Consider the following 72,089-nt stretch of genomic DNA (forward strand, 5'->3'; position numbering starts at 1 on the left):
ACTCCTCCAAGGGATTTCATCAGATTAACCCGATCTCCTGTGTGTGGAATCTAAAGACCTTTGTGATGTTAAATTGTGAAGCTTTTTACGTTCAGGGAAACGGGGTGGCCATGGCGGCACGTGGAGTTTCAATCCCTCGCCAAAAGCAGTAATCTGCTGTCACTCAAAACACAATGTCCAATCTCTCCCAAAGTTTGCAGGCGTGATGAGACTCAAGGTCGGAAATGTTTGTTATCCCATTTGTCAGTAATGGTTAGAGCGCCACCTAGTGGGACGACTATAATAATGGTTGAATGAGATGAATCGTTAGCTGGTGGTTCTAGGCATGAATTCCATCAATGTGACATCAGATCGGACGTGCTGGTTGTAGGTGTTGGGCGGGCCCGACGCGTGCCGGGTGCGAGGGCCCTCATAACGCTGCTTGCAGCTTTAATTATTATTATTATTATTATTACGGCAAATGAATCGGCCTTTTGAGGGCCTAAACATGCTCAAAAACTCATGAAATTTTGCACACGCGTCAGGTCTGGTGAAAATTTTGTATTTTAATGTTCGTAGACATGTCCAGGGAAAATTGGCACAGTAGCCACCTACCTTGAAAAATGAAAACGCGAGCCCCGAGATGGGTATGACCTACATGTTTGAAAGTTGGCAAACATATCTAACGTTAGAGACGCACAAAAAAAAAGTCTCTTATGGCCATGTCCTAAACCCAACAGGAAGTCCGGCATTTGGAAGTGAAGGTGACATTTTGGCTCTAATTTTGCCATTTCCATGCCTCGAACATTTTCGAACTCCTCCTTGGGATTTGGTCGTATAAGCTTCATCTTTGGTCAGTGTCAACTACACACCTGGGCCATGTTAAATTGCGGAGCTTTTGAGTTTTCGCGATACTGTGAGGCCGTGGCGCCACGGCGACTTTTCGATGACTCGCCATGAAAATATTATTGCCTCTAATTCTGTCATACATGGTCCGACCTGGACCAAAGAGCACACATATGATAAGGGTCCACCCTTGAACATATTTCAAGTGCCATATTTGACACCAAGGACAGCGCCACCTAGTGGGAACAGGAAATGTCATGTTTTAAACTTTGGGGTACAGTATTGTAATGGGTGACATCTGCAGCCTCAAATTTGTCCAGGAAAGCCTTAAGGAGTTGGTCTTGGGTTACAGTGAAAACTGTGACTTTTCGCGAGTGGGTGTGACCCCTGCAGCATGGCGAACATTGAGGTCTCGCCATGAAGAAACAAATTAGTGTAACTCAATGAAATCTAATCTGATCAGTACCATATTTTACAGGGATGATGTCAGACCCGCCCTGAACAGATTGATATGCCCATTGTCAGGAAAACGCAGAGCGCCACCTAGTGGCAACAGGAAATGTCATGTGTTTCATTTTAGTGTACTGATTTTCACAGGTTCATCGTGGCCACCTCAAAAGCGGTGACTATCACCATCAGTCCTTCATGATGCTTCTGTGCGAAAATTGTGACTTTAAACTGAACGGTGCACCCTGGTGGCAACGCGGTTCACCTTGAAAGACGAAGTGGCTTTTGAGGGGCTTGGAAATTTTAAAAAGTCTTGGAATTTGGCCCAAACCTCCAATGTGATGAGGGCTTTGTTGTTATGTGATCATTTTCCTTGAATAGCGCAAAATGGCTCCACAGCGCCCCCTACAAAATTTCAAATCATCAGCCCCTGCTCTGTGTTTTATCTATGAGTCTGAAACCTGGTAAGCTTATGGAGGATATCACGATGTACAAAAAAGTCTCTTGGAGCAATATCCCAAATCCAACAGGAAGTCAGCTATTTTAAAATAAATGTGTAATTTTGGCGACATTTCCCCTCCTTTCAGGCCTCATACTTTGACGAACTCCTCCAAGGGATTTCATCATATTGAACCATTCTCCAGTGTGTGGAATCTAAAGACCTTTGTGATGTTAAATTGCGAAGCTTTTTACGTTCAGGGAAACGGGGTGGTCATGGCGGTACGTGGAGTTTCAATTACTCGCCAAAAAGCAGTAATCTGCTGTCACTCAAAAATACAATGTCCAATCTCTCCCAAAGGTCACAAGCGTGATGAGACTCGAGCTCGGAAATGTTTGTTATACCATTTGTCAGTAATGGTTAGAGCGCCACCTAGTGGGATGACTATAATCATGATTGAATGAGATGAAATTTTAGCTGGTGGTTAAATGCATGAATTCCATCAATGTGACATCAGATCGGAAGCGCTGGTTTTAGGCGTTGGGCTTGGCTTGACGTGCTGGGGTGCGAGGGCCCTCATATCGCTGCTTGCAGCTTTAATTATTATTATTACGGCAAATGAATCGGCCTTTTGAGGGCCTAAACATGCTCAAAAACTCATGAAATTTTGCACACGCGTCAGGTCTGGTGAAAATTTACGTATTTTAATGTCCTCAGAAATATCAGGGGAAAATTGGCTCAGTAGCGCCACCTAGAAAAATGAAAAACGCGAGCCCCCGGTGTGGGTATGACCTACATGTATGAAACTCGGAACACATATCTAACGTTAGGAGACGCACAAAAAAGTCTATTATGGCCATGTCCTAAACACAACAGGAAGTCCGCCATTTGGACGTGAATATGACATTTTGGCTCTAATTTTGCCATTTCCATGCCTCGAACTTTTTCAAACTCCTCCTTGGCATTTGGTCGTACAAGCTTCATCTTTGGTCAGTGTCAACTACACATCTTGGCCATGTTAAATTGCGGAGCTTTTGAGTTTTCGTGACATGGTGAGGCCGTGGCGCCATGGCGAATTTCGATGACTCGCCATGAAAATCTTATTGCCTCTCATTCTGTCATACATGGTCCGACCTGAACCAAAGAGCACACATATGATAAGGCTCCAACCCTGAACATATTTCAACTGCCATATTTGACACCAGGGACAGTGCCACCTGGTAAACTCATAGAAGATATCAAGATGTACAAAAAAGTCTCTTGGAGCAATATCCCAAATCCAACAGGAAGTCAGCCATTTTAAAATTAAGGTGTTATGTTGGCGACATTTTTCCCTCTTTTCAGGCCTCGTACTTTGACGAACTCCTCCAAGGGATTTTTTCAGATTGACGCGATCTCCAGTGTGTAGAATCTAAAGACCTTTGTGATGTTAAATTGTGAAGCTTTTTACGTTTAGGGAAACGGGGTGGTCATGGCGGCACGTGGAGTATCAAACACTCGCCAAAAAGCAGTAATCTGCTGTCACTCAAAAACACAATGTCCAATCTCTCCCAAAGGTGGCAGGCGTGATGAGACTCGAGCTCGGAAATGTTTGTTATGCCATTTGTCAGTAATAGTTAGAGCGCCACCTAGTGGGATGACTATAATCATGACTGAATGAGATGAAATGTTAGCTGGTGCATGAATTCCACCAATGTGACATTAGATCGGACGTGCTGGTATTAGGTTTTGGGTGTGGCTCGACGCCATGGCGTGCGAGGGCCCTCATAACGCTGCTTGCAGCTTGCAGGCAAAAGAAGGGCCTTTTGAGGGCCTAAACATGCTCAAAAACTCATGAAATTTTGCACACATGCCAGGTCTGTTGAAAAATTTCGTAATTTAATACTTTTACATATGAGCACTGGGAAATGGCTCAAGAGCACCACCTATGCGTTGTTAAATACAGCCCTACGAACACATCGTTTGAGCTACATGTCTGAAATCTGGCACACATTTGTATCATGACAAGTCGAACAAAAAAGTCAGTGGGCCCATTGACCTAAACCTAAACACAACAGGAAGTCCGCCATTTGGAAGTGAAGGTGACATTTTGGCTCTAATTTTGCCATTTCCATGCCTCGAACTTTTTCGAAGTTCTCCTTGGGGTTTGATTTCATAACCTTCATATCTGGTCAGTGTCAACTACACACCTGGGCCATGTTAAATTGCGGAGCTTTTGAGTTTTCGCGATACGGTGAGGCCGTGGCGAATTTTGATGACTCGCCATGAAAATCTTATTGCCTCTCATTCCCTCATACATTGTCCGACCTGGACCAAAGAGCACACATATGATAAGGCTCCACCCCTGAACAAATTTCAACTACCATATTTGACATCAGGGAGAGCACCACCTAGTGGCAACAGGAAATGCCATGTTTTACACTTTGGGGTACAGTATAGTGATGGGTGACATCTGAAACCTCAAATTTCTCCAGGAAAGCCTTAAGGAGTTGGTCTTGGGTTACAGTGAAAACTGTGAGTTTTCGCGAAAGGGTGTGACCCCAGCAGCATGGCGAACATTGATGTCTCGCCATGAAGAAACAAATTAGTATAACTCAATGAAATCAAGTCTGATCAGTACCAGACTTTACAGGGATGATGTCAGACCCGCCCTGAACAGCTTAATATGCCCATTGTCAGGAATACGCAGAGCGCCACCTAGTGGCAACAGGAAATGTCATGTCTTTCATTTCGTTGTACTGATTTTCACAGGTTCATCATGGCCACCTCAAAAGCGGTGAATATCACCATCAGTCCCTCATGATGCTTCAGTGAGAAAATTGTGATTTTAAACGGAACGGCGCACCCTGGTGGCAATGCTGTCCACCATGAAAAATGAAGTGGCTTTTGAGGGGCTTGGAAAGTTTAAAAAGTCTTGAAATTTGGCCCACACCTCCAATGTGATGAGGGTTTTGTTGTTATGTGATCATTTTCATTGAATAGCGCAAAATGGCTCCACAGCGCCCCCTACAAAATTTCAAAACAACAGCCCCTGCTCTGTGTTTTATGTATGAGTCTGAAACCTGGTAAGCTTATAGAAGATATCAAGATGTACAAAAAAGTCTCTTGGAGCAATATCCCAAATTCAACAGGAAGTCAGCCATTTTAAAATTAATGTGTAATATTGGTGACATTTTTCCCTCTTTTCAGGCACCGTACTTTGATGAACTCCTCCAAGGGATTTCATCAGATTGACCCGATCTCCAGTGTGTGGAATCTCAAGACCTTTGTGATGTTAAATTGTGAAGCTTTTTATGTTCAGGGAAACAGGGTGGTTATGGCGGCACGTGGAGTTTCAATCACTCGCCAAAAAGCAGTAATCTGCTGTCACTTAAAAACACAATGTCCAGTCTCAACCAAGGGTCGCAGGCATGATCAGACTGGAGCTCGGAAATGTTTGTTATGCCATTTGTCAGTAATGGTTAGAGCGCCACCTAGTGGGACGACTATACTCACGATTGAACGAGATGAAATGTTAGCTGGTGGTTGAATGCATGAATTCCATCAATGTGACATCAGATCGGACGTGCTGGTTGTAGGTGTTGGGCGTGGCTCGACGCGATGGGGTGGGAGGGCCCTCATAACGCTGCTTGCAGCTCTAATTTTGAATGAAACTGTCAGAGAAAACGGCAGCCTCGAGCAAGCCAGGATATTAGTTTACAGAGGCTGTTAAAATTATATGTCTAACGTTAAAATGTTGGTGACACAATAATTTCATCCTAATGGCACTGACATATTCATAGGGTTAATTTTTGAGACAAAATATCATGAGGTAGTCATGATTTTACAAATATTCCACCTTGTAGTGCAGTTTGCACAAATTGTTTTAAAAATGCACTCACACTACTGATGAGTCAAGATCTGCACAAATTGACAGAAGCACTGAAGCAGCTACACATTTTATTCTTATTGTCATGTATGTCCTATTTGTCAGGTGACAGAAGAACCAACACAAAGCTCAGAGATTAATGGTGACACAAGATCACAGGTGAAATTGGATGATGACTTGTTGGTTCATTACTGTATTTGAAGCACATGTGTGACTGCATGTATTTGGAATGTCTCACTGTTATTTATCAGGTGACAGAGGCAGCTCTGCCATGTTGTAGCTCAGACAGAGGTGAAGAGGCAAGGTCACAGGTGACTGACTGATGATTTGGTGCTATAGATTAACAAGAGGAGAAGGCATGGGTTTGGCTCCTTCACATAGTGGACATTGAGTTGTTATGTGGGGCACCAGTAGTCCATGTCTGCAACAGTAGTTCATGTTTAGAATAAAACATCCCAGCTCACTGATTTGATCGGGGCAATAGTGCCTAAAATGTTGCATCATTTTGCTGAGAGATCTTTTACTTTGTGCTAATCTTAGATGAGTAGTTTTATGGACAAAAACCAGCAGGTCATTCAGTGTTCCCTTAGTGCTAATGTATCAGAGATGTTGGTGTACTATAACTGAAGTAATGTTCGTAAGTCCTTAAAGTCATATTCTTTATTGTCGTGACTGTATTTGAAGCTATTTTTATTTCTGAATGATACCTGATTTATATGGAATATGGCTGAAGTAAACTAAAGTCTAAAATACTTAGTCATTTGTTTAATAGTAATTTAACATTATATAATTCACATATAAAAATTCTAATTTTAAATGGTTTAAAAGCATGTAGAATAGTATATGTAGGCAAGTATATTTCTCCTCTTTTATCAAGAAGCAAAGACAAAAAGGAAAAAAAAGAAACAGGGCGGGGTTCAGTGGTTGAATCATCCGTCCCCACCAATGCCAAAGTCAAATCTATGCCCTTGCTTGGGGTGTTCACATTCTAATAAATAAAACATTGGTTCAAATAAAAAAAACATGTTAACGTTTTCCACTAGAATTTTTGAGTTAAGCCAACTTCTGGCAGAATAACATTAATTCAAAGCAATATTTTTGAGTATGGTGAAGTAGCTTTTTTGGCCACAATTAAACACATTCTTAAGTAAAATTAACTTAATAATTTTCGACTAGAACACAAAAATTTAAGTTGATCCAACGTGAATTTTATGTATAGTGAAGTTACTTTTTGGCCACAAAAAAAAAACACATTCTGAGTAACATGAACTTAATAATTGTCAACAAATACACAGGAATTTAAGTTGATCCAAGATTATATTTATGTATGGTGAAGTAACTTTTGATCAAAATAAAACACATTTATAATTAAAATGAACTTAACTGTCAGCATAAATAGTATTTATGTTGGTCAAATATGATATTTTAGTTACAGTGTAGTAATTTTTGGTCCTACAGGAGATTCTATAAGGGCATTTACCCGTTTCCCAGCAGGCTAAGTCGCTCCAAAATACAACCTTGATCATTTGGCTGTGTCTTATAACCATGACTACTGCGTGGGCAGGCTCATGCATGGTGGTGCCTGCCCACAAAGAAGTCAATGTTCTAAGACCTTATAAACTTGTCGATCACTTTTTTCCCCAAACGAAGGTCAGCCTTAACATGCACTGTGTGTGCTCTTGTGTCATGACCTTCAGAAAAAGAAATGGATGTTGTGTGTATTTGTTTGAATGCGGCAGATGTGATGCCAAATACCTGGACATCAGCTAAGGGACTCGTACCTGGTGCTCAGAAAGAATAGAAATTCAGACAGATGTATTCAAATGAGTTAGACCCATTTAATTACAATAACAAACATCACAATTCTTTAACGTGCGTGCGAAGTGCAAGATTTGTGGGCTTCAGTTTCCTAGAACACAAATTGCCCGCTGAAACTTAAGGAACTGTGTATTAAAATTGTAATACAACCTACTACTTGAATCCTCTTTTTTTTACTTTAACATGTGACAGTGAATCAAAACAAAAGATGACAGGCTGCTATACATTAAATGCACTAATTTAAACATAAAATGAGCAAAGCTTCTTTCATTCAACTTTGTCAGCACTCTTACAAAGTATTCTTGATTCTCTTCTATATTTGACTTTTCACCCTCAAGATTAAGGCCAGCTAAAGAGGGCATTAAACAAACTTTAAAACACACCAGTACCCTTAGAGCACAGGTCATGGGAGAAATTAAACGCATTCCTTAAAAATGTGCAAATAACAGCATTTAAGACACGGCAAAACATTAACTCAGAAGACTTAAGAACAGCGCTTTAAAATTTAGTAAAACACAATGAAGTAGTGCCAGAAATGCAGGAACAAGGTTTTTGTGAAACTCACTCACGAATGGTCTATCAAGTCTGCTCTAGAAAATACCAAACTTAAGATTCATTACTTTAGGGCTGGCTTTTTGTCCATCAAGCTCAAGGCATAGCTTTTGAAATACCTCAAAGGTAAATTTCAGCTGCTTGGGATAGGTAAGGTTCAGAGCGTAGATTATTCCCATCATCAAAGCACAGGATCTGGCAACATCAATCCTCTCCAGGATCTTGGATCCCTCAACGATGATGGTTGCAGGCCCATCACCAATGATAGCAATCTTCATGATTTGCATTGCAAGGTCTGCGTTGAGCTCCTCATCCTTGTAGGAGAAATTAAATGTTAGGATGTATAAAATACATAGCTCAAGCACTTCAGGATGACGTGCATAAGGGAATGAACTACTACAGGTAGGAAAATAAGCTAAAACAGGTTGTCTTTTGTGTTTTTTAGTGATTCTACTTTGTCATTCTGTAATTTTTAAAAGCTAAATTAAACTATAATCCAACGTTTAAAATAAAAAATGTCTTGTTTTTCACAGTTTTGTTTTTCCACTTTGAAAAGAAAATCTAATAAATCATATATAAGGGTTATTCAACTTCTAAGTGAAATTTTATCTATTGCCATATTGCCACAGTTAGAAAGTGAGAAACAAGCCTTTTGTAAACAGCACACTAATTCTCCTGATCCGGAAGCAATCCATTTGCTTTAGCATAGCATAAACAATGGAAGTGAATAGCAGGTGCTAGCATGTTGTGTGCAAAAGTGATTAAAATGACTCAGTAATGAAAACAAATATTTCTTGGGAGCTCAGTAATCATGTTCACGGCAAATGAAAAGTGCAAAAGTAACATGGAAGATTTGCAGAAGCTGATTTAGACTTGAGACTACATTGCAGTTACGACAAACACCGCTGTAAACATCCACTGCATGGTGCATGGATATAACACAACAGTTGAAAAAGCCTCCAGCTTCCATAAACAAACACAGCCACTACTATACAAGCATAGTAAGCTGCAGTAACAATGGATGGGTCTTTGATTTGTTGAAGAAATATTGCACAAATAGCATGTTGGTTTATAGACACTGGTCGGCAGTGGCTTCAACTGCTGTGTTATAACCACGTGGAGGCTTACAGCAGTGCTTTGTCGTAATGTAGTCCCAAGTCTAAATCGGTTCCTGAAAATCCTTCATGTCAAGTCATACTTTTCATTTGCAGTCAGCATGATTGTTGAGCTCCCAGGAAAACTTGGTATCATTATTGAGTGATTTTAATCACTTTTGCACACAAAAATGCTAGTACCTGCCATTCACTTCCATTGTTTATGCTCTGCTAAAGCTGCTGCCAGATCAGGAAAATGACTGCGCTGGCTACAAAATTTTTATCCTGTGTGTTTATGTTGCACCTTATCACGGAAACAGGTTTCTATTCAGCAAATTATGTTCAATGACAATGGCAATAAACATCTTCGGATTGTAATTCTGAAATGCTTTTTCTCACTTATACATGGCAATAGACATATCTTCACTTGGGGTTGGAATGTCCCTTAACTCATTCAGTGCCAGCCACTCTCAGATTTCATACCCCCCTCAGTGCCAGAGATATTTAGCTTTTTCACTGATTTTGAAGGCTCACAGAATATTTTGTTCTATGACTATGTGAATTCTGAAACCACCATGACAAAAATGAGTCTCTCTTCTTTCAGCAGCAAAAAAAATGTTTCTACCTCTTATTTAGAAATTTGCAGTAGAAAAGAGAAACTTTCATGACAAAACACCTGTTTCTGGATCAAAAGCGCTTTGTGTAAATAGGTTTTTCTAGCAGATCAGTGACTTTGATGTAAATATTTCGTGTTTCAATGATTCATGCAACATCTCAACTATGTTTTACTACTATGAAAGTAAAAAAATCACCTGTAAAAATGTACTTTTGGCAGATTATTTTGTGTATAAAAATAGTTGTTTATAGACAATTTCAACATTTGAAAAATATATAAGAAAAAAGCGACTGATTTATGATTCAGAGAGTCTGTGTGTGTGTGTTACTCCCGCATGTGCACAAGTGAGTGCGCGACTTAGTCTGTTCACCCCCCACCCGGCCATCAGTTCGTCTATCAACAATTTCTGTGTGTTTTATGCAGCAAATCGTTCATTATTCTGGTCCCTGCTGCCTTCAGAAGTTTCTAACAGGAGATACTGGTCAGATAAATCCGGTTCATGTTCACTGGAATCGCTAGAAAAACCATGACGTCAGGCTGCAGACACCTCAAGCTCGAAATGACGAGCTGGATCAAAAATCGCGCCACAATACTCGTTCTCAGTAGAGCCGACTGTCACGCTGGTGGGATTTTATCCATGTAATCAACTCCACCACCTTCTCAATTCAATAAAAAGCTCAAAAGGCGTCTATGGCACTGAGCGTTTGGATTCATTTTGACGTCTAAAGACGTCTATGGCACTGAATGACTTAAATACTCAACCCTGAACAGAAAGTCCAATGAACAAAACACAAAGACCCTACAGAGACATGCATTCAAAACTAAACAAAAATTAAAAACCAACTCAAGTACTTACGCTGTATTGTTTGAAAAGATCCTCCTCCTTCTCTCCAAGATAGACTATGAGGCAGCGAATAGCAATTTCTCTCATGCTTTTCAACTGTGTTGTCCTGATTGATAGAAAAAAATAGATGTGTTAAAAAAATCAGATGTAAGTAGCTTACTTCATATACTGAAAATGATATCCATAATGATATAGCATTTTTAAATTAAATAATAAAAAGTTCATTTGGAATAAGGTGGAAAAGGTGATCTGGCTATTCTCCTGAGTTTCTTATTGTTTGGGACCTGCTTACTCCGCACACAGTGGGGGCATGGCTGTCTCACTCTCATGGAGATCTGACAAACGCTGCGCTTGTCACCTGGACATTCCTTCTTCATAAGTAAAACACTAAAATAAAGATACATTTTGTTGTACTTGTGCTCTGAACTTGTATAATAACAATAAATATCCATTCATTCAATTACAATGTAACTGGCACAGATACAGTCTTCCTCCATGTTATGTATTGTAAACGTGCTTTATGTGTGAAGAAACACTTTATGTATATCATAGTGATTTATTTAAAAATAATAAACAGTGTATATTGTACAGACGACATATTTTCTTCTTTTGCCCTGCCCTAGATGCAAGTGTAACCAAAATATGAACAATTTTGGAAAGAAATAGTGTTAGTATACAATGGACCTTGTTCAAAGCAGCCATATCAACATTTGACATGAAAAAAGTAAGGCAGATGCAAATAAAGGTCTATTCATAAAGTTATTCATTATACCTGCAGAAGCATGTCCTTAATCTGCCTCATCCTCAGACCTGCAGCTCCTCCTTTTGACAGGATCAAGGCCATCAGTTTTGGGGTTCATTGGTCAAGCCTGGCCAGAAAGGTTGATTCAAGGCTGACTGTTGTTATCCTCTTAAATTCTTCACATATCTGCAGGGCACACCAGAATAAAATACAACAAGAGACATAAGTATAAATAATTCATAAATGAAAATCCAAATGTACATTTGTAAACATTTAAATGTATTAGGTGTAAATATATGCATTTCTAAATTTTTTATTTATCTGACTTCAATTTGTAATTTCATCAATCCACAACACAAAAACACTGGTTTAATAAACATTTTATCTCACCTGTACCTCGCTAAAAAGAGCAGGCCAGCGCTTCATGAAGTCACTGATGGCAGGGGCCTCTTTCACTATTTCCTCCCGACGAAGGCTGAACGTCTTGTCCATTTTCTGAGCTACCACTCTGGAGTTGTCCCTTTCATCACTTCACTCAGTAGCTCGATTCTCTCTTTTCAAACTTTCACTAGTTTCACCTTGAGCATGAGGGGTAGGTAGTTCACCTCAGCCTTCTTTGGTTTTTTGACATTCTTTGCCGGGTATTGGTCACATGTCATTTTCCTCTTAAGTGAGTTTACTTCAACTTCAGGACAGCCGAGACCTCTAAGCTTGCTTCTGAAATTGTTCATCTTGTACTTTAGACGCTGCGCCCACCCATAGCATCCATTGAAGGACCCTGGTTCTTTCAGGCAGGGATGCTTTAGAGTCAGGGCCTCTGCAACCTCACTGATCTGCAGACTGGATGGATAAGCAGTATACTTATAAATAGCTTCTGCTAGTTTTCTAAGGATGTCAGGAAGCAGTGGAATTAAATCTTTGTAGGAGAAGAGTCCCATCTTTTTGGAAGCGCTCGTTGGCTGACCGAATTTGGATCTCTGTGAGGTCAGAAAAGCTGGGAATCTGAAACTGAACAGGCCAGCGCTGGTAACGGTGCCCTGGACTATCTTCAGATGCGGAAAGAATCAGAGTGTCGTTAGTTGACACAGATGAGGTGTCAAGAGAGTCCTCCTCAGATGGATTATCAGTCACGTTGGTCACATCACTTAAGGTCAAGGTTATTGTAGGCTCCTGGTCCTGGAGAAACACAATCTTGATTGTGTCCTTGTCCTTAAGGTCAGTTGTCGAAACAAGGGTAAAAAACTCATCACCAAAATCAGCATCTTTATAGTGAAGACAGAAGTCTCTTGTAATGGAAAAGGTATCACAGATGGCTGAATAAAGGTCATCCACCGTTTCTGGGATTCCAGATGGTAGTACAACTTTACGGACATCATGACCTGCAAGGATCACTCGAAGTTGAGACGGTTGTGACATTAGGTAACCTGTAGACCAAATTTTTAACATGTTTCTGTAATTCTTAGTAACAGCTAAATAGTGCATAATATAATAAAATTTGATCTCCATGTATGGAAACTAGGAGCCAATTAACCATATGCCATCTCTGAAAATAGTAGAAAGACTGAGATTTGGGTTTGTCTTGTTTCAGCTGAAAATCTCCACACAAAGTATGGAAATCATTTATGGAACATAAATGCTGCACTTAAGAGTCATAATGGTTGTTCCGCCACAAATGTAAGAAATCAAGGGGACCATGTCTGATAACTCAGCTGCCTCTATGACTTTCACTGGACCAGTTTTCTCAAGCACATAGCTCCTCAGATGTTCAATTGACCAAGCAGTTACACCTTTCACTATGAATCCCACATTGCCTTTCAAAACCACAATCTGGATCAACTCCCCAAAATCTGGTAGACCACCAGTGGAACCATAAGCCAGGATCATTCCACTAGTGTACTTGGTGCCTCTGTAACACACACTTTTGGCTATCTGGACACATGTCTCACCAGGAAACTTAGCCTGCAGTGCTTCTTGGATATCCTCTCGCAGCACACTAACATCCATTGTAGACAGTGTTGTAGCCTGTAGTAATGGTCTGACAGCTCTGGAATCATGTTGGTTATAAGCAAGCAACAACTGATGCTTCATGGCCAGTGACAGCAGAATATTTCTAAAACTACGAGTATGTCTGACAACATGCTTGAAAAAGCTGTGCTTTGCCTCAAACCGCATTGTTCACAGTGACACCAGAGGACCATAAGCCCTGATAAGTTCTGGATAATGTTCTAGGAAATGGTGTTTTGGAATGAGGCGTTGCTCTGGAAAAACCATGAGAAACCTGTGTTTATGCTCAGATATCTTACTGTCCAGGAAGCAAATGGTCTCCTCTGTGTGCACTTGATTCACAACAAGCTCAACAATGTCTCGAAGCACAAGAAGCAATTCCCATGCTGGGTCAGCCTCAGGGATTTTTGATCCAACCATGAGTGGCAAGAGACGAAGCAAAGCCCAGTTCTCGTGGGCATTGCCCCCCACACTTTTCCGTTGGGCAAAGTTCACAGGAACAAACTGTGGTGCATTGGTTTTGTCCGACCATTTATAGGGGAACTCTTTGATGCATTTGTTCAGCTCTTCAAGAGTGAAGTATTTGTTGTGAATGAATACTCTTAGGCACAGTGCTATTTCTAGGGCACTACACCTTCAAAGAGATCATGCAACACATCAGGTGGATATCCAGACAAAACATGAAAATATTTAAGTTTTGCCGTCAGTGCACACTGTCTCTTCACTCCATAAACATGCATCAAACTGTTATTTTCCTGTAAAGCCTGGACATGCAGTGTGTGTTGTTCCACTGTTCTGGGTGGGAATGCCTTATTTCTCACTTCACCATCTTGAAATTGTGACTTTTCACCAAGACAAAACCTACAGACATATGAACTGGAAAAGCTCTCAACAAATCCCCCCATAGAATGGGCACCAAGGTTGTCTGCAACTACACTAAACACTGTGCCTTTGACTCTTCTACCCAGTGATGGAACACACAGTCCTTCCTCCTCTAAGACCACAAGATCTTTGAGCAGTGGCTCTAACACAGCACTGTAACCAAATCTCTTTACATCCTCAGCCTTGCAAAGAATTGCTAAGAAGATTGAGTTTAGCTCAGATCTGAGCAATGAAGGGACATCAGCTAACACCCAATATACAGATGTGATTTTGTGTTTTTCCTGGACGCGTCGAGAGAGGATTGCAAATCTCAAAGTCATCCACATAGAGATTTAGCGCAATTGTAAGGTCATTTTTGAGAACAACTCGTTGGTTTTGTAAAGGTGCCGTCATGAAATGAGTTGTACACAGTTCTCTGCGCCTCTGCTTCACTCAAGATCAGGTCTAGTATATCTTTCCTGCTAAGAACCTGAAGTAAAGACTTTAGAATGGGAACATACTGGAAGCTACTCTCTCCAGTAAGAATATACTCAATCGGCTCCACGACAGAAAAGTGTTCATTAAAATACTTTCTTCTTTTGAAGGCAGAAGAGAGAGGACCATCATCACAAAAGGGCAGCGCTAACAGGGTTAGCAACACATATGTTGTTCACCATTTCAGACACAATGGCTTCATCAGCTTCACAGTTGTGTCTCTTCAAGCAGGACTGTAAAATGTCTTTCACGATGGGAGCGGAAGCTGAATGACAAATAAAATGCAACGACTCTACAAGCTCATCAATGCATTGGTTGGGAACATGAAATGAACTCTCTAATTTCAACATCAAATGAGCCAAGCTTCTTTCAATCAACTTTGGCAGTACATTCACATCATCATCTTTAAACTCCTCAATGTCAGATTGTTCACCCTCCTGATTAACTACATCGCTGCACTGATCTGTTTGTAAAGGCTTTTCAAACCTCTTTAAAACGTCTTCTTTAAACTCATCTAAAGAGTGGGGAGTGTGCTTGCGATTTTTATGTGACGCAAATGTTCCATAAATGTTAGTTTTGAAACTACAATTTTTGAAAACACAGGACACAGTTTCTTGCTTTTTCAAATGTTGACGAAGGTGTTCAAAATACTCTGGCAACAGAAACTGAGTATTTCAGAGGTTCTCACTGTTGAGTGAGTTGAGTGTTTCCTTGATATGTGTGATTTTAGGCTACCCCATGACTTAAATGAACAAAAACAATCTAGGTAAGGACATGGCAGAGGCTGTACACTGGGGATATGGCGTAACCTATAATGTTTCATCAGCTCTTCCTTAGTGGAGGTTGCAAATTTACAGATTTTGCAAGGCCAATCCATACTTCATGATTCTGAATTACTCAATTCAAGCTTACTTGTTAAAGCTTACTTCAGAAGGTCCCTTGGTATTCGATACCAGGAGAAGATGATGGTTTGAGCCTTAGTCCTGGCAAGAAACACAGCAAAGTAATTGAATATTTCGTGAGATTCCCACTTTCTTTAGAAGGCTGACCACGTCTTAACTGGAACCCCTAGATCTGCAACGCCAGGACAGTGTATAACACCAGAAAGTCGTGCCTGCACAAAAATACAAAAGATGGTATTTTCAACTTCACCTGTGAGTCTTCAATACAGTGAATAAGTTTCACCTGTCAAAGCTGTGTGAGCTAGAACCAAACATTCAAAACTACATAGACCTGAATACACTGGGTGCTGGAAAGCCTAACGTGGCTGACATGGACTGGGCCAGTCTGTTGGAGCGTGTATCCTATATATGTGTGTGTATATATATATATATATATATAGCAGCTGGATAGCGTAGTGGTTAGACTACACGCCTTTGGAGCAGAAGATCGCAAGTTCGATTCCTGCCTGGGGCGTCTGTATCCAGTAAGGGTCCTAAGGCTAGACCCCCTATGCTAAAGTGAGCCTACCGCAGACATGAGCGAGACAGATAAATATGAAGGCATGCCGGCTCGGACGTCGCCCGGATCAACAAGGTCCGCGTCAGGTGTTGAGGAACCAGGGCACCCTGACGACAAGTGGGCTACTGGAACAAGAAGGCATCGGTGGGCAAGAGGCGAAAACAGGGCGTTGTTGGAATGCTACTACGCAAGTAACCCTGCCGAAGGGGTTACATGAATAGGATGAGGGACCTATGGATTCTTCGATACCCAACATCCACAATGACGGCGAAACAACTAGTAGCTCAGTGTTCCAACATTCGAAAGAAGGGACTGCTCTCACAGCTAGAGATTGACGAGGTACAACATAAATGCTACGGCAAGGAGGAGTCAGGGCGCCAGGTCAGGGGAGATATCATCACCCCACCCGAGATTGGGTACATAGCCCCAAGTGCGATAGGAGAAGGATCGTTGAGTGCGAGAGGAACTGACCTGAAAGATAGGATCATGGCCAAGCTTGAAACCTGGACCCCCCCTAGCGGTTACCAAGATTACGTGAAGTACCCTCAGAAGGTCTGCTAGATGATGTTAATGCAGCACTACGGATGATACCTACAACCACGATTACTGATCTACACTGAGCTGATCTACACTACGGCAGCAGTGATCAGTGAGATGCTTGGCTACAAGTTGAACAGCCACAAGGGGCAGTACCCTCCATGGAGAAGGAGGCTAGAGGGCAAGATCAAAGTAGCACGAAGGGAGGTTAGCCAACTAACGGAGTTGCAGAAAGGCGCGACAAAGAAGGTGCATAAGAAATACAGTCCATACCTGTCCATACCTGAGGCCTTGGAAACTGCCAAGCAAAGACTCACAGCCTTGGCCAGCCGCTTGAGGAGGTACACCAGAGAGATAGAAGGCAGGAGAATAAACCAGCTGTTCTCCACAGAACCACAGAACCACAGAACCAGCAAAGGTGTACTCTCAGTGGCAAGGGAACAATAAGAGAACAGCACCACCAAGGCTGGAGACGGAGCAATACTGGAAGAGCATATGGGAGAAGGACGCAACCCATAACGGCAATGCTCAGTGGCTAGTGGATCTGAAGGCAGACCATAGCGACCTCCCTGAACAGGGTCCAGTAACTATCACAGTGGCAGACATCCAAGAAAGGGTCTCCAGTATGAAGAGTTGGACAGCACCAGGGCCCGACATGGTTCACGCCTACTGGCTGAAGAAGCTGTCTGGCAGCACAAATGAACCAGCTGCTAGTTAACGAGAGACACCCGGAATGGCTAACCGAAGGTCGGACGGTCCTGATCCCCAAGGACCCCAAGAAGGGACCGGTCCCATCCAACTACCGACCAATAACCTGCCTCAGTACTACATGGAAGCTCCTGTCAGGCATCATATCGGCTAAGATGAACAGGCACATGGGTCAATACATAAGCGGGGCACAGAAAGGGATTGGCAAGAATACCAGAGGCGCAAAACACCAGCTACTGGTAGACAGAACAGTCAGCCGAGACTGCAAGACCAGACTGACCAACCTGTGCACAGCCTGGATTGATTACAAGAAGGCCTATGACTCAATGCCCCACAGCTGGATACTGGAATGCCTAGAATTGTACAAGATCAACAGGACCCTAAGAGCCTTCATCAGGAACTCAATGGGAATGTGGCACACAACACTAGAGGCCAACTCCAAGCCCATAGCACAAGTCACCATCAAGTGCGGGATCTACCAAGGAGATGCTCTGTCCCCACTGCTGTTCTGCATAGGCCTGAACCCCCTCAGTGAGATCATTAACAAGACTGGCTACGGATACCGACTACGGAACGGAGCGGTTGTCAGCCACCTCCTGTACATGGATGACATCAAGCTGTATGCCAAGAGTGAACGAGACATCGATTCACTGATACACACTACCAGGCTATACAGCAATGACATTGGAATGTCATTCGGGCTGGAAAAGTGTAGTCGGATGGTAACAAAGAGAGGGAAGGTAGTCAGAACTGAGGGGATTGAACTACCAGAAGGCAACATTGCAGACATAGAGGACAGTTACAAGTACCTGGGGATCCCACAGGCGAATGGGGAACGATGAAGAGGCCGCTAGGAAAGCTGCAACCACCAAGTACCTGCAGAGGGTCAGGCAAGTCCTGAGGAGTCAGCTGAACGGTAAGAACAAGATCCGGGCCATCAACACCTCGCCCTGCCCGTGATCAGGTACCCTGCTGGGGTAATAGGCTGGCCAAAGGAGGAGATAGAAGCCACTGACATCAAGACAAGAAAGCTCCTTACCATGCATGGAGGGTTTCACCCCAAGTCTAGCACCCTGAGGTTATACGCTAAGCGGAAGGAAGGGGGCCGGGGACTGGTGAGTGTCAGCACCACAGTCCAGGATGAGACAAGAAACATCCACGAATACATCACGAAGATGGCCCCAACTGACAGTGTGCTCAGTGAATACCTCAGGCAGCAGAAACCCAAGAAAGAGGAGGAAGGCGAGGAACCATCATGGAAGGACAGGCCCCTGCACGGTATGTACCACCGGCAGATAGAGGAGGTGGCTGATATACAGAAATCCTACCAGTGGCTGGACAAAGCTGGACTGAAAGACAGCACAGAGGCACTAATCATGGCAGCACAAGAACAAGCTCTGAGTACAAGATCCATAGAGGCTGGGGTCTATCACACCAGGCAAGACCCCAGGTGCAGGCTGTGTAAAGATGCCCCTGAGACAATCCAGCACATAACAGCAGGGTGCAAGATGCTAGCAGGCAAGGCATACATGGAGCGCCATAACCAAGTGGCCGGCATAGTGTACAGGAACATCTGTGCCGAGTATAACCTGGAAGTCCCAAGGTCAAAATGGGAGATGCCCCAAGGGTGATGGAGAATGACCGAGCTAAGATCCTGTGGGACTTCCAGATGCAGACGGACAAAATGGTGGTGGCTAACCAACCGGACATAGTGGTGGTAGACAAACAGAAGAAGACGGCTGTAGTGATCGATGTAGCGGTTCCGAATGACAGCAATATCAGGAAGAAGGAACACGAGAAGCTGGAGAAATACCAAGGGCTCAGAGAAGAGCTCGAGAGGATGTGGAGGGTGAAGGTAACGGTGGTCCCCGTGGTAATCGGAGCACTAGGTGCGGTGACTCCCAAGCTAGGCGAGTGGCTCCAGCAGATCCCGGGAACAACATCGGAGATCTCTGTCCAGAAGAGCGCAGTCCTGGGAACAGCTAAGATACTGCGCAGGACCCTCAAGCTCCCAGGCCTCTGGTAGAGGACCCGAGCTTGAAGGATAAACCGCCCGCAGGGGCGTGCTGGGTGTTTTTATATATATAATTTTTTTTTTTATCAACAAAAGCAAACATAAGGTGTGGCATGACAGGACAGAATCATTTCTGACAGTAAATACGAAAAAAAAACCCAAACTTTTTTATACACAAGCTACAATGTCAATAATCCCACTTGATCTGTTTTCATTTCATTCTCCAAAACCAAATTGGAATCAATGCTGAGTCAACAGCTATGGTCATTTTTGTGCACCCTAGTGTTGCAAAAACTGGCATACTACTGAAACCATATGTGGGATTATTGACCTTTCTTGCCTTATCTGTTTGGAAAAATATTTAAACATTTTCCTTATTTACCATGGGTGAATACATTCCTCAGTAGAAAAAATGCACTGGCGGCGAATGGGGACCCAACCAAGATGGCGGCCCGCTATTGATTTTTTTCTTACTTTCAAACTTTATTGAGGCATATCAATGTTACAGCCAGTGCCAATGCATGTCGCCTCTACGTCTCTACAAAACACGGAAAGTCCCCAAAAATTAGGGACAGCTAACTACCCTACCATATGCGGCACAGTGCACTTAAGTCTGGTCTTTTACCTGTGAAAATAGGCCGAGCAGCCGGTGAAGAACCGCTCTTAGCGGTCAACAGACACACCGGACTAATGGCGACCGCACTTCCTGCGCAGAAGCCAATGGGGTTGAACTTCACCCCGTAACGTTACGAAAATTTAGAAGTGTTTCTTAACAATTACTAACATAAAATGCTTCCCTTCAAAAAATAAATTTCACATTTCAAAAATAAACTCACAGTGAACACAACTTAGCTTGGCTAGCTACGTTAGCATAGTAGTTTGCGCTGGGGCTAACAACGTCCGCTATCTTTTAAAATTATAAGACAATTACAGTGGTCTGCATTAGAGTAACGTCAGTGTTAAATTTTCCAAAAGAGCCCAACAATTTATGCTATCGCGGAATTAGCTGCTGTGTGTACATTAAAACACACAAACGCGGGGGCAAGCTAAGATGTATGTTATGTATGTTACGTCATTGTTTTAAAGTAAACTAACAAAATCCAGAGCGACTGCAAATATGTGTAATTTCGCATAAAATTACTCACCGTTCGCGACGAACACAGCTCTTGATAAACCTTGAACACGTGCTGTTGAATATGTCCGCTTGAGTAGAAGAAGGGAACTGTGAGCTGTTTACACGTCATCAAGTTGTATTTTACATCGACAGGACTTAAAATTATATTGTTTTTTGATTAAAAGAAGATTTTAAATTCAGACAAATCACGATTATATATTGAGTAAAGAGGCATAATTTATGTGTCACCCGAACTCAATAAAATAAAAATTGTAATTAGGAAGTCTAACAGTATTTATGAACTTGATTTTTCATTTCACAACAACATATATATGTAAGTAATGACTAAAGGTCCCATTAATTACTTTTTAGAGTGCAGAGACAAGAAACACAGTGCATTTGCTTGGACACTCGGTGTTCCCAGAACAGACACCATCATAGCTGTAAATGGGTTTTTCATGCTCTGAGACCAGCACAACAAAAGACAGCAGGAAAATCTTTTTGTACAGTGGATCAAGAAGTTATCACGCGGGCTGGCATTTAATATGTATTCTGATGTTACTGAACTCTCCCCCACTTCCAATAATGAAGACCAGCAGAATCACAACCAGCTATGTCACACCGTCGATCAAAGGTGAGAGAAAGATGGGAGACGATACTGGTGTGTGGGGATACTAAATCCCTGTACACCAGTGTTAAGTAGAGAAATACTTAATGACAGGTTATGGTGGATTTTGCAAAAAGGATTGAAATGGCTGTGGTGAACATGTACTTTAAGAAGAGGGAACAATGCCTGAGGAATGGAGAAGTGCAGCAGTACAGATGATCAAAAACGAGGGTGATGCACAGAGCTGTTGTAAATACAGGGGGATGAAGTTGATGACAATGGGAAAGACTTGCTTAAGATAGGTTAAGAAGAGAGGTGACAGTGAGCAGCAGTATGGCTTCATGCTGGGAAAAAAGCAAGTGTGCCAACAGAGAAGTATGGAAAAGGTCTGAAGGAGTTACGCTGTGTCTTTGTGGAGAAAGCATGTGATGGTGCCAAGAGAGGAACTGTGGTACTGCACAACTGCAAGGTACATGAGGCCAGTGAGCCAGTGGTGAGGTGTGCAGCAGGACTGACAGATGAGTTCAAGGTACAGGTGGGATTGTATCAAGGATCTGCTCCCAGTGCCTTCTTGTTTGCTATGGATACACACATAGTCTGTTAGATGAGGTCAGGCAGGAGTGTCCATGGACTTTGATGTTTGCAGACGACATTGTGATCTGAAGTAAGAGTAGGGAGCAGGTGGAAGAAAGTCTGGAGAGGTGGAGGTATGCACTGGAGAAAGAAGAAATCAAAGACAGGTAGAAAGGTGTACACACAAGGAGCAGAGACAGTGAAGTAGATGAGTTCAAAGACCTGAGGTCAACCATCCAAAGCAACAGACAGTGTGCAAAAGAGGGGAAGAACATGCATGGTGGAGCAGGTCAAGATGAGCATCAGGGGTAACAGAGGAAAAGCAGTAGTGAAAGGGAAGCTTTACAATACAGTAGAGACTCTCTGAAGATGATGGCACTGACAAACAGGAGACTGGGCTGGAGCTATGCACGTTCAGTCCTCATCTAACTGCACTGTTAATGAACTTTAACATTTAACATGCTAACTGTGGACTATAGAATCTGAGGTATAGCGCTTGGGTCTTTGTTTTCTGAAAACTGAACAGTCTTAGCTGGTGAACTGGCTGGAACAGGTAACAGTTCTTTTTCTCAGTCCATTCCATTTTGTCCTGTCTTTGGAAGACGTTTCACTGGGATTCCTTTAAAATGGTTTTGTTTGAAAGGATCCATCCATCCATTCACCGCTATCCAAGTACATGAGAGCCAGTGAACATAATGGCAAAGAGCAGCTTTTTGGAGTCATGGACATGAATCGCAGTGTTAATCCAACTATGGATGTGGTTTCTTATCAACACGTTCATAGTTGTTTGAAAGATCAGACAAAAGCCCCTCAAACATCTTTCAACTAAAGTAATTCTGCAAGATGTTTGGTCTTAAAATTTCGAGTGGATGGAGATTAATGGGACATTACCCAAACACAAATTCTCCTCATTTCTAACACCAAGTGTACATTTACTGCCAAGAGCCATCACATCCATTAATAAGTTTGTTTAATAAATGACTAAAAAAGCTAAATTTCCCCTGTGGCGTTTATCTGCAAGGACTTTTAAAGTTTAAATGTTGGCTTTGTTTTCATGCAGTTTCCTCTCCTGATTTCTGGCCCACATGCTCGAGGACAGAAAGAAAGTCTGCTTTCCTTTGCCATCTCTCTCAGGGCCTGTGGTCTAATAAACTGTATTCCTATTAATTAAATAAGCAAGAAAATAACAGTAGTAAACATTTTACTATTAAGTATCATTTTATGGATTGGAAACAAATGTATCTGGTAGACGCTGGTGCTTCAACACCCAATTAACTAACTAACTAACCAGTTTCTTCTTAGTTTATTTTACATCTAGTGTTACATTAAACGTGGCCAAAATTTGTCCATGAGCCAAGACGTCAGGCTTAAGATGACTCTATGTGATTGCACAGAACCCCAATATGCTAACTAGCTGATCCCAGGCGCACAGCTGTGGGTGTGAAAACAAAACTCAACCCACTTGCTGTTTAAGCCTTCAGCCTCTGAGGGTCAGCAAGAGAAATGTGGCTTAGAGGAGAATGAGATCAAACAGTTGTATCCAGTTATTCACAATACAATTCAAATCTGGAGACAGATCGTGAAAGAGTATAGACTCAGAGCCTTCTTGCTTTTGACACCTATTACAGCTAATCCTGCATTTAAACCCTCAGTTTTAGATGGGACATTTGATCGCTGGAAGGAAATGGGGTTGCGAAATGTGAGACACCTGTATTTTCAGGGCTCTTTTGCTTCATTTCAACAGCTTAAGGAGAAGTACAACTTATTAGCTTGTGATTTTTTTTTTAGATACCTTCAAATAAGGAGCTATGTAAGGTCCCAACTACAACAATTGGAGTCTGCAACTCCAGGTAAGCTTGATCAATGCCTGGTGGATTGTATAACAGAAAAGCATGCTGTTGCGTTTATATATGAGATATTACAGTCACTCCGGCAGAAGGATACAGGTAAAATAAAATCAGCTTGGGAAAAGGAATTGGGGTCAGAAATTCATAATGATATCTGGACTAAAAGGCTACGTTATGTTAATTCCTGCTCTATCAACGCCCGACATAGGTTAATTCAGTTTAAAATTTTGCACAGATTGCACTACTCGAAGACAAGATTGCATCGGATATTTCCTGAAACGTCACCCATCTGTGATAAATGTCAATGTGCAGAAGCTGATCTGCTTCACAGTTTTGTAATGTGTACTAAATTACAAAGTTTTTGGGCTTCAGTTTTTTTTTTTCCCCAAACTTTTTGATGTGCAGTTGGACCCTGACCCCATTTTGATTCTTATTGGACTGTCGGAACAATCTAAAAAACTTAAGAGCACACAGATTTCCCTCCTATCCTATGGCCTGATGTGTGCAAAGAGACTGATTCTCCTGCTATGGAAGGGAAAAGAAGTGCCCTCCTTGAAAGCCTGGATTTCAGTACTGACAGATACTCTTCATCTGGAAAGGATCCGCTACATTATAAACGACAAACTCGGAGGACTTCGATCAGATTTGGAGGCCACTCATTGAGCACCTGGAAACGATGAACAAATGAGAGCCACTATGTGGACTTCACCATTGGTTAAAATAAGCTCATAGCACTCCGGGATAAGGGAAGGGTGTAGGGAGTATTTTGTTGTTGTTTTTTTCTGTTTGTTTTGTTGTTGTTTTTCTGACTGCCCTTTTTGGTACTTTCCACTGTCTTGGTTGTGTGTTTTGTTTTTTTCTTGTTTTTGTTGTTCTGGTTTTTTTGGGGGGGGGTTTTGTTTGTTTTGTTTTTCCCCTTTTCTTGATGACAAAACTGTAAAAAGGAAGCAATGTCAGCCTATGGGGCAATTTGTGATTGTTATTTGTGCTTCACAATAAAAATATTTGAAGAGAGAGAGATAAAACAGTTGTAAATAACTTGAACACAATGTTCGTACTTGCACACATATTTATGGACATTAGACAAAGCATAATTATTTGTTAAACTTGCATTACATATAGTATGACAAAATGAAAGTAGATTACATTGTTTTGATTGTTTTTACAAAGAACAGAAATATGGCAGCAGTCAAGGCACGAGCATAAAAGGTCAAAACTCCAGCACGACTGTGAGTCAAACATGTGGCTCCAGGTTTTTCATAGTGGCTACAGTCCGCATCAAAGTCCAACATCACAGGCCTCTCGTGGGCTCGAGGTCCTCGGTCTCCACAGTCAGCGCTTCACGCTGGACTGAATGTTTTCATCACGGCTCATTCGCCACAACACGGAGCCGGGACACAGGAAGGAGAAAGGCCCCACTACACAGACTTTTAGTACGCTTTCAATTAACATTGTACGCTTTTCATATTTAAACACTGCATTAAAACTCACTTCCAAATATAAACATGACAGATTCCCGCTGTGCAGCAGGAATAAGAAAGAAGCTGCCTTGTTCATGCTGTTGCTGCTCAGGTGAATGGAGATGATGTTTTATGTAGTGTAAATATATAATAGATGCATGGTGATGAAAAGAATCGAATAAAAGAAGGTACAAAGTCGAAGAAACAGTAAACATCTCCACGTTTCACTGAAAACACTCTTCCTGGCACATTCTCATTTTATTTTCCCTTGTTTGCACTGCGTGAATACTTGAATGAACGCTGGATGCACTTAAAGATCAACCTTGTTAGATACTGTATCTCCGATAGACATGGCTTCCCTTAAACCACTGAAGAACTTGGACAACAACCAGGAAAAATGTATTTTATTTGATCTGCTTTCTACAAAAAGGCAAAAAATAAAAATAGATAGGAGATGATTTCAGCTGCCTGTTCAGCGAGAAGGCACAGAGAATCTATAGGGTTATACTGGATATGGCTCAGTTTTAATGTATTTATTGTCCATGCTACATCACAATAATGAAAAGGGGAGGAAAGCTGCTGCATATCCAACTGAACGCGTCTCATAAAGCAAAATTCAGGTAGCACATCCTTTGAACCAGGTCATAAGTCCATTCTATTAATGAGGTGCGAGTCAAAGATATTTTTAGGTATTTCTTAAAAACTTTTCACTTGTTCACTACCTGTTGTCCAGGTGTGGAACTCCCACAGGTTTGTAACACTTCAACACCTCCGAGGAGTTTGCAGTGATACGTCCCTACTTGAACGTCCTTACAGTTACAGCGACTCTAATGTCACACTGTTCTCATTCCCGGGGTGTAAATTCCCGTCTTTTGCCAAATCCGCACGCTGCATACCCCCACCCCCATACAGCCACACCCACATCAACTCTGGTCCAGCAATGCTTGCTTTTTACGTTTTGGCAATGACTTCATGAAGTAATGTTTGAATTTCTACAGCAGCCTCCAAATTCACAAAGGCACGATTGTGATCTTCGCTTCTTTCTGGTGTGAAATTCTGGGACGTGAGCTCTGTGTGTGTACTGGAACATACTCTCCATCAAAGTGCATTTACGCTGCACACAGAAAAACACATGTATGACATAGTAACATGTGCTGAACATGTGCAGACCTTGTTAAACGTTTATGCACTCAAGTCAAGCCCTTTAAGGGTATCCAGAGTATCCAGATTACATATTGGAAGGGTGGCTGTAGCTCAGGAGGTAGCGCAGGTCACCTACTGATCAGAAGGTCAGTGGTTCGATCCCTGCCTCCAGTCTGCATGTCAAGTATCCTTGGGCAAGATACTAACCCCAACTTGCTCTCCGATGCATCCATCGGAGTATGAATGTGTATGAATGTTGTTAGAAAGCACTAAGTATAGATAAAGTGCTTGTGAGATTGGGTGAATGAGGCATGTTGTATAGAGCGCTTTGAGTACTCCGTGAGAGTAGAAAAGCGCTATATAAGAATCAGTCCAGTCCATTTGCTGCTCACTGACATTTATGCTGTTTTTATAATAAATTTGAAATTCATCCCAACTTTATCAGAATGAACATACTTAAACATCATTATTCTTTCTAAATAACATCTTTGGCTGTTTGTATTCACCTTCTACCTGGTTCGAGCTCCGCCATAGTAAATGCACTTGCGGCTTCATACTTCATTGTTATCATAGTGTATCTTCACTAAAGCAACAGCTTTTAAAGACAACAGAGGCCGGACAAAGTGTATCTGATACAGAGGGATATAAAACACAATAATAAGTGTAAGTGTGTGAATGTGTGGATAAGCACTGATACAGGCAAAGATATGCTGGGGTTTGTCCTTCTCCAGCAACTGTAGCACCAGCAGCAACACGGCGGCGTGCTCCATCCCATCAGGTATGTGGCTGCATCAGAGAAAGTGTGAAGGAAGCTCTGTTGTTCTCCACAGGGCTCATATCGTTCTGCTGGACAGAGACAACAGGATGTTCAACGATTACACTGACAAAGACATTCACAGCAGAGTCAGTCAGTTTGTTTTGGGTGGAGCCTCTCTGACCTTTAACACCAATAACCACATTCTCTTGTTATATTTCTTTATCGCTGCATATAAAGAAGAAAAACAGTTTTTGGATAAAATAAAAATGTAATGATTGCAAACAGAACAGCTACACAGACTCAAAGAGGCTGAGATACCCGAGGCCTCACTTAGGAAACCGATACATGTGATAATTTATTCAGATGCAGAATATAGAATCAACAGATGTATTAAAATGACTAAACATATCGTTTCTGTCTGACATTATGAACAGGAAGTCAGTCCAGCTAAAAACAGGAAGTAAGAACAGAACAAGAGTCACGTCCCAACAATGACTCTTGCAAGTTCACTCTTCTCCTCTCAGAACGAGCACATCGAGGGAGATGCAGACGGATCATCTGCTCACAATACAATTATAGGAAAGATTCGCAGCTGGATTTTAAAATCACGAGTTCCAGAAGGCTCAAATCACCACCTCAGCATGTTTACGTGGGGTTTGTGTGTCCCAGGGATTATGTTGTCGGGTTGCTTTTGCCCCCTGGGAGGGTCTCCCAAGGCAAAATGGTGAAGATGAGGTGAGGGTCTTTAGCCTATGGGGCGCAGGATAGATACGCCCGCCCACCTGTAGGCCCACAGCCTGCAGGAGGCACAGTGTGTGTCGGGCGACAGCCAGTGGCGGAAGCCCTAGATGACCAATCCCCACTATCGTGACTGGCGACTGGGACATGGAACCAGTTTGGTGGTGAAGGAGCCTGAGCTAGTGCGTGAGTTTGAGAGGTCCTAGCTAGTTACAGCAGGGTTTACCTCAACGCATGGCTTCCCTCTGCAATCAGTCTCCTGAAAAGGGGCTGGTCTCCAGTCTGGGGTTGCCCTCAATGAGAGGGGTCAGGTCCTGGAACGAGGAGCTTAAGTATCTCTGGGTTCACGAGTGAGGGAAGAGAGGACAGAACTAAGGCCGACTGCCAATAATCCAGAAAAACTGATTACAGATGAAAAGTTATTCATTGCTTCGCATGTCACTGAGTGAAATAAGTCTTTGGCACCCCACAGATTGGTTGTGTGCCCAAGTGGCTCACAGATTACAATCAATCAGTCAACCAATCTTATCTTACAGATACTCCCGATCTTAACTTGTTATGTGCATAGACACCTGTCCACAGAATCAGCTTCTTCCATTCCAACCTCTCCACTACCATGGGCAAGACCACAGAGCTGTCAAAGGACGTTGGGGACAAGATAGACCATCCGGAGTGGGCTACAAGACCTTAATGGGCTACAAGACCATCAGCGAAGCGCTTGGTGAGAAGGTGACAACTGTTACTGTGATTATTCCTACACAGAACTAAGATTAAATCAGTTACCCTCGGTCTGGAGCTCAGTGCAAATTCATTTCCCATGCAAATCACTTGCATTGAGCAAAGTAATGGGATGAGGATGATCATGGAAACCGTGGTGTATCAGCCTTAATCCAGACTGCAAGAGCTTGTTAAAATGTTATGTGAAGGCAGTTGGGACCACAGTTACCGTTGGTAACACAAACTACGCCATCTGAAATCTCACTGCTAATTATGCAGTTCCTCCAAAAAACCCTCCTACATTCATACATTTTACATTTCGATGACCAGCACTCAGGGCCACCTACTAATGCTGTAGTAAAAGCTTACCTGTATGTGCTTGTTGCTTTCTAGGTAGTGCTGAATGCTGTGTGAGTGCTCTGAAGGCATATTGGGAGGAACAATTAGAGACCTGACATTCTGCTGATTGATGGCTGATGTGCCCACCGCAGGCTCACTGTGGTTCCACTGGGAGTAGCAGGAACCTTGAGGAGGACTCTGATCCAAAGACGTGCCAGGCACCTTGAGGCTTGAAGGCTCAGAGATGGACCGGATGTCTTGTCCGGCTGGGTTGGAAGAAAACATGCAGCTGCTGGGTGCAGCTGCCTGGTAACCTGCCAGCCCTCCCTGCTGTGTGCTATTCAGTCTGGTGTCATTCCTCGGGAAAAAACTAGAACAGGTTTGGTTTTGTGAATTTTGGCTCTGCAGTACTGGCATGGTCTTGTGTCCATTTTGCATCATGCTAGCATGAAGCAGCTTTTGCTGCTGGCTCTGTGGCCACTGCTGAAGAGGAAGGTTGTGCTTTTCAAATGGAAGACTTTCCTGCAGACGAGGTGAGGAAAACTGAAAGGGAATATTAGGTGCATTAGAGGAAGTAAAGTCTTGGCAAGGAATTAGTGGTGGCAGACTGTCCATAACAGTGGGTGGTAAACTGTTTGGTTGTGGAACAGAGCTCTTTATGTGACAACTTCCTGCCATTACAGGTGCCTGCAAACTGTTTTGGTGTAGCAAAAGATGGTTGGACTGCTGGACGTGACCAGAAATGTCCTGATGGAAGCCTGTATGTGTGACAGACGCTTGGTCATGGGACTGAAAAGAAGCTAAAGCACTATCAGCTGAGATGTCAGGGACAGTGAGACCAGGCAGCTCAATAGATGGGCTGAAGATGTCATGGAGCTGGAGCTGCTGAAGAGAAGGCAGGCTGGGGTCAGCCTGGGGACCCTGGTGAGAGAGCGTCTGGGCGCTTTGCCCTGATGTCACTGCTACAGTGACCGTATCCTGTTGGTGAATGTAGAGGCCGTTCACCGGAGAGTAAGTGCAATCAGGGCTGGGTGCCTGCAATAACTGTGGCTCGCAGAGATCAGAGGCTGAGACGTGGGCAGCCTGAGTGAAGGGCTCCTGCTGATGGTTGTTGATGGCGGTGAGGCAGCTGGGAGGGACAGTGTCCAGACAATCCTCGGCTTTCTCCTTGAACAAAATGCTGTCGATGTAGTCAAATACATCGCTGGCGACAATGCTGTCCAGATCAGAACTGACCTTACTCTGCGAATCCTCCTGTCCTAATCTCTTCAGAGCATTTTCCCACTCTAAGAGCTCGGCATTATCCACCTCCAGTGTTTGCAAAGCTGAATAAAAATCCCCACTCTGCGCCATTTTTTCAAAGCTGCCGATCACAGCCATGACGGACTGCTTGGCCTCCTCTTTCACCACAACAGGCTCACTTGTTGTGACCGTTGCCTCTTTCCCCTGCCACGCATCACTGACAACGCTGACCAGGGCCCTGCTGTCCATGAACACTTGATCCACAGGTAGTGGGGTCTCCACAGTCTGGGTGTAAAGACTTTCATCCTGACTCAAGAAGCAGTCCAGCAAAGAGCCAGGCACCACATCCTTCTTCATGTCATTGTTGCCGAACATTTTATTGGACTGATGTTGCGGGATGTCCATGGTGGGGCCGGTGTTATAGAGGGTGGCCTCTCCTTTGGTGAAGCTGAAGGGAAGCTGCAGGCTCCTTTGGCGCAGATACTCCTCACCCTCAGCGTTACTGGAACAACCAGAGAGAACACCAGACAACCTCTTATTTTCACTGTGTCACATTACTCTCTGATTTCATGCTTTAAACAACCAGTCGAGGGGCTCCAACACTCACCTTATAGCTTTCTGATATGCAATGATAAATTCAGGTCTCCCTCCTTTGTAGATCATCTTGGCATTGGACTTCACCCACACCCAGCTGCCCGGTTTGCTGAGGAGCCTGAACACAGTCAGCCCAGTCTCTCCTGTTTTAAGCACTGACACACGGGAAAGGGTTCATAGTGAGAAAGGAGAAGGTGTGCTTGTATTCATGCTTAAATAAATACATATATGAAATCCTATATTAGGCAAGAATGGGAAACCAGACAACAGCAGCTGGTCTCCTGCGTTCACGCTGTTAAAAGAAGTCAACATGTTGTCCTGTCACAAAAATATAAAATTCATAATAAACATGTTTTCAAAACACTGTAACATTTAAAAATGAGTCATTTTTAGGTTTTTCCACAAAGAATAGAATGTTGTACTCATAAATATACATCGTGGCTCGAGAAGGCCATAATCAAACCTAACCTATGTAACTGTTTAACATCCTCTTTCGTCCTTCCACCCCTGCTCTCTCCTCCCTCATCTCATCCTCTGAACTGCAGTCCGAGCTCGGTCACACAAACGTGTATAAACATCCTGGTTTATTCCAGATGTTGTCACAATCACTTCTTTGTAATCTCCCGTCCCAGCACAGCTGATGATGCTCCAAACTAACACTATGCCAGTTTGTGTTAGGCTCAAGTCACAATCACACTTTCCCTCTGATACAAAGTTTGACTATATTCTTGCAAATGAGAGTTCATTCACTAAATATTTACGTCCAACAATGTTAGACACACTTCAAAGACAGTTTCAGATGAAGACGAGTCACGAGCAGCTTCATGACCAAACTGAGAGGTCTAATGCATGATCTCAGTCTGCAGTAGATGTGTTGCAGCATGTTGATACGATGGTATCAATGGTCTTAAATTTGAAGGCTGACTCTGCATTGCTAACATACTGCGGATGTGGTTGTCGGCACAGTGCATCATGTCAGCCGCGTGGATAAACTGGTATCCGGAGCCTTTCATGCACAGCTCAATCTCGGAATAGCCCAGCACGATCTTCCCCCTGCAAACAGACAACAAATGGTAGAGTCAGGGCCAGTGGAATTAAATTCAGTTAGCAGTAAAGCTGACTCCAACATGACTGAGGATGGTGTTCTGAGACTTTAAGTACTTTAAAAACAAATATATCAAGTATATAAAAAACGCACCAGCCCAGATAATTTGCTGTACCTGCTATCGATCCCTGTGGGAGTGAAGTCCAGCTTGTGCTTGGTTTGAAACAGGAGCATTTTAGCTCTGATCTCCACGATGGACGGAGGCTGCACAGGCATGGCGATGGTGAACAGGGCCAGCTGAGGTCTGTGACATGCCCCGTTGTCCCTCAGCTGACTCTGGCCGTGGAGGTACTTCAGTCGCCCCTGGAACTTGAGAGCCTGGTTAACATAAGCAAAGGCATGAGATGGATTTTTCTTTTTTTCTGAGCTGACCTTTAACCTTTAACCTTAAACTAACCAGAAAGCCAGAGGAATTGTCCAGCAGGCAGCGGAAGCGACACACAAAGCTGCGCTCCAGGAAGGAAGAGTTCTCCGGCGGCAGGTGCTCCGGATTGTACATCACTGTATTACCACAACTCTGCAAGACTGAGAAGGCAGGTGAAGCTGTTACTGCACGACAGAAGAGTCTGATGTGAAGCTCTGATTTATGCCATAACAGGAGAGTGACTCTGTAAACAGGTGCCAGGTCAGGTAGCACATCAGGGTTTGGTGTAGAACTGTTGCATGCATTGACATTGTACTTGTGGAACCCTGTGATAGACAGTTTCTCCAGGGTACATCCTGCCGCCTGTCCTATAACAGCTGGGACGAGCTCCAGCCCCACTTCAGGCTAATAGCATGGACGGATCAATTACAGGGACGGTTGGAGGTCACGTGATCAAACGTTCACAAGTGTCTCATTGGCCATAATTTGTACTTCAGGCACTCAAATGTTGTATAAAGCCAAACAAAAATAATACTGAGTCACACTGTGTGAGACGATTCCTTACAATCAGAATCAGCACTACTGAAGTGTATCTGTAATGCTATAGGGCCTCAGTGCACATGTGTAACATGCACATCTGTCAAGGCACAACATACTTAATGACTATAACACTAAATACACATACACATGTGTTTGGCTTTAACAGGGAGCCAATGAAGGGAAGCCAATACAGGAGAAATCTGCTCTCTCTTTCTAGTCCCTGTCAGGACTCTTGCTGCAGCATTTTGGATTAGCTGAAGACTTTTCAGGGAGTTTTTAGGACATCCTGATAATAGTGAATTACAGTAGTCCAGCCTGGAAGTGATGAATGCATGAAGTAGCTTGGATGTTTCTAACTTTAGAGATGTTGCACTAGCAGATACATCTGTGGTATCAATGTGGAACTTGCATGAGTTATTGCGTTCACAAACTTGGGTTGCACACCATCCACACCACCCGCGGGGGTGGTGGTGGGGATGACAACAATAATACCTGATTAGCCTTTTACGACTGAGAGGTAAAAAGGTTATCTGATAGGATGTTTGGAGCAAAGATGTTGATGCATGTACTGTTACACCCTCACGTTGCACTCACCATCCTCATCGGCTGCAGCAGGTGGGTTCAGAGCAAAGTGGAGCTGCTCTCTGAACGTGCTCCGATCATCAGTGTGGATGAGATCAAACACACTCTGATGCACCACGTCTGACTGTTGGCAGAGCAGCACAGCATCAGTCATTCCAGCAACATTCAAGCTAGACAGTGTAAGTCTGGCTTATAAAACATGTGAACAAGGACATAAACACAGCTGATGTCACCATCTGTGTACAGGGTAGGATTGTAATTCACAGGTTTGGATTAATATATGTTCAAAAGAGATTCAAAAATATTATATTCATATGATTATTTTATTATATAATGATAAACTCTAATATTGCGTAAATAATGCATTTCTTTGGTAAAACTAAATATGCTGTGCTCTTGGCTTGGCCTCCTTCAGCACTGCTCCAACAATGAAACCTCACAGGATGGAGGTGGATACTAACTTCATGCACTGAATCCACTGATGTGTGAAACTTCTGGCTGCTTCCTTTAGGGGTCGCCACAGCCTCGTCTGCCTCCATGTCCTCAATACTGAGCATTCCCTGCTCGGTGCAGCCAGTATTCCTCCTCTGCACACCTGAACCATCTCAGCCTTGCCTCTGTCTCTCTCCACCTTCAAACCTGGACTTTCCTCCTCTCCAGGATGCTGTCCATCCCGGTCCATGTAAATCTTGTAAATCATCCCTTTCACTATTGCTGCTATCCTTCATTGTGCCTGTAATCTTCACCTCTCTTACACCGTCTGTTGTTTTGGGTGGTGGACCCTCTGTAATCAAACTCATCCAACTTTACTACCACTGCTCCTCGCATCTTTAATCAAACACAACATTTAAAATAGGAGGAGTTTGTGTGACTTCTGCATTTTAAAGTGCAAGTTCATACTCAGACCAACTTATCCAAACACCAAAGTCACAAAATAAAATAATCCAAACCAATCAGTCTGTGTTCTCCTTTGTCTCCACACGCCGTCAGCAGCAGGACCACGAACATGTTCTGAACACAGCCTCCACATATTGATTTGTCTCAGTTCTCCATGGCAGTGTGGCTTTAGCCTCTGTCTCTGCTTTGGTGTGTGCTGATTACTACAGCTACACACTGACAGCAGTCTATTCTCAAAGTAGTGAAAACCACTCAATGTTTTCATTTTTAACATCACAAAGAAATTTGTAAAGAAACTTTCCTGCAAATATACAAAAGTCATTTACCTCCTTCCTGAAAACTTTTTATCACCTAATAAATAAAATCATCATTTGTGAGTTATCTAATATTCAAATGGCACTGTGTGTGTGTGTGTGTGTGTGTGTGTGTGTGTGTGTGTGTGTACGGGTTCGTACTATCCTGGTGGGGACCAAAATCTGACATTTACTATACTGGTGGGGACTTTCTGCACCGTGGGGACCAAAATCCAGGTCCCCTCGGGGTTGAAAGCAATTTTCACACTGAAAATGGGGTTTTAGTGTCAGGGTTACAATTAGGTTATGGTTAGGTTTAGGGTAAGGGTTAGGGTTAGGCATTCATTTTTAATGGTTAGGGTTAGGGTAAGGGGCTAGGGAAACCATTATGTCAATGGGATGTCCCCACCAGGATAGCAAACCAGACATGTGTGTGTGTGTGTGTGTGTGTGTGTGTGCAGTGACTCACCTGGTGGAAACCCAGGTAGTCCTTGATTGTGGGGGAGGCGTAGAACACTAACCCAGCTGACGTGACCACCATGACGAACCCGTTCAGAGCCTGAACAACAACACAGTCGCCGATGACACAAACATCCGCACACGTTCAGAACTACACATTCATTGTGTTTTTTCAGCTTAATCTCTCAACACATCGTACACACACTGTCACACTGTGCAGCAGTATCTTTGTGTGAGGATGGAAGGGTCTCGCGTTCTGCTTTTTGCCTTGAATGGATCACAGAGCAGAACGTTGTGTCTGCTAGTTTGAGCTACAGGATCTGCTGAAGTCATGTTTGGGACTTCAATAAGCTGACATGAATGTTAGCCTGCTGTTATTCCACATTATCTGGATTATATCAATATTCACAGTATACAAAGATTAGCAGCATCACAGTGATGTATGTGTTTTACATGTCGTCACACTGATTTGTGTTTGTGTGTGGACTGAAGTCTACGTTTGTGAGTTCTCAAAAGCTTCACGAATCACAGGAGTTTATGCTTGTGGATCATACTGTAGCATCTGGATGCTTTTGGAGACCATTTCTCTCCATGATGTAAAAGACAAAGAGCTGCAGCTGAGTGCTAATAAACACTGGTTTTTATCAGGAACCACAAAGTGTAACGAGGTTTTGGCACGTTCACCTGTCATAACCTCCTCATGACTGGACAGACGTGGATTAGCTCCACACAAAACACAACTATGACACAAACAAACAAAGGCTGAGTGTGTGTTTGTGCACCTGCCAGCCCCCGGCTGCTCACTGATCACTCAGGACCAACACTGTTATTGTGCTGGTCTGTCATGATTCTGGCTACAGAGCTGCACCGTGTTTATCTGAATCAGAGGCACATGCTGCTCACAGAGCGCTGAACTGGAAGAACGGCCTCTGTAACAGCGCACAGGGTCACCACATTCACCTTGGTTTGTGATAAAGTTATCAAAGCAGTTCTGTTGATTCTGTGTGTGCACTGAAATGAAAATGATTCTAGAAAATGCCTTAAAATTAAATGAAAAAAACAAAAAACTGCCCAGTTAAGAGGATTAATGTTGGCATTAAGTGGTGAAACTTGCATGCAGAAGGACTTTTATAATAAAAGCTCCCGAGTCTTACCTGGAGCAGCAGGTCGCCTTCAGAGAAGGCTGTAGTGTCCATGTTGTTGTGCCCGTTCAGCCCAGGAAACATCACGCTGCTTTTGCTGTTCTTCATGGTGGCTGCATCGCAAAATGTTGGCAAAGAACCGAGAGAAACAGGAATCAGCTGAGGTAACATGAACATTTAGGCTCATCACTGACGGTCACTCAGGGTTTACAGTTCAATCCCTTCAAATAAACACAGGACAGTGTTGGAACCACACATACAGTATCTGAGAGGCTCATGTACTCAGTAACATTTGAAATGTGGGTCTGTGGCTAAAGCTAAGGCTAGATTTTACATTATGTGAGGTCAAAGAGTTACAAGTGACACAAAAACCTTTCCCTTATGTTCCATTGGCTGATGTGATTTTGAAATTCAATGAGAAAACAATCAGCCTTGACCATCAGCAGCACGACCAGTGACTTAATGCATTCATTTGAGCTGCTGTAAAAACCATGGCAGCAAGAGAACAGAGCTAGTTTAGACAACCATTTCCAGGTAGAGAAACTTGGCAATGTGTCTGTTATGTTTTGTTGACATTAGGAGTGTGTGCGAGGCGCATGCATTGCAAACAGATAAACCAAACTGAATCTGAACATGTCGTGTCATGCTCAGATTCAGAGAACTTCTCTTATTGTTCAATGAAATTTAAACATGTGCAGCTAAGGTTCCAATAGCTGCTTGTGTGAAGCTTTAAGCTCTATCATGCTAATAACGTATGCAATTAAAAGTTTAAGTTGGTTCCACTCTGCATCATGAAAATAGACTCTTATACTACATTAACAGGTTAATGGTAACCTGTGGAGCCTGTCCTGGGTGTCACATCATGCTTTTGCAGCAGAAAAGGCAAAGCCAGCTTATTGGCTTTAGCAGAGGTCCAGTTTCTGGTTTCTCTGCCAGAAAACAGGTTTTCTCATTGCTGGAAAACTGATCTGGCAGGCTGCATATCCACACACACAGACACATTTGTGCATGTGCCTGGGGGGGACTTTTAGTAGGCAACAGCTGACACTAATGCTTCCCTTTATCTGGACAGCCACTGCAGGATATGGCCTCTCTTACTCTGTTCGTCCAGTCCTGCTGCACAGATCTTTTGATTTGCGGCCCTTGAGCGCCACCGCTTCAAAACACCTGCCACCCCGTCGCCTAGGACTCACGTAGCACATACACAAACACTCTGACCTGCACAGCCTGACTTTTACACAAAGCTCAAGACCTGACATGTAATGAAAGCCACACGCACAACTGCTGCTAGCAGAAAATGTGAGTTTCACATGTGGCTATAGAAGCTATCAGACAGACAATCATGCTAACTGTATTAGAAATAAACAGACATAATTCATTTGTGCTTCTTCAGCCAAACATATACACAAACAGCACACTGTTGTCCAAATGTGGACCAGCCACCACATTCCTCCATCACTTTTTTCCTCCTAATTCAGTGTTTGCGTGAGTAAGTAGGCCTCTTTGTGGCCGTCTGTTTGTTTTCATTCGAGCTGTGTGAACTCTGCGTTGGGTTCTCGTTTTTCCATTGCTAACAGCTCAACAGCTCATGGCACTGTCGAGTGTCCTGACAGCTCTGTGAGGTTGTGCAAGAAGCAAGTCTAAAGATGCTTGACCACATCTTAGGAAACACTTCCTAGGGCTTGCAGGGGGCAGTGAAAGAAGAGAAACACAGATTAACATGCATGTACAGTCTGTACATGTACAGCCACCTTGTGACTGCGCAGATATCCAACAGTCAGATGTGCCCTGCAGTCGGGAGCAGTCTACGGTTTTCCATGACTTTAAGAACTCACCCTTCCTCTAAACCCAGGCACAAAGGCAGCTGCAGGGCAGTGGCAGTAATTCTTTCACACCGTCGGTGCTTCTACTGAAAACCTGAGAGCTCTTTGGACAGGTAACCTCAGTCATTATACTTTACTGGCCCTGGGCCATCGGGCTTTTGCTTAGACTGAACCCTGTGACCTGTGACGTTTGAAATGTACTAAGCTGAATGATCTGAGATTGAGATGTAAAACCAAATTAAACGAGTGCTCTCTTTTTCAGCTCCGGTTAGAAACAACAAATCAGCAACTGGCCCGACCGAACCAGAAGGGTCCGCTTCGGCAGCTTCCCAAACAACACTGACTGTGATGTTTGTTTCCATCTGTGACTAAGCCTTACTGTGAAAACCCAAGACAGCACCAAGACAGAGCGAATGATAAACCATGTTATGGCTCTTCTTGTTTTCGCAGGCCACAGTGTAACGTGACACCACGAGAGGGCCTGTCTCAACACTAAACTGCAGCTTCCTGTTTAAGAAAACAGACTGGCTAAGGTACACTGTATACCTTTGATGGAAGATCCACGTCTGTCATTCAGGGATGTGTTAGCCTTTCATGCCTTTGCTCCATGTGGTAATTAAATAACTATGAAGTCTGAATATTCAGGAGACAGAACAAAGTCCAGTGAAACCTACATCAGTAAACAGTGACAGCTCTGGATAAAACAGCAAAGAAGAAAAGGCACTAAAATAAGCCAATAAGACTAAATAAACAACTGAACTGGATTCTTGAGCATGTAATGTGTAATTGAGAGTAACAGCATGAAGTGGAGGCACAGTGAGTCTAAGGGGAGAAAAGGGAAATGCAGTCACAGTTGGAGGTCTGCCAAACTCAGAGTAGTAGTATAAAGCATGCCAGCAATGCATATGGGAATATTATCTAGATTTGAAAACATTTAGTTCCAGTAGATCCTGTACAGAGATCTCTGTTCTCACGCAGATGTGCAGGAAAGGGCAGAGCTCGCTGCAAGGAAGCCAATTAGCTGGATCACTTGGTCCAAAGGTTCATCCTCCCATCAGTGTACCCATTTACCTCCCTGACTTTAAGGGAAACAACTGGCCTCTTTTCCTTAGGATCAGACTTCAGTGTGATCCCAAAAAACGAAGCTTTGGGTGGAAACAGGTTTGCTGATCGCACTCAGAGTTTAGAGTAAATTGTGGGATGTGATGAATACCATCACGCCGCCATGAAGTTATGCAAATGTCATCATTTTCAGACCTGATAAAGTAAATAGTACAAACAGTAAAAATGTAAGAAGTGGACAGCCTTGAATCTTCAATCAGCCGTTTGGGTTTATTAAAAAATGTTTTACCCCATCCAGGTGTTTCTGCTGACAGGTACGTAACTCTTTCCTTTAATACCTCAAACCACACATAGAGAGAAAAAACAAAGAAGCACTAACCCACTGTGGACATCTTTAAACAAGTCACTCCACACTCAAATAACACAAATGAAATCAAACCCAACACCAGACTTAACAAGAGCGATATAGTGAAACAACAACACAACAACAATAGCTGGTGTAAGAATCTGGGGCCTCAGCCCTGGCTGTGCTGATGTGTTCGTCAGCTCCAGGATGCACTTTGGCCACAGCGCTCATGGCAAAACAGGGTTTACCACCATCACAAGGTCCCAGAGCTGCAGTCTGGATGCTCCTTCTGCCACTTTGCACAGGTTCACTGTCTTGGGGTAACTTTGCTAGGACGTCCACTCGTGGGAGAATGGCAACGGTCTCCAGAGTTCAGAAAACATAACACAATAGGATATTATGTTTACTGTGCCAGGTGTTTCCACGTCATTAAGTGCAATGAACCAACAGTTTGAGGCAACACAGCCACAGCATTTCTAAATGTAGCCTTGGCAAATCAGATTGAAGCAGTTGGATGCTGCTAGCTGCTTCAAGTATGGACACATATGCACTTATAAAAGCTAACTGATGTTTACATTCTTGGCAGATTTGAATCACAGTGCTTAAATAAATGTAATAACACATGTTCTATGTTTCTGATGTCCCATCCAAACTCTGAGTGGGACAACAGCCAATGTTGGGTCAGGACATAAATAAGCAAAGTGTTTTTGGAACCCTCTCACAGAAAGCCTTGGTGGGTGAGCTCAGGCTGACCAGCAGAGACTGTGGGAAAGAAAAGGACTTTGGGTATGAAGAGAGATGTAGCGCTGTGGTCTGAAGAAGCTGAGGACAAACCTTCCAGAGAACGTAAAAAATGGAAACCGCTCTCCCAGTTGTTGCTTAGAGGATCACAATATACTGACATGCAAGCCGAATCAAAACGCCAGCTGGCTGTCACTACACTAACACGTCCTACTGGTCTGATGTGATGAGACAGCAGAATGAAGCACAGCCAAAGACTTCCTCCTAATGAGCCCACCAGGACTGAGACCAGACCGGTCTCCTCAAAACTGATTCTCTCTTCTTCCCACGTCATGACATCACATTAAAGTGCACCACCTCAGCTGTGATTGCTAACAGGCCTGGATGTTTTCAATGAACTTGGAAACTCTGCATTTTTCTCAGTTTTCTACCAGCGTCACACAAATATGTCAGCAGCAGCGAGCCACAAGCCTTCCAAAACATCCAGCTCTGCTTCACAAAGTCACGCTATGAGGCCGGGGGCCCAGCTTGTTCAGGGAGATCTGCTATCACCAGGCAGCCTGATAATGTTTCATGATCATGTCATAAAAACTGCCCCTAAAACCGCCTGTTTCTTTTTTCTCTAGGCCCTTTTCTTTTAGCCAAAGTGTTTTACTTTGGTTTTACAGGATCCCTATCTTAAATCCTGGGCATGCCACCACTTGAACGCTCACAATCCGGGCTCATATTTTGACTGGGACAGTCACCGTTGATGACCAGAAAAAACTGCTGCTGACCGATGTCGGGTTAGTGGTAGGTTTAGGGTAAGGCATGCATCTACCTCTTTATACAGGGCTGTCATTCATTCTTTATACAAGAATGGTAATCTTATAAGGAAAAATCTCTAAGGTCAAAACTCATGCAAGAGTCTCGGTTTCAAAGAGTAACATCTTTGAGTTTCAGAAACAAATTGTGCTTTCTTTGATGAACCCAACACTACCCATACAGGGTTTGGCAGCAACCTGGAGGATGTTAATTCTCTACATAGAGTAGAGCTGGGCGATAAAACGATAACGATATGTATTGCGAAATAACTTTTTCTCGATAGAAAAATTAAACTATTGCGATAGGCCTCATCTCTCTTGTCCTCTTAAAAAAAAAAAAGAACAGCCAATCCAAATTAAGTAGCGCAGAGCCGAACCAATCACAGCCGCAGCGTCACGTCCACGTGACTTGTTACGTGCAGCACAAGCGCCAAAGGCGCACATGTGTTTGTTTTGCAGCCGGGCCGCCCAGGTAACGAAGGAAATGAGTTTGCCGACTAGAGAAAAATCAACCGAGGCGTGGCGAAGGTTACCGAAGAAAAAACAGATGATGGTTCCAATGCCGGAGAGCTTGTCAAACGGAAGGGCCACAGAAGTTCCGTAGTGTGAAGGTATTTCGGCTATTTCAAGTCTGACAAAAAACAGAGTAGCGCGCACTGTAAATTGTGCCGAAAGCAAGTCTGGAAATACAATAAAGCGGTGCATGCTCAATCTCTAACTGAAAGCGCTAATTATCATTCGGCTTTTGTCAGACTAAAGTCACTGTTAAAACTGTTTGAAAAGCTAAGCTATACAACAAGGAGAGATTGATGCTACGTCCACACGTGCCGGGTATTTTTGAAAACGCAGATTTTTCTATGCGTTTGCACCTTTAAATCCACATCGTAAACGGCGTTTTCAGTCACTGAAAACAGAGATTTCTAAAAACGCCTGCCAGGGTGGATATTTTCGAAAACTCCGTTTTGCATTTACGTGTGGACAAGAAAACGGAGAAAACGCAGCGTCAAAGGTGTGCGCCTTTTTGGCGTCACACTGTGCGCCACGTTATTGTTTTGGTGAAATGAATTTCTACAATACTGTTACTGTTAATTGTACTCTCTGCAGTGTTTAAATGCTTACATATACACACACAGTTACTGTCCCTCCACACATATGACTCGGTTCTGTTTCTATGCCCCATCTTTGTTTACTATTTCCTACCGAGGCTTCTAGACTTCTGATTGGCCAACATTTCTACACGGTTAGGAATATATCGCCACCTGTTGCTTTGGCATGTTCCTAGCAGCGTTTTCCTTCATTTCTGCGTTTACGTGTGGGCGGGATTATTTTTTAAAAGCAAAACGGAAAATCTCCGTTTTCAAAAATACCCGATGTGCGTGTGGACGTAGCCTGAGAATTTCCTTTTAGTTCTCAGTTTATTTGATATTGACAAAAGTTAGTCAATTTTGTCTGTTCTTCTGTAAAATGACCTAAGATTTATTTTTAGAATTAAAATTTTGTTTCTAAGTGGAATTGACAATTTAGTGGTCTGTTTTGTTTGTTCTATTTTGAAACTTAAACGCTTTAGCGGCTGCCTTTTGTGTAGTTTACAATATTTGCCTTTATTTATCTGAAACTGAAGTCTCATGTTCCTTAAGTACATCTACCCTGTTGAACTTATTATGGGAAATAAATATTTTAATTAAAACAAGCTGCTGATTATTTCACATTTTACTTGTGAGCAACGGCACATTTAAATCTTACAAATATAGTTATTTGGCTTATATCGTGATATATATCGTTATCGCCTGAAATGAAAAAAACATATCGTGATATGAAAAAATCTTATATCGCCCAGGTCTAACATAGAGCTTAACTCTGAACTAAGAGCTCTATATTCAGCACAACATCTGCCAGCGATGAAGAACTCTGCATTCCTTTCAGGTGTTGATCTGAGACTCAGACCATCATCTGCATCAAACTGAAATCAAAATTAGAACAAACATAAATTACGTCAAAGCCAGCACTCCTATACGTGATCAGGGCTGTCTGCAGACTCCTCTTCTCAATGCATTTTGCCACAGCAATATCAAGGAAATGCACAAACACTCTTAGAACATGCAGTGAAATGCACTGATTGTAGTCGCAGTATAAATCCATGTCACTCCACAGTCACTACCAGCTGCACCATGCAAAAACCACATTAGCTGTTCAAATGGATGCTTTTCAAAACGACTCGGATTTACCGCTCAATAATTGAATAATAAACCATACAACACAGCAATCCATGCTTTTGGCCACATGATAATAAAATAGTTCAATGTAAGCTTCATATGGATTCTTCTATTAAAGAGTAGCTGCAGCAAAATCAGGATATTCTGTATTTATGGCTGAAACACATTAAAATCAGTGGATTCAACGCCTTGTTTGGAGATATAACTGTTGACTTGAATAAATGCTGCGACGCTTGACGGTCTAATCTGATGTTTCCCCGACAAACATCGTTTTTGGCTACAACGTGAACAGCAGCATTTTAAAGCAGCAGCATGGAGCAGTGACCCCATGCTGTAGTACTTAACCATTTAGCCTTACATGAAAAAGATCTGAGACCAGAACGAAACACAAACCCACCCTCAGAGGGTCTCGTGTGCTCTTTATGCTGGTCTAAAATAAAAATAAATGGGAGGCTTCAATCCAGACTGATTTATTTCAGTTTTAGTTTTAGAGAAGAAGAAGAAAGCTGTACGGTAAAATCTGAAGTCTTCGAACTCTTGATCGTCTTCCTTTTAGTGCTTAGCTAACTGTGAAAGTCTCATACAGAGACAGGAGCCTGTCTCACCTGTACAGACAGAAGTAGGCAAAAAGGTGTAAGAGCAATGCCAGCGCTCATGTGACAACATGTAATGTCCCATCACAATGCATTCTCACACTGCAAACAACTGGGCTGACAACAAGCACGCACACTTCACACACTGTCTATTTAAGGTTGCACAGCATTTATAATTTCACTTGGTTTCAAAGATGTCTGTTACTGATAAAATCCGTCTTTGGAATTCACTTTGTGCATTTTTACCTCTACTTCCGTACGACTCCTAAACCTAGATCCAGAAACGCAGACACCTGGAGATAAGACACTTCATGTCTATTGTTAGAGACAGCAACTTACTCAGCAGTCTGTCAGGCAACAACTCGGCTAAAATGTCTGCTGTACTTAAAGACAGGCATCCTCTGCAGCTGTAATGTGAACGACTCACATGTCATTGACTTTCTTATGACTCATCAGCTTTTCAAAGCCTGCATGTTTAATTAAGTTGCAGCAACTCTTAAAAAGCATTTGAGAAATAGTTGAGGCTGTTGTGGGTGTTGCTCGGAGGCAAGGTGGGGTGAGGTTAGCAGCAGTGAGGATGTGCCGTTTCCTAAAACTAGATTCCTGCATGCTTCTCATTCCTGCCTCAGCTGTCAGATGTAGAGCACATAGTTCAGTCACTTCCAGTGCTGGCTTCATTGTGCCCAGTTATCAAGCTTTGTCTACCTTTACTCCCACCTTAGTCTCCATATATGACCTCATTCATACAAGTGTTTGCTTGTATTCATTATCAGTATTTTGGACTTTTGTGTCATTATTACGGTTGAATTAAAAAGTCTAGCCTCTATACTGATTTACCTCTCATATATACCTTTTACCTTTCACTGCGTCCACTGTTTCATGCCTACTGAGTCCTACACGTCCCCCTGTTGGACTGACAGGGTTCTAGTGACACACTAAACCTACATGAGCTTCATTCCTCGTAGAGTCTCTCTTTTATTTCCAATTATAAACCACCGTTCTACTACAAGTTGCCCTGACTCAAAGCTGTCCTGTGTCGGCTTTGCCTCGGCAGACTGCAGGGAGCTGCAGACAGCCTATCTGCAGAGAGCATCTGCTGCCAAATGGAGGCAGTGTCCAAAGTATGTGGTCGAACCGGTCTGTGGGCTGCTCTTCCTTGTGCTGTTGTTGGTCTCTGTCAGCCGCAGAGAACAACTAAATCATATCATGCAAAGAACAGAAGGGAAACTGAGTGTTAAAGACAATGAAAAGTGTGCACTGTGGCCTCTGCAGGTGCATTTCATACTGTATTCTTTATCTTTGATGCTTTTTGCATTTCTCCTGATGATGCTAAACTCTTCTGCTCTCTTCTTCTCTGTTCAGGTCGGCTTGTCAACCAGCGTTTGCTCAGTGGAAGGTCGAGGTATGCGCCGCTGGGTTTGTGTGGTTAAACACATTTCTCAACCACAGTACCACAATTACTCAGCACAAGATTCGGTAAGATGAGACATAGAAATATTATTGTTTACTCTGTGGTACAAAGAGCAGGCTGTCATGTTTTTGTGGCTATATTAAGGGAGCGAATGTGGAGGTCAGAGTGGGCTTATCATCATTTCATTTCACCACACAGCACTGACATTTCAACAAATCTTTGGATATACACTTGTGGCTGGTCTTTACCTTTGAAGAAGCTCTTGACCCTCAGATATCCCACGCTGAGACGGAGGACCGACAGTTTGTCCAGGCGAGAGCGCACCTCCTCAGGAAACGGCAGGAGGTCCATCAGCCTGTCAAGCTCCCCATTCAGCCGATCCCGGTGGCGCTTTGACGGGTTGGATTTAACCACTGCATTGCCCTCACTGACCTTCTTTCTGAGGATTTGAAAGAAAATATCCGGTTAGTGATTTCATGGCAAAATATCAACAGTGAATCAGTTCAAGCCTGGCTAACTGGGGTGCAGCACGGCACATGGATGCACTGAGTCAGCCGTGCATCAGAGCTGCAGGTGTTACTAAACCATGACGAGACAAAGTCAGAGTGAGAAATCCAACCCAAAAACTCTGATGCTAACATCACACCACAGCTTCAGAGGAACATATCTATTGTTCTAAACACCAGAACAAAGCAGACTGGTTGTTCTTTGCCAAAGAAACAACAATCTCAGCATAAATAGTACAGACAGCAGTTTACAAAACACATCTCCACAAGTCATTCGATCAAGAGGAAAACCAGTTTTTAACCACGACACCCACGGACATCTGTTTGACCATCCATGCTCAAATGCAAAGGGGAAACTCATGAGGCTCACTGGAGATACATGTCATTACTCACAAATCACAAACACATGCTGAACTGGGAGTAAGACCAAGTGTCAGTGAAAGTGAGCGATCAGCACACAAAACCACTGTTATCATTCCTTCGGTGAACACCTGCAGAGCAAACTCACAGCACGAGGAGAAATACTCCCAAATGTTCAGAAACCAACCACCTCCTGAAGTCTACACGGCAGCTCACTCGTGCCAGGACAACCAGATGGAGCACAAAGCGTGAGAAGTCTCAGGAATGACAATCCTGCAGTTAAGACACAGTAAAAAACATGAAACCAAAATTGTGACAGATGCTGTTTCAGGTTTCAGCAGCGTAAGCCCAACATGGCCTACGTCACGAAACTATGAGTTATGGTCAATCGTGAATGCTACAAAGGTTTTACTTTATTTATGTGGAAATGATCAAAGACTCTACTCTTATATTTGGTCTCCTTCTACAACACTTTAAGCTTTTAACAGCCAGAATTAAGATTTTAGATCATTATATATGTTCACTATTTAAAAACAGCTGTATAATCTCTACATACATGTTTATGTCAGAAAATAAATAACACCTAAATATCCAGTAATAAAACAGAAACTGTCAGCTTGACAGAAACAATCACTGGATTTATGTAGTGAAATATACACTGACTGATATGGAAACAAATGATCAGGATGACTTTTCCCATGTTCTCCCTCCTACTTCTGTGCTGAACAATAACCTGGGATTTAACTAATCAATGTGTTTTAGAGATTATTCTAAATGGTCTTTCTTGTGATAAATCATATATTTCAGACATGGATTAATTCTTATAATTGATAGTGTCAACTAACCCCCACCAACTCTGGCCATGAATCATGACTTGATGGGAGTCTGTCTGAATACCTTAAACTGAGCAGGATTCACTATTAATGAGTAAAAAAATCATAATTTAGTGACTTTACTGAAGTGAAATGACTCTTCCCTCGTTGTTGTATTTTGCTGGATGTGAGTGTAACCCTGTCTGCCTGCAGCGCTCTCATTAGTGTTACCTGTCGCCCACTCAGCCAATCATTCTCTGCTCTGTGTACACAGAGCACACTTGCAGGATTGTCAGGTGATCCAACATTTCCTTCTGCTCCTCATGTGTTGTTGTTTTGCTGTATTTATGACTTTTTGGACTTTGTCCTGTGGAGTTTGCTGCCTCTGCTGTGCTTGCTTTGGCTGACTGTGACCCTTGTCTGGACTTTAGGTTTCTGCAGTTTGGATTTATCTCTGCCACCCAGTGTCCTGCTTTTGGGGTCTTCATTCCTGTATAACTGGTACAAAACATCCACGATAATATTATGACAGGTTAAACTAGGGTTTGTCTTAAGCTGCATCCACACTGGAAGCGACTCACTCATGGCAACAAACTCATGGCTAGTCACATTTCAGGCTCTGGTTGCCTGGTTTACTACCAGGTCATATATCAATCAGTGGTATTCATTACTCACCCGTCCACTTCCTGATGCTGGCAGTTATTTTGCCCACAGCCACTTGGAATTGTGCTGTCTGCCAACAGGTTATGGCTTCTACTGATTCAACAGTTTCTACATCTCCTCCAGGAAATGGTAAATGTGCTGATTCTTTCCAACCTCCCGGAGCATTCAAAGCACTCTATACATTCATCCAAGCACTATTTCTATCTAACAGTCACTCGGCATTGGAGAGCAGCTTGGGGTTAGTATCTGACCCAAGGATATTTGACTGGATTAGCCAGGGATTGAACCATCAACCTTCCGATTAGCAGATGACCTGCTCTACCAGCCCACCCAGTGTATGTTTGCGCTGTTGTAGTCATGCGTCCTCCTATTCTTATTCTTTCCTGTGCTCTTTGGTGGATGCCCTTGGTGGAGCGGCAACCATAATAATTACTGTTGCTTTACATTATTATGATATTTATATTATCGACATATTATTTGTAATTAATTTTGCAGTTACCGTCATTATACTGTGACACCTCAACATGAAAGAGTTCAATTCATATGAACAGACATGACTCATCAGGGAACAGCTGTGTTTCTAAAGCAGGAGGAATTTCTTATGAAGTGGAACCAATCAGTAAACTGTGTTAGTCTAATCACATTAAACCACTTGGTTTACCAGTAGCATCCACTTCAACTACTACTGTAGCATATTGAGAGTTTGTGGCTGTCTCTTTGTCTCTTTACCAAAACTCTGGTTAATGGCAGGTTATTAAATTTCCTCCTGCAGCACTAACTCGACTTACCCGAGCTGTACCTTCCCACAAATGGTGCAGGCCTGACCTCACTCTCAAGAAATGCTAGCACAGACAAAAGCCAGCATTCAGAAGCATTTTTTCCACTTTGCTTTGCCATGGATCACGGGGTTGAAGACATCTGGGGACTCGCTGTATAAAAGGAAGATGTTTTAGCATATCTATTAGGATTCCTCATCTCAACAGGGCAACGCAGGGATATGAACCCAGAGTCCTCCATCTCAGCTGTAAGGCAGCGCTGATGCACATTTGTCTGCTCTGAACAAGCAGAGCGTCTGCCAGATGCAGAAGGATGACTCAGTGGTGCTAAAGTATGAAACACATGCTTTCTAAACACATGCTGACAAACACAGACGGCAAAACTGGAAGCAGAACAGTTTCCTCGACAGAGGAAAAAGAACACTTACACTAAATACCACGTGTTCTACAAACATGTGAAAAAAGACAGAGACATGACAAATGAGTGACAGTGGGACCAGCACCACCCTACAGTACTGGAGTCATTACCACGAGAGCTAAAAGAACATGGTTATTCCCATCTGCGGCTGTGCGTTGTGACCCGTCTATATCCACTGGATCACGCAACGAGATCCCCAGCACAGAAAAGCTCAAACATTAGTGACAACAAGATGTAACATTAAGTCAGAAACAGCATGAAAGGATGCGCTGAGGTAGAGGTGGGTTGCAAAATGGCTTGCAGATGCACAGCAGATTGAAACAGCTTGAGTAGCATGTCCTGCATGAAATAACTATTTAGGTATGTTGGAGGGCATCAGCTGAGATTTCAGGGCTGTGTGAGCTAAAGTAGCTGAATGAACTAGTACTATGACCAACATCGCTATAAAGAGAAACGATGGCGTCAGGAGAAACCACTTCATTAATAATTTCATCTTCAGCATTAATCCGGTGTTCAAGTCATAATCAGTGGGAACACTAAACGGTGGAAGGAACAGGAGGAGTTTTTGATGATCAATTATGTGTCAGTTTGCTCCCTGATTGCAAAGATTTAGGAGAACATTTTACAAGCCTTTTAAACACAATAGAAATGTGACATTAACGTACTGAATGTTGGTAGGGATTTGGATGAAAAGTTTCCTCAGGTCAGACTTGTGCCAGGGCGTTTAAAAGCCTTAGGGCTGGGACTGCTTTCCACTCTGAGCCCTTGTCTTTCACTCTGGGAGTAAAGCACAGAGGCAGGCAGACAGGATGGAGAAATGACTCTGTAGTTCTGTGACAAGCACCCTGCTGGTTATATTTGATGCACTCCACATTTATTTTGCATATTTTCTGTACACACACACACACACACACATTGGTATTTCTGCTAAATGGTAATGTTGACAGTATACACATTATTAGTATTTGGTTTTTCAGTTACCGTCATTATCTTGTGACACCCCATCATGAAACAGACGTGAGTCATTAGGGAACGCTTCTCTGTGTGCGTTTGTGCCTACATCCTTTCCTTTTGGGAAAAATAATTTAAAAAATGGATAAAAGCGTGTACTGTTTATGAGTGCACAGGTGAAAAACGAAACAAAGGCCACAGAACAAAGGGTAATGTCCTGCCACACCTCTTATCAGCATGTCTCTGTGTGTTTTTCACAATCCCTTTAGATTACGAGTCAAAATATTTGCACTGCAAGCATATTATCTCCATTAATAAGGACACAACTGCTCACTGCAGTAAACGCATGCTGATGCTACAAAGTGCACACCTTTAATCCACTTAGTCTGTGTTGAGTACACATTCACACACACAGAGAGCAGGAGGTAATGAGCCCTACACACTACCATGGGAACCAGACACATCTCACTGCTCGTGTTTCACCTGCTCTGTCAGGATGCTTCTGTCTCCTGTTCAAACACATTTCCACTTGTGCTGGGCCAATCACAGAGCTTTACCTAATATGGCTCAACTTTGATTGGTCCTAGCAGCACTTGTAATCTAGTCAAGAGCTCCACCTTTTTGGACCAATCTGATAAGGGACATCTGCAAGATAGTCCAGGATGGAGCTGTGGATATAAATGTAAATTTATTAGTGTTAATATTTTTAGTCTGTAAATGCTCATTTTGTTTTTGATAGATGTGATAAAAAATAAATTCAGTCCTGTTTTCAGACTTTTTACAGGTTTTGATTACCCTGAGCCACTCTACAGCATGAGCCAGCCTCCCGTATCATCCAGTAGTGGCTAAAATATGTCGCTCGTCTCTCTTGCACTCGTCACCGTGCCCTCGCCAAGCACACCTGACTTCTTTACTAACAAAAATGACCAGCGGTGAAAAAAGTAAAGGACACAAGACAAACAAATGTCTCTGCAAATCCACTCATTAAGGTCTGTCCAACAGTCAGAAGAATCCTCTGTTTTCTCTCATTTGATGATGAATCAGTGTCGCCACACACACACACACACACACACACACACACACAGAAGAATGTCCAATCATCAGTTTGTGTCCTGAACCTCAAGTGTGTTCGGTTTGTGCAGCAGGACAATGAGCTGAAACACACCAAAAAGAAGCCAGTCCCTGGCTACTCCAGTCTGCATGCCAACGTATCCTTGGGCAAGATATTGAATGCCAGGTTTCTCTCTGATGCATCCGTTGGTGTGTGAATGTGTTTGATAGAAAGCACGGGGGCAGAAAAATGTGCTTGGAGGTTTTAAAGTGGCCTCGTCAAAGTCTGGACCTAACTCTGACTGAGATGATCAGACATGACCGTCCATGCTTGAAAATCCTCCGTGTGGCTTCTTCTTCCACACCACTGTGAAAGGCTCATTGGCAGTTATCATAAACGCCTGACTACAGTTCACACAACCAGGTGTCAGGTTTAGGGAGCAATTACTTTCACATGTGGCCAGGTAGGTTATGATTCCTTTTTTTTCTTTAATAAATGAAATAATTGTTGAAAACTGCATTCTGCATTTACTCTATTTATCTTGTATACTATTAATATTTATTAGATGAAATGACATCTAAGTGTGACAAATAAAACAAAAGAAACCAGGATGCATGTGAACAATGTTGCTTTCAAACGGACTAAAAATGTAAGAATAAACTTGGAAAATGCAGAATATTTAAAATAATAGACAATGGCAAAGGAGACTGGCAACATACATGGTAAGAATACGGATAATAAAACAGATTGTGGACGGACAGATCTGCCGTGGAATGTCCCTGTGCACTGACCACAGCTTTTTACAGTCAGGCTCAATGGGTCCTTTGTGCAGCTGAGCACAGCTGGCCATCCAGGAAACCTCAGTCCTCACTGCACAGCCCACACTTTCAGAAACACAGACGTCTACACACAGGCCACCTCTTTATTTTGGGATTTACACCGGGAACAGCCTACACACAATATACCAGATCGGTATAATCAGACACATCAAACCCACAGTGTTCACTCTCAGCATCTGTGTTTAACAGTTTATGAAGCTGACTCCGTTTGCACAAGAGTCCCAGAGCTGCAGAGAGGAGATTTTACTCCAGTCTGAATACTTCAAGCAGAGTTGAAACACTTTTATCAATTAGTATTGTGCTTTCCCTACATTAGGAAGGGTTAGGTGCATTGCAGTTTTTTGAAAAGCATCTTATTTGAATAAAACTACAGCTGCTGAACAAAACTGCAATTCTAGAATATTTGTACAGCCCTCTAATTTTCCTATTGGTTACGGGCACACTCCCAAAACACAGTTATAACCAGGAGGTAGGGGAGGTTACATACAAACACATAAAAATGTTACTTTCAGTAGCATTTGTTCAATTCAATGTCTTTTTCCACAAATGTCTGGTATTTATGTAAAATGATGTTTGATGCATCTTTATTGCTGTAACTTAGAGCAACACACTTATCAGAAATGTTTTACAGTGTAATCGTCATGTTCTTTTCATATACCAACATATTTATCCTTCTTATGTAATAAGATAATTCAGCCCAACCGTGTTACAGTGAAATTAATAGGATTCTAACTGTAAAAGCAGTAAGTGCCACCAACACCCCCCTCAGAATATAGTTAGAATAAAAGTCATAAACAAGGCTAAATATAACTGAAGCTTCAGACCATTGAAACTTCCACTAACACAACGCTGCAATGATTTTTTGCCACATAATACAAAATGTGATACTTTCTGGAAGCTGTTGGGGGGCTCTAGTATTACCACCTCATTATTAGACTAAACCTGAGTTGGCCAATGTCTGAAAACATGTCTGTGGTTAATGTATCAATGGGTCCACAGTCAGCTGCTATTGTGCATGTTTTGAATTTGCATGCAAGTCTTGGAAGTTGTATTTAGGAAATTTGACTATATAGGTCACACTAGTGTAACAATCTGCTGTATAATAAAGTTCACAAAGAAAAAAAATAAACGGAAAAGGCCATAGAACCCAGGACACACACACACACACACACACAGGGCCTATCACAGCATAATAACCTGCATGCAGTAACATGCTTTAGTACACAGACGCTGGGGCAGATTTTCATCAGTGCTAAACCATCAAAGGCTCACACTAAAAGATTATGTCTCACGTTATTTTTTTTGTGATTGATTGATTTTATTGATTAGCATACAGAATACAAAATAAAGATTACCAAAAAGCAAAAAAATCATGAGACAAGGCTAATCAAAGTAACGCACAGAAGGTCACAATAAATAAAAGTAATTAAAAGTAAGAAAACTCCCAATGAGATGAGCAGAGGCGGTGGTCTACGTTTCATACATCTGGTTAACAGAAACAAAAGTATGTCAAAGTAATTTAAGTATTTTTGTTCGTGTAACTGAGCATTAAAAGCTAAAAAAGCCAAACAATAGCGTGGAAAAGAGCGAGAAAGGCGCACACGGCGCGAGGCCGTATCACATTACAATAACATCAGAGGCTCGCGCCCTCGCCTCCCCTTCCTCCACCCCCCGCCCTCCCCGGAGCATCGCGTGAGAGCAGCAGCCGACTCTCAAACTTGATTGTGATTAATGCGCGAGGGCAAGATATCCATGCCAGATCCAGTATGGAGGCGCATTCTTAAGGTGGTCCTAAACGTGGAAGCCCCACAGACCGTCTCAGAAACACAGCACCACATTTTAGCAAACATAACAAGTATACGGCTTTATAATTACACACAGCTTACAGCGATAACGGGAGAATACAGTCCACCTTAATTGGTTTTATCTTTCATTTCCAGCACAGGTTGATTTCATAACTTGACTGCGAAGTAACCGAGTGTCGCGCTTATAAAAACAAAGCAGTGTTTAACTTCAGTCACCTTTCTACACTTGCGCAGAGATTTAAAGTGAACTAGAAGTTAGTTCCTGCTTACGGCTTTTTGCCCAAAGTGAAGCCTACCTTCACCCTCACGCTAACACGTACGGCCATAATGTTGTTATTAACAGTGGTAACTCTGCTGTTATTATAAGGTAAAGAAAAGCTGTGGAGTCGGTGCTGTCTTAGTAAAAAGTCTTACTGTTTGAGGGCGGGCTTCTTCCTTTTCTTGTTCGCATAGGTCCCCGGGTTTCTCAACATGGTGTCACGCAGGTAGTTCTCACAGCCTTTAAGTTAGACTAACTTCTCTTCAGCTCGTTCACTCCTCCACTCCGGCGCTTTCATCCATCCGACAGGCGACAGTCCTTTATTTAGCCTGATGATCTAAATCCCAGGTTATAGACCTGCCGGGGCCCGCGGAGGGCTGCTGCCGCATTGACAGCTCCCGTTGGCGGTCACTGTTGCTGACCTTGGTCGGTAGCGCAGTGAGGGTACACTGGGTAGTGCTGGTAGGTTTACTGAGAGGGGAGTAAATGGAAAAATGTTTGGCACAGAAGTCTGGTACCGATGTCCAACCCCTCTCCTTTGGATAAACAACGCCGCCTTCTTATTATTATTATTCAGAGTCACTCGAGTTTTCGTTCTCGCCCTTACACGGGGCGTTTTCAGGAAACGTGTGTACAGTCTGTCGAGGCAGCTTTTTAAGGTGGAATGGACTCATTGTGAGAACGTTTGCTTTTGTAACATCCACCATATGTTGCTACTTTTGAGTTGGAAAAAAAAACAGTTATTTATTTGAAGTATCTGACCAAAGCAGGTCGTGACGTCATGGCCATGGTGGCAGCATGAGAGCAGTCAATCTGTCCTGGGGTCTGTGTCCCCCTACTCCTCTCTCTGGCTCTCTCCCTCACTCATTCACACACACACACACACACACACACACACACACACACACACATATATAATGTCCGACGTTTTATTCTGTGAACACAGAGGTGTGTATATTGTTGTTGTGTTTACACACTTTCATGTAAGCCAGCATGGGCAGCTGCAGCGTTTGGACCTTGATTCTTTTTATTTATTTATTGTGCAAGTCGGAGTAACCATTCCTGGTTTTCACTCTAAGAACTCTGACAGCACATATCACTTTCATTTTTTTTTTTAATTGAACTTTCTACCCATGTTTATGAGAAAACATCGTCTATTTAATTACTTTTACATTATTTCTGTGACTGCAACAGGTGAATGGACCTTCTGTCAGTGTCATTTGTCAAATGTAAATCTGAGTTTGTTCCAGGTTATCACACAGTTTTTATGCACAGCTTAAATCCAACCATAGGGGCTGAAAAATGACACAACAACAGCTGCATTTCCTCTAGGCGCCACATGAGGCTTGATGCAGAAGTGAGTCAGTCCAGATAAACTACGATTGTTTAAATTCCCAACTTTTAAGCATTAAAAAGCATTTTTACAGACTGGTACATAAAACCTTGACCAGTTTCCATTTTCATAACAACTGTATAGGGAGTTAATCCACTGGCAGACTGATGTGTACTGGGCTTCATCATCACTCACTGGAACCATCAAACTGAGCCCTAATCACTAAGTTTGTGCTGTTGGTAGTGGTGGGCGGATCGATCCAAATATCGATAGTATCGATCCCAAGTCGGCATCGGTATCGGATTGATACTAGCCTGGTGAGATCGATTCTTTACTTTGAGTTCTGCTTGTTTGCTATGCTGTGCTTTCGGCAAAAACGAAACAACCAGGTCGCTGGACTCGCCGCTCCTGTGTCAGCGGAGAGCACTTTGCTCCCTCTCCCCCACTTTTATGTTTCGGTGTTGCACTGACACATCGAGTGACTTAGACACTTTGGGGGATGTTAAGTTGTTTACATATTAATGATATATTTTTTTTGTTTTTGTTGTTGAGAATTTTAATTGTAATTTTTGTATTATAGTTTATGAACAGTATTTGTTTTAATTTGTTTACTGGTTTGCGTGCACTTATGATTAAAAAAAAAAACATAAGTGCAGACCAGATGGCATTTTCATGCTTCGCAGCATCATTTATTCTTACAATAATCACACGGTTGCTGTAACAGTACATTCAACGGCTTCAGCTGTCCCGCTGGCAGCCGTACACATCACCACCACCAAACCTGCAGCGGCATCGCAGAATACGCCCTGCCACATACCCCCCTCGCCCGCTTCACTTCACCCCGCGAGCAGGCGAGGGAATCGGCCCGGACCATCGGCGCCCCATGCCCCAGCCCAGCGATGGGGAAGTGTCCACTCTGGCGGTTGCCCGCGCCTCCAGCGGAAGCCCCGGAGCTAGCCTGATGACCACCCATATGGCAAGCAGCGGTGGCGGAGCAGGCGTGGAAGTGAGCTGGGGCTCACAGGCAGCTGGGCAGAAGGCCGGCACACCATGCAGCCTGCGTGCCACCTTCAGGCGTGGCAGGACCCCCGCGCACCTCGACCTCCGTCTCCAGCTTGGCGCGCCAGCCTCCGGTTCACCCCGAGCCGCACGGTGTCCACCCTTACAGTGATCACACGGTTGCTGTAACAGTAGCCTACATTCAACGGCTGCAGCCCTCCTGCTGCCAGCTGTACACATCAACACAGCGCACAGGTTTTAAGCCGGCGAGGCATGATTGTAGATGCAGTGAAGGTGAGTCCATCTCACCTGCAGCGGCATCGCAGACCACGAGCCGCCACAATAATAAAACATTTTTTATTTAATTATAAATAAATTATTTCTCCTAATTATGTCCTGGGTTTTAACTAATTAATAATACCAAAGGAAACATCACAAAAAACACTTAAGGTCATGAAAATTAATTGCGATTTAGCAATTCAATGAGGCATCCACCTTATTTATTGAAAAGTATCGTATCGGTATTGGTATCGGCAATACTGGCACGAATTTACTTGGTATCGGATCGATACCAAAATATGCAGTATCGCACACCACTAGCTGTTGGTGCCTTTGGAGCATTTTAATTAAAATGATCTTACCCATGATTTTTTAAAGCTACCGTTTTATTCTGAGGGGGATTCAATTCATTTTTCACCTCAAAATTCTACACACAATACACTATAATGACAAAGTTAAAAATCTGCTTGAAATCCTTGCATATTTATTCTAAACATATAACCTGTACTTAAGTATTCACAGCATTTGCATATTTTGTTTGAGTACCTTTGCCTGCAATTATAGTCTCACCTTTTTTTGAGTGTGATGCTACAGGCTAGCCACACCTATTTCAGGACAGTTTGTCCCATTGTTTTTTTTGCAGAACTTCTCATCTGGTCAGCACACAGACATTTTTACATATCTCAAGAGATGTTTGGCCGGCCACTCGAGCAGCTTCACAGACTGGCTCTGAAGCTGTCCTTTATTATCTTAGCTGTGTGCTTAGGGCCATTGTCCTGTTGGAAGAACCTTTGCTCCAGTCTGAGGTACAAAGTACTGTGGAGCAGGTTATTATCAAGGATGTCTCTGTATGTCTGTACATTACTGAACTGTGCAAATGTGGAAGAAGTGAAGTTCTGTGCATACTTTCTAGATGTATGGTTTTCTACCATTCAAGATGTTTGTGCATCTGTTTGGTTGAGTCGAAGTCTAGTATTTTATTAGTTTGTTCATGTTAATTTCAGATATTGAACAAATATGTAGGATTGCTAGGATTCCATTTGCACAATATATCTCAAGTTAGAAATATCTTGTGTCAGAGTGACGCTGAAAAACCAGTTCATGCATTTATTACTTCTAGGCTGGACTATATGTTATTATCAGGAAAACTCCAGTTTATCGAGAACATTGCAGAAAGCGTACTGACGGGGACTAGAAAGAGAGAGCATATTTCTTCTATGCTTGCTATTATGTGGCAGCATCCAGTCTCTCATCCAAATATGGTAACTTCTGGCTCCAAAAAACTAACATGACTGCAGCTGAAATGATAATGTTGAGGGTTCAAAAATTCAGAGTCCAAAACTAAATTTACCAGTCGCTTTCTAGTATATACAATACGTCATGAAGTACTGTGAATAAAAGCCACATATAGTCATGTTGAAAAGAAATTACATGCGCTTTCAATTCTAATATTTCACCAGGACATAATCAAAATATTAAATCCTTTGCAGGTCTTAGGGAGGACCATCCGTATTGTTATCAGTTCAAAAGCCAGCATCTGTGATGGTATGGCCACAGTCTGCATGTGTTACAACAGCGTGGCTTCGAAGTGAAAGAGTGGCCTGCCTGCAGTCCAGACCTGTCTCCCATTGAATATGTATGGCACATTATGAAGTGCAAAATACAGCAAAGGAGACCCAGGACTGTTGAGCAACTGAAGTTGTACATCAAGCAAGAATGGGAAAAAATTCCACCTACACAGCTTCAACAATTGTAGTGTCCTCATTTCCCAAACACTTATTGAGTGTTGTTAACAGGAAAGGTGATGAAACAGTGGTCAGCATGCCCCGGTCCCAGCTTTTTTGGAATGTGTTGCAGGCATTAAATTCAAAATGAGTGAAGATTTGCAAAACAACAATAAAGTTTATCAGTTTGAACATTACATATCTTGTCTTTGTAGTGTGTTCAATTGAATATAGGTTAAAAAGGATTTGCAAATCATTGTATTCTGTTTTTATTTAGTTTTACACAACGTCCCAACTTCATTGAAATTCTGTACTATTGAAATTATATCATCAAATTATATCACATTAAATATTGAAGTTAAATGTGAGATGACTGGGCCACACAGTGTCTGCAAAAACATCTAATCTGGTCTTTATGTCTTATGTCATTAGTCATGTCTGGGTCTAAAACTCCGTCCGCTTCAGGTCCCAAAGCCAAACGATCACTGCGGCATCACTGAGAGTTACAAACTCTCTAAATTCTTTCATCTTTTATAAAATGATCAGCGTTGCTGCTTTACCAGGTGTAACAATTAAGTTTAACATCCAGGCATCCATGAAAACAGGATTTATTAAATTTAACAGAGTTAGAAGTTAGCAGGAAGTTAGCTCGCTAGTTTCCACCTAAACATGATATAGCATGTTCTGACTGAGAGATTTCTGAAACATTCAAACGTACAACTCTGTTATCACTTCCAACATAAATGAAGACAGAAAACTAAAAAGCAGTGACGTTTGTAGGGTTACTGAAGTTGGGCTAGCTGGTATATAATGATGTGCTACGTGATCACTAGCGACACAGCTATGTTAGCATAACATAAACACAGTGAAGCTGGAGGATGAACACTAACTTTTTTCCACTCGATAAAAGTTAACGTGAGGGTTCCCGATGGTTAGGGACAAATGCAATCGCATGGCAGGATGCTGTAAACGGACCAAACTTCAGTCAGGAGAACAACTGAGATAATCCATCCACAATACGAGGTTAGTCATTAATATACTGCTGCATGGGCTAGGCTGTAGGTACAGCGTAAGATTTTAAAAACTGAGCTTTAAAATGAATAGCAGTAATGAAAACCGAGAGAGGCCGACAGTGATCACTGACTGTTTTTAGGGCCTTGTTCGGATTAAATAGAACAAGATGCAAAGCATTAAAACATGTTAAAAACACAACAGCCTTATTAAACGCAGAGTAGTCTGGGCGCAGAAGAAGGATTCATCACGTCATCTCTTAAAGACTCGATTAGGGTAAATTTTCTCTTGTAAGAAAATATAGATCTCTCTGTGCAAGTGGCAATCCAGGTACCTAACTCTGTCCATCTACACAGTTCTTCAGGTTGGCAGTGAGCCCTTCACCATAGCCACTATCTGAAGCTAGATCTGTTTTCTTTTCTGTTTGTTTGGTGTTTGTGTTGATTGACTGTGCTGTGAGCTGATCGATTGTTGATGGTAGTGGACTTCATTTCTAATCTTGGCAGGGTGTCACGGCCCAGCGGCACTAAGTAACTGAGATGGACACAAGTGCAGAAACCAAACCGGAAGCGAGACGGTAAGTGAACAAAGGATTTATTTCCACCCACAAGTAAACATAAGCGAAAGCAAAACGACGCCACCACACTAGTGGCACGCAGAAAAAACCTAAGGTAACTAAGAGTGACCTAGACAACTCTAGGATGTAGCTGAATTACAGAGGCAGTGGGGAGGTGGAAACTGGACTTGGAAGTGGCCGGGGCACCGTAATGAGAGGAGAGCATAGTCAACGAGATCCAGCAGACAATCAGCGATCCTCCACAGTTAAACTGAGATGCCTTACTTGGTTACAGGTGGAGGGGTCAGATAGGGGCGGAAGGCCCGGATGCGGTCGTGACGTGGGAGGCAGGCAAGCGGTAGTGGACCAGTTGGCAACGTCGTATCAGCAGCTGGTGGTCCAGGTCCAGGAAAGCGGGGAATGAGGAGGCGAGACCTCCACTCCAGAAGCTACCTATGGGATAGCAGATACTCAGGCGATGAACGGTTGAGGCGCGGGTCTAATATGCTGCGGAATAATTGCCCACAGGTGGTCAGCCAGGGAGGAGCAACCGATCTCGCCTAAAGGAGGAGGAGCCGCCATTGGAGGCCTGCAGGTACCCACCCAGATCATGACACCACCCCTCAAGGGTCGCCACCGGCGACCGGCCCCTCAAGCCCGCGCCGGCCCCTGTAGAAGTCCGAAAGCAAGGCGGGGGTCAAGAATCTGGGACCGAGGAACCCAGGACCGCTCCTCCGGCCCATACCCCTCCCAGTCGACCAGGAACTGCCTGCCACTCCCCGCCGGGCGACGTCCAGGAGGCGGCGGACCGTGGCGGGATGCCCGTCAATGAGCCGGGCGGGCGGTGGGGTCCCGCGGCGGGCACAGTGGACTCACAACAACCGGCTTGACTTGGGAGACGTGGAAGGTTGGGTGGATCCGTAACGAGGAGGGCAACCTCAGCCTGACTGCGGGCGGCCAATCATTCGTTCCACTTCAAAAGGACCGATGTAACGCGGGGCCTGCTTGCGGGAGTCCGTCCTGAGGGGCGTCCCTCGCCGAAAGCCACACCTTCTGTCCCTGGACGTGCGTGAGGCCGCGCCCTGCGGCGGCAGTCCGCGTGAGTGGCGCTGGCGGGCGGCAGACTGGCACAGGCCCGGCGGGTGCGGCGTCCACACCCGTTGGCAGCGTTGGAGATGATGCTGGATGGAGGGCACCTCAAGCTCAGTCTCCGCTCTGGAAAAAGGGGTGGCTGGTAGCCGAGTGAGGCCTCAAAGGGTGAGAGACCTGTCGCTGACGAAGTGAGGGAATTGTGGCGTACTCCGCCCATGGCAATAACGAAGACCAGGAAGCTGGGTTGGAGGCAGTGGCGCAGCGGAGAGTGGCCTCAATTCCTGGTTGAGACGTTCTGTTTGACCGTTAGTCTGCGGATGGTGTCCTGAGCTCAAACACGGTTTTGCTCCCAAGGCTGTACAGAACGCCCTCCAGACCTGCGGCGTGAACTGCGGTCCTCTGTCAAAGACGATCTCCGTGGGTATCCCGTGCAACCTAAAACATGTTCAACTAGCAGATTAGCAGTCTCAGTGGATGTGGGGAGTTTATCGAGAGCAATGAAGTGAGCTGCCTTGGAAAACCTGTCGATCACAGTGAGGATGGTGGTCTTGCCAGAAGAAACCGGTAGACCAGTAACAAAATCCAAAGAGATATGCGACCAGGGCGCCGTGGAACACAGAGAGGCTGCAACCACCCAGCCGGGCACTGCGTGTTGGATTTACTCCTAGCACAAATGGAGCAGGCGGCCACATACTCTTTGACATCTTTATCAATTGACCCCCACCAGAAATACCTTTTGATGAGCGCACTCGTCCGCGCGCCTCCTGGATGGCAGGAAAACCGCCCCTTGTGGACCCAGTCGATCACTTTGGAGCGGGCTGCTCTTGGGACAAAGCGACGGTTTGGAGGCCTCGTGCCGGGGTCCGGCTCGTTTTCCAGTGCCCGGCGGATGTCCTCCTCCACCTCCCACGTGAGGGACCCCACCTTGACGCTGGCAGGGAGGATGGTGGGTGTGTCGGGCGACTCCCCCGCGGTGTCAAATTGCCGGGAAAGGGCGTCCGGTATCACGTTGCTGGACCCTGGGCGGTAAGAGATCGAGAAGTTAAACCTACTGAAAAACATGGACCAGCGAGCTTGGCGTGAATTCAGTCTTTTGGCCGTGCGAAGGTAAATCAAGTTTTTGTGATCAGTCCACACTATGAACGGGTGCTCCGCCCCCTCGAGATAGTGCCGCCACTCCTCTAAGGCCAGTTTCACGGCCAGCAGTTCCCCTATCCCCACGTCATAATTCCTCTCAGCGGGCGATAGCGGCGGGAAAAAAAAGGCGCGCGGGTGAAGTTTGGACGCCGTGCCAGGCGCTGTGACAACACCGCCCCTACCCGATGTCAGACGCATCCACCTCAACCACAAATGGCTTCTCGGGGTCAGGGTGGATTAAAACCGGCGCCGAGGTAAACAGCATCTTTAACTTGGTAAAAGCAGCTCCGGCTTCCTGGCTCCAAATGAAAGGGAGCTTTGGGGGCGTTAGTCGGGTCAGCGGTGCTGCTATTTGGCTATAGTTTCTGACGAACGGCGGTAAAGTTTGCGAAGCCCAAGCGCTGCAGGAGCTTCCGGGACGTTGGAATGGGCCATTGCACGACTGCCTTTATTTTCGCCAGGTCTGTCTTCACCTGCCCCCTCGAGGATGTAGCCCAGGAATGAGACGGAAGGGGTGGAATTTGCATTTCTCCGCTTTGACGTACAGTTTATTCTCCAGCAAGCGCTGCAACACAGCCCGGACATGCGTTTGGTGTTCCTCCAGGTCTTTGGAGAAAATCAGGATGTCGTCGAGATAAACGAAGACAAAACGGTCTAGGAAATCTCGCAGAACATCATTCACTAGATTTTGGAAAACCGCTGGGGCGTTTGTGAGACCGAAGGGCATCACTAGATATTCAAAGTGCCCCAAGTGAGTGTTAAAAGCGGTCTTCCACTCATCGCCCTCCCTGATTCTGACGAGGTGGTATGCATTCCTGAGGTCTAATTTCGTGAAAATGGTGGCGCCATGGAGCGGCTCAAAGGCGGAACTAATCAGCAGTAAGGGGTATTTGTTCTTTATTGTTATGTCATTTAGCCTCCTAAAATCAATACAGGGACGAAGTGAGCCGTCCTTCTTACCGACAAAGAAAAATCCGGCCCCCACAGGAGAAGAGGAGGGTCTGACGATGCCCGCAGCCAGAGAATCCCTTATGTACTTTTCCATGGCTGTCTTCTCAGGGCGTGTCAGGTTGTAGAGGCGGCTTGAGGGCAGGGTGGAGCCCGGTAACAAGTCTATGGCACAGTCGTAGGGTCTGTGCGGGGGTAGTGATTGAGCTTTGTCTTTGTTAAAAACCTCCCTTAAGTCGTGGTATGCCAAAGGCACAACAGAAAGGTCTATGTTGGTGCTTTAAGTCACGTGCGGGCTCGATAATGGCAGACGGCGGGGCTGAGACAAGACAATTGGCATGGCAAAATGGGCTCCAACTCATAATTTTCTGCCCTGCCCAGTCCAGATGAGGGTTATGTAGTTTTAGCCAGGTGAAACCAAGGATAATGGGGGTGCTGGGGGATTGGAATGTCAAGAAGGGGAGTCTCTCCCTATGGTTACCTGAGGTGACTATAGTAATGGGTGCGGTGCGGTGAGTGATGTGAGAGAAAACTTGGTTATCTAGTGCTTTAACTGGGATGCTAGACTCCAACTCAAAAAGGGGAATATTCAGCTGCTTGGCTAACTCCTTATCGATGAGGCTCTGCTCAGCGCCCGAATCGACTAATGCCTGTGACGTGTGGGTCGCGGTACCGAGCAAGAGCGTAACCGGCAACAAAAAACGGGCTTGAATCAATATTGGTACCGCCCACCCGTATCCCCGGACCTACCGGGCGGGCGTCCCCTTTTCCTTCTCGGGACAGGTGGAAATAAAATGCTCAGCGGAGCCACAATAGAAACACGAGCGTGAGCGACGACGCCTCTCCCTCTCCCTCTCTTGCGGGGACAACCGGGATCGCCCGAGCTACATGGGTTCCGGTTCCGATTCAGCCCTCTCCACAGCGACTGTGGCCGACGGCAGAACCGGAAGCGGTGACGGGGGAATGAAAACCGGGGACGCACGCCGCACTGGCCGACGGGTAATGGAGTTCCTCTCACGCTCCCGCTCCCGCAGTCTGTTGTCAACGCGAAGCGTGAGCGAGGCTAACTCCTCGAAAGTGACCGGTTCATCTCGGGACGCTAGCTGATCCTTCATGTCCTCGTTCAACGACTGCAAATAGACTCCCTGAAGGGCCTTATCAGGCCAGCCGACTGCCGCTGCGGCAGTGCGGAAGTCAATCAAATAATCCGCGATGCTACGGCGGCCCTGACGGAGATTTAACAGCCGCCGAACCGCACTGCCCACCGAGATGGGATGAGCGAAGGTCCTCTTGAACTCGCCAAGAAACGCATCATAGCTACAAGATGGCAACGGTGTGCGCTCAGATGGCCTCGGCCCAATTCAGGGCTCGATCGCGCGGTTTACCTATTATATACGAAACCCGAACCGTGTCAGAAACGAAAGAGTGGGCGACGCCCGACGCCAGCTCGCACTACAGAAGAAAACCGCTACAGGAGCCCGGGTCACCTGCGTACGCCTCCGGCTCCGGGAGGCTGCGTCGCGGAACAGGTGAGCTCGCTGGGGCTCGGAATCTGCCACAGGCTGAGGCGCAGGCACCGTTGGCGCGGGCTGAGCTGAGCTACCGGCGGCGGAGGGTTGAAGGGACTGAATGTTGGACTGCATCTTAACCTGCTCGTCTGTGAGCGTGTGTACTTGGGCTAATAGATACTGCAGCGTCTGTTCGTGACTACCGATGATAGCCCCTGCTTACTTATCGCTACGGGTTGGGTCTGCTGTGTCCATAAACTGGCCTGAGTATACTGTCACGGCCCAGCGGCACTAAGTAACTGAGATGGACACAAGTGCAGAAACCAAACCGGAAGCGAGACGGTAAGTGAACAAAGGATTTATTTCCACCCACAAGTAAACATAAGCGAAAGCAAAAGCACGCCACCACACTGGTGGCGGCGCAGAAAAACCTAAGGTAACTAAGAGTGACCTAGACAACTCAAGGATGTAGCTGAATTACAGAGGCAGTGGGAGGTGGAAACTGGACTTGGAAGTGGCGGGCACCGTAATGAGAGGAGAGCATAGTCAACGAGATCCAGCAGACAATCAGCGATCCTCCACAGTTAAACTGAGACGCCTTACTTGGTTACAGGTGGAGGGGTCAGATAGGGGCGGAAGGCCCGGATGCGGTTGTGACGTGGGGAGGCAGGCAAGCGGTAGTGGACCAGTTGGCAACGTCGTATCAGCAGCTGGTGGCCCAGGTCCAGGAAAGCGGGAATGAGGGAGGCGAGACCTCCACTCCAGAAGCTACCTATGGGATAGCAGATACTCAGGCGATGAGCGGTTGAGAGCGCGGGTCTAATATGCTGCGAATAATTGCCCACAGGTGGTCAGCCAGGGAGGAGCAACCGATCTCCGCCTAAAGGAGGAGGAGCCGCCGTTGGAGGCCTGCAGGTACCCACCCAGATCATGACACCGGGGTGTGGAATTCCAGGCCTCGAGGGAAGGTGTCCTTGAGGGACAGAACCCACCTTGGGTCAACACACCTGAATCAAATGATTAGTTCATTATCAGTCCTCTGGAGAACTTCGGGACATTTAAATCAGCTGTGTTGGATCAAGGACACATCTAAAACCTGCAGGACACTTGCCCTTGAAGCCTGGAGTTCCCCATCCCTGTTCTAGTGTGTCTTTTACTTACACAGTTGTGAGAAAGTAGAAGAGGGGAGTGAGGCATGGCACACTGGAGGGCGCATCAATGTCAGATCCTTTGGATTTTCACAGAAAATTGAGTCTTTGGCACAGAAATCAACACTAAAATTGTTAGAGGCTACTTAGAGGATTGGAACTTTTGTTGTAATTGTTATTACCATATATCCCATGGTTATGTGAAATCCAGCATGTTATTAGAACATACTTCTAAGGCCAATCAAAAAAGGATTTAGAAGAAACGTCCAGCTACTGAAAGTTTTTTTGTTGAGGCTCCTTCATGACAAATTACTCTATCAAAGTCACGTGGCATGCAGCTGTTAGCTTGTGGGACTGCTGAGCTGTTACTGAAGTCCAGATTGATTGAAAGTTGCCTTCAATTCAACTGTATTTTTGGGTTTCTTATCTGCCTCTTGACAATACCCCACAAATTCTGGATCGGGTTCAGGTCAGATGAGTGGGTGTTAACATGGTCAGCAGACCATTTGGGAGGTGCCGAGTCCTGTTGGAAAAATAAATGAACATCTCTATCAGGCTTGATGCAAACTGAAACATGAAGTGCTCTAAAATGTGGTCGACAGCTGTGTTGACTTTGGACTTGATAAAACACAGTGGACTAACCACCACCAACACCAGCATGACACGGCACCTAAATCATCACAGACTGGAAGCTTTTTTTTTTTTTTTTTGCTGCTGATACAACCAAATTTCCCCTTGTGGGACAATTAAAGGATTATTCTATTCTATTCTATTCTATTCTATTCTATTCTATTCTATTCTTCACACTCAACTTAAAACACTTTGGATTCTTTGCCTCTCTGCAGGATTTCTGAATGAACTATGAGCCATAATAATCACAATTATTACAAAAAGAAAATTGAAAAATTTGACTTTATGTGAAATGAATATAAAATAGTTTATTTTTGGGAATTAAATGATGAAAAAGTGGACGTTTCCAGCAGTCCCTGAGAACCAAAAATGTGGTGCTTTAATGACTTCATTCTGTGGACTGGGCTATTGTGATGTTACAGCAGGAAAAGCTCCACAAATTCCTGCAATGCTGGAAGCACTATGGTCTAAACCAGGGGTCAGCAACCCTGGGCACGCGTGCTACAGCTGGCACGCCAAGGGTTAACTGATGGCACGACCATAGCTGGACTGGCCATCCTTTCGTTTTTATGGGTCGATGGGGTTTTTTTTGTTGTTGTTTTTTCTTTTGTAATGGTATAAACAATGAAAGGTGGTGGATTGGCCAGATGCTGCCAGATGTGTAAAAATAACTCAGTTGTTTGGTGGTGGCTGTGGCGGAGCTTCCACAGAGGCCAGCAGGTGGATGAGGGAAAGGGGAGGCAGGAGGAGGAGAGACTCGAGGCGGCTGCTGGTCCGAGTGTCAGGTGAACTGAACTTCTGGTAAGAAGTTATGACCTGCAGTCTATCTGGGTCAGATATAAACCAAGTTTAGGTGGAGTTTGTTTTCATTGTGCTGACTTTTTACAGTCAGTTACAATAACTCGTACTGCGTACTAGCTAGCATGATGGAGTTTCTATACAGCTGGGCGGGTGCTATGATGTTACTGATAGTGAACTTTATTTTATTCATAAGGTTAGTTAGTAGAGTTGCCAACCGTCCCGTAAAAAACGGAATCGTCCCTCATTCAGAGAAAATATTACGCGTTTCGTGTTGAGGTGAAAAGGAACACAGTTTGTCCTGTACTTCAGCTACAATGGAAAAAGACACAAAGCTGGAGTTATTGTCTTCCCACATAGCAAAACTGGTATGGCCCAGATCTGTCCCACACAATGTGCTTACACATGGCCCACATACCACAAAGAATGGCGGCCCTTTGGTGGCCCAGATCCGGTTTGCCAGAGGTGGCCCACACATGGGCCAGCACAAGGCCACTTGCAGACACACTGCTGGCCCTGTGCTGGCCCAGAACAGTTTCAGCTCTGGCCCCAGATGTCAGCCTAATGTGTACCTTAATCAAACCATGTAATAACAACATGTGCCGGAACATAACAGTGCAAAAGTAACATGACGACACTTTGTTCAGACAGTGAACGGACTGATTCTTATACAGCACTTTTCTACTCTCCCAGATTACTCAAAGTTTCTTCTCCCCCCTCCCTCTCCTGTTGCTACTTCAATCATGAAACTAATCAATGATCAGCTGATCAGCTTTTCCCTCTTGTTTATTTATCGCCCACTTTGTGCCAGAAAGAGGAAACCAGCGGATGTTGCGCTAAACAACAGCAGCACGTTTAAGCTTGATCAGCTGCTGTTAGAATTTATTTAATATTAATTTCTAGTATCAGCTGATGTTTGCTGGAGCCACAGCTGTAAAAACTGCTGGTCATGATATCAGTTTGGATATGTGGTGAGAGGGAAACATGAAGATGAAACCAGGAGATGTCCTTACTGAATCATCAGAGCTGAACAGGTGATGGAGAAACAGGTTTACCTTTTAGGTGACATGAATGAGTTGAAGGGAAGTTATGAACTGTTTCTGAGAGACAAGTAATACCAGGATCCTTTTCTAAGTAGCTGACAGCTGGTAACTGTGCAGGGGCGGGTCTAGCAAAGTTATGCCAGGGGGCCAGGTAGGGCATTAACAGGGAAAGGGGGGCACAAAGAAATACTTTTCTTTCTTATCCTCATTTAAAATGTCTAGCTTTTATTAAATAATTATCTGAAGCTTACAACCAAAGTTTTTATCTGATGTAAAATGTATAGAAATCATACATATACCAACAAGACAGAGTACATCTCTCTCACAACAGCGTTTGTTTTCATTCAAAGGCTTTAATACCTGGTGGGCTGGTCTCTAGTCAAAATACCCGGGCCGATTCTTTGTCCCAGTCCAGCCCTGGGCACGACACGCAGTGAATTAATCTGAGAAGGTGCATTAAAAAATAAATGGCCGGGCCAGCGGTGCACATCGCAAATTAGCTCGCATAGACACATTAGTTGTGCCGCTTCTTAATGACGGTATCTTAGCTAACAACCCCAACTACCAGATTCAACTTGTAATTGGCTAAAAATAACTTAGCCTACCGGTGAGAGGGACGTTGTTAGCTTTCCACATTCCAACACTTCAAATGCTTCAGGAGCTGCCCGCTCAGCGCAGCATCAGCACCACGGAAATACATGGATACATCCGTAGACTCGAGACAGAATTCACAATGTGTTTTAGGGACTTTCAGGTGTATGGACCAGTGTTTTCTTTTCTGATCAAACCAGAAAGCTTTAATGAGCAGCTGGGTTTGTCTCGCATTAACTGGCTGGACACAGAGGACATCGAAATGCAGCTGATTGAACTGAAAACCTCGACTCTGTGGGGGTCAAAGTTTGCAGAACTACGAACGCAGCTAGAATCCACAGCTGTGCGTGTTCATGGAGCTGCATTTTCACCTGCTGGACATCACTACCTGACAAGTTTAACTGTCTTCAGAACATTGCAGAGGCCTTATTGACAGTATTTGGCTCTACATATCTGTGTGAGCAGATTTTCTCTCACATGAGTCCTCAGGTAGCCGTCTGAATGCTGGACACTCGGAGACCTGTGTCTCTGAGTGGGAGACCAGAGATCACATTAACATGTGTCTCCCTGTATTAACAAACATGCCATATTGGCCCAGTTTATTTTTCTTATGATTGTTGTGAGGAGACCATAAATAGCATTTGCATTTTCTGTTGTACAGTTCATTTGCTGTTATGGATAAAAAGAGTCTTTTTTGGCTTCAAAATAGCTGATAACTATTCGCTGATAGCTGCCAACATCTGCGAACAAATATAACTCTATAAAGTTGTTCTATATCGTGTGTAACTGTTCATATAGAGCGTTATTAAATTTATTGTTAATGCAATCATATGGCACATTGACTTCTGAGGAAATTTTAGATGGCACTCATCAGAAAGGTTGCTGACCCCTGGTCTAAACACAACATTTGTGTGTTGTGCAGTGTTGGGTAAGTTACTTTAAATTAGTAACTTAGTTACATTACTAGTTACTTCTCTAAAAAAGTAACTCAGTTACTTCAAGTTACTCGTTACTTTCAGAGTAACTAGTTACTAGGGAAAGTAACTTTGGTTTTACTCAGAATTCTCTTGTTAATGTGTTGCTTCCCTAACTGGATACCCAGCCAGACTGCCAGTCTTCTAGCTTGCTTACTTGCCACAAGTGCACTGTGCCACCTACCAACAGAAAGGAAAAAATAATGTGCACATTTCCACGAGAGAAATCCGACGCCTGGACCGTCGTTGACCGCCGCCGTGATTCTAGCCTGCTTTTTACATCCAACACAAAAACTGCAGTCGTGGTGCTTTTGATTGTACTCAGAACTTGGAAATTCTGCCTTCTGAATAGGAAGATGTAGGTAACACCAGACTGCAGATGAGCTGCATACAGAGCTGGACTGGGACAAAACAATCGTCCCAGGCATTTTGACTAGAGACCGCCCACCATTATAGGAAAAATCATAAAGCCTTTGAATGAAAATAAACACTGTTGTGACAGTGATGTACACTGTTCTGATGGTATATATGGATCAATCTATCAATCGTTTGTTGTAAGACTCAGATAATTATTTTTTAAAAGCGAGACATTTTAAATGAGAATAATAAAGAAAAGTATTTCCTTGTGCCCCCTTTCCCCTGTTAATGCCCTACCTGGCCCCTGGCATAACTTTGCTAGACCCGCCCCTGCACAGTTACCAGCTGTCAGCTACTTAGAAAAGGATCCTGGTGTTATTTGTCTCTCAGAAACAGTTCATAACTTCCCTTCAACTCATTCATGTCACCTAAAAGGTAAACCTGTTTCTCCATCACCTGTTCAGCTCTGATGATTCAGTAAGGACATCTCCTGGTTTCATCTTCATGTTTCCCTCTCACCACATATCCAAACTGATATCATGACCAGCAGTTTTTACAGATGTGGCTCCAGCAAACATCAGCTGATACTAGAAATTAATATTAAATAAATTCTAACAACAGCTGATCAAGCTTAAACGTGCTGCTGTTGTTTAACGCGACATCCGCTGGTTTCCTCTTTCTGGCGTAAAGTGGGCGATAAATAAACAAGAGAGAAAAGCCGATCAGCTGATCATTGATCAGTTTCGTGATTGAAGTAGAAACAGGAGAGAATGAGAAAGAAGAGGCAGCTGTGCAGCTTCAGCTTTGTGTCTTTTTCATTGTAGCTGAAGTCCGGGACAAACTGTGTTCCTTTTCACCTCAGTACGAAACGTGTAATATTTTCTCTGAATACCAGACGATTCTGTTTTTTAGGGGACGGTTGGCAACTCTAATAATTAACCGTATGAACAAAATAAAGTTCAACATCAGTAACATAGCACCCACACAGCTGTATAGAAACTCCGTCATGCTAGCTAGCACGCAGTACGAAAATGTCAGCATACCGAAAATAAACTCCACCTAAACTTGGTTTATATCTGACTCAGATAGACTGCAGGTCATAACTTCTTACCTGAAGTTCAGTTCACCTGACACGCGGACCGGGCGGCCGCTTCGGGTCTCTCCTTTGCCTCCCTTTTCCTTCATCCACCTGCTGGCCTCCACCACTTGCTAATGTTATTGAATCTGTGGAAGCTCCGCGATATCCACCACACGCAGTAACGAATAACGAGCCTATCTAAATCCCAGTAACGAGTAACGCGTTCCTGGTTTTGGCATAATAACTAGTTACCGTGCTCGTTACCACAATAATAACGTAGTTACTGTAACGCGTTACTTAATAACGCGTTAGTCCCAACACTGGTGTTGTGGCTTTAAAAATTCCATTAATTTTGTTGAAACTAGGAACACAGACTGGAAGAAAAACAGTACAATACAATAAAGTACAATAAAAGTTCAGGATTGTGCAAGGACTGAAATGTAAATAATTCTTTACAGTTTTGTCTTGGCACAGTATGAAGTAACGGTATGATCTGGGACCACAGGTGGGTTGAGGAGCCAAAAATGGTCCTCGAGTAGCATTACTTTAAATTAATATTGCTCATATAATATTACTTTGTGCTGGTCTCATCCAACTCTGTGTCAGGGTGATGTCTGATGAAGTTGAGAGGTTTCTGTCTGTGTGTGATTGTTGTGCTGTACAGACTACCAAGCGTCTCATGTTTGCCATGACAACTTTATAACACTAATGTTTTTTTCTAACTAACACTATAATCCTAAATCACAGTAACCATTAAAGTCAATATAAGTCAGTGTCCAGTGGCTCACAATTTAATGCATAACAAGTATATTTCCCAGCTGTTGATGCTCTCCTCTGTGGTCCAGGATGTCCTGAATCTTGGTAGAAATACTGCAATCAGGGTTTTTCATTATTACCCTGAAACATTTCTGGATCCTGTCCTGCAGGGTATCAACAAGAGGGCTGCACATTTTGCAAGATGACTCAGCCTCCTCAGATTCTCCAGCAGCTGGTAAAGTGTTGGCAGCATGTGCACAGATGATTTCCCTTGGAGGATGTAAAGGGCCATGGCAACAGGCTTCATCACAGCAGTGTACTCAGCCAAAAATTCCATTTCAGCAGCATTTAACCTAAAAAGGTTTAAAAAAATAACAAGTCCTAGCCATTTCTACGACAATGTGATTACTGTGCATTGTCTGTGTGAAACAAAGTTACTAAGGAAGGGTGGATTCACACATTAATATTTAAAAACAATACAAGTTAACGCCATGCAAACATTGCGGATTGCTTTCTCTCCTTTATCTCTATGAATGTGCACAACTCTTTCCACATCAAGGACCACGGAGCTCCAACGAGTCTGACGGGGTCAGAAAAACTGAAACTTGCATTCACATTCCACTTTGTCATTAGCGATGATTGACCTGCTGGTTCATTTCACAGAGCATGACATTTTGCAGACTCTAACTGAGACAACCTCTTATATGTGTGATTAGCAGCTTCTGCAGCAATAGCATCAACTGATGATATAAGGTTGAGCAGATGACATGCACACGTTTGGTGGTACTCACCACTTCAAAATGGCACACACATCTTGATACTCCACCTCTAACTGCATCATCAAGGGTAGAACCCTC

At 43.7% G+C, this 72,089-nt stretch overlaps 1 protein-coding gene across 5 annotated transcripts; it reads right to left on the reverse strand.

The window, feature by feature from the left end:
• Positions 1 to 26,319: 26,319 nt before the first annotated feature.
• Positions 26,320 to 53,864, reverse strand: LOC116334332 (aryl hydrocarbon receptor-like). 5 transcript variants are annotated; one of them, XM_039599873.1, is made up of 11 exons: positions 53,426 to 53,864; positions 45,079 to 45,269; positions 35,851 to 35,951; positions 34,707 to 34,796; positions 33,060 to 33,171; positions 31,959 to 32,086; positions 31,677 to 31,879; positions 31,400 to 31,509; positions 30,470 to 30,611; positions 28,733 to 30,364; positions 26,320 to 26,912 (listed from the first exon to the last, which is right to left on the reverse strand). In XM_039599873.1, exons 1-11 carry the CDS (start codon positions 53,482 to 53,484, stop codon positions 26,903 to 26,905), a joined length of 2,778 nt encoding a protein of 925 aa, XP_039455807.1. In that variant the 5' UTR covers positions 53,485 to 53,864; the 3' UTR covers positions 26,320 to 26,902. The 5 variants fall into 5 exon arrangements, with proteins under 5 accessions (XP_039455807.1, XP_039455806.1, XP_039455804.1 ...); XM_039599872.1 differs by having other exon boundaries at positions 26,320 to 26,915; XM_039599870.1 differs by having other exon boundaries at positions 28,651 to 30,364.
• Between the last annotated feature and the right edge of the window lie 18,225 nt (positions 53,865 to 72,089).

Source organism: Oreochromis aureus, linkage group 16, assembly GCF_013358895.1.
Source record: "Oreochromis aureus strain Israel breed Guangdong linkage group 16, ZZ_aureus, whole genome shotgun sequence".
NCBI lineage: Eukaryota > Metazoa > Chordata > Actinopteri > Cichliformes > Cichlidae > Oreochromis > Oreochromis aureus.

Excerpts from the sequence above, each read along its gene's own strand:
- LOC116334332 (XM_031757742.2), bottom strand. The coding sequence starts at position 53,484 with ATGTTGAGAAACCCGGGGACCTATGCGAACAAGAAAAGGAAGAAGCCC. Across the intron at positions 32,087-33,059 it reads TGCTGCAGCCGATGAGGATG|TCTTGCAGAGTTGTGGTAAT; the intron begins GTGAGTGCAACG and ends CTGCCTTCTCAG. Across the intron at positions 30,365-30,469 it reads GCATATCAGAAAGCTATAAG|TAACGCTGAGGGTGAGGAGT; the intron begins GTGAGTGTTGGA and ends TGGTTGTTCCAG.